We start from the raw sequence: 72089 nt of genomic DNA, 5'->3' as shown, positions 1-72089 counted from the left end.
TCTACTTACATAGCTCCATCATTCCCACATACACATTTAGATACATGTGCAAACACACAAATATAACTGGTACATTGCTATTTGTTAGATTTGAAATAAGATGAAACATAAACCCAATTTGGAAAGTCTAACCAAGTTCCAAACTCAATATGCAAATCCAAAACTACTCAGTCCAGCTATTTTCTGTTTAAAATATCTGGCTTTTTTGATGCACTTTTTTCTTCTCAATAGCAGACAAATCCAGAAAATGTTTTTTTCCCTCAAAAGCCACAAATTGAGTAGATCTGTGGGATGGGGGAGGGGACCCAGGCTGGCAAACACTTCTTTAAATAAATGCTGAATATTGGAAGCAGGCTTGCTGAACCTAGACAGGCTTGCACCCTAAAGTTACCACTCGTAAAGAGTTCAACTGTTTAGGATTACAACTATTTAGGATTGTGTTGTTGGTAGTGCAAGGATGCACTTTGGAGCACTGTTGATTCTTTGCCTATAGGGGTAATGTGTAATTCAGCTCTAAAAATGATGCTGTTCAAGGTGGCATGACACTGCTTTCTTTTTATGAGGGTAGAAAGATAGGAGGAATAGGTTACTTTGGTCATAGCTCATTTCTTTCATTTTAAACTTTTTAAATAATCTCTTTTGAATTCTGTGGGCCATACCTTTCCATGTAAATCAGTTCACAGTTATGAGGCAAACATAGGACTCCAGATCCAATGTTTCTCCATAACTTGGGACAGGAAGCAGTGGTGTAATGAGGGGACATGGAGGGAGCTGGAACCCCAGGCACCACTGGACCCAGGTGAGCTGAGCCAGCATCAAACGAGTCTGCCCTGCTCCCAAATGTGATGCTGGCAGCATTACACTTTATGGGGAATTCAGGGGGGAGGGTACAGCTGCAAGTGAGGGGCAGCCTGACAATGTACCCACCCAGTGGTGGGATTCAAATAATTTAACTGGTTGTTTACAAGCATGATTTTAACAACTGGTTCTGCCAAAGTGGTGCAAATCTGCTGAATCCCACCACTGCACCCCCTCCCCCCATGTGACTCTGAAGAGAAAGTACTACTTATAGTCTTGGAAGGTTTTGGCTTCAGTGCATCTGCTAAGGGATTGTTTAGTTCTGTTGAATGCCACACTAAAGAGAAATAAACTTGTTTGGGTATAAACATGCTCTGAGCTATGCTGTTTTAGGTCATTATAAGTAACTGAATACATGAGCCAAAGATGAACATAAGAGAAAGGGGACAAGATACTGTGGCATCCAGACCAAGAAGGATAAACATTTTGAAAACCTTCAAGGAATTTGTTTCATGGTAGACAGTTAAATTAGTCCCATATCATAATGTCAGTGTGAAAGGCAACAATCAACAATACATTAATTAAAATTAATTTCAGGCTATTGGGGACCCCCCAAAGGTTGTTTTATGCTAATATCAACGTAGTTCCATTGAAACGGTGCAATCCCTTCTGTAATTAACACCCTGACAATCCTATGAAAATTTGCTCCAAAATAAGTTCCACTGGTCAGTGGGGCTTATTCTCAGGTACGCATGCATGAGAAATACTTCCTCCACAAGAGCAAGTGCTACTTATGAGCCAAATTCTGTCGGGGTGGAATTCCTAACCGACATGAATTTTGTATCTAGAAATGGTCTCGCCTGGCACGTTGTACAAAGTATGCACATTGACATTAAATCTAGAATCATAGAAATGTGGTGTTGGAGGATGTGGATAGTTCTTTAAATAATGAAATGTAAATGTTATATTGGAAAATGGATAGGCATTTATAGAAGCGACAGTGGCTATTGTTTGGGTTTTTAATATGGCACTTGCCTTTCTGGTATGTATTTTAAAATAAACTTTTCTGGCATATCATAACATGAGTATTGTTTATTCAACTTGGCAGGATACAGCTGGAAAAAGGAAAGGCACTGGGAATTGGGAAATAAAGATTTAACTCTGAGGAAACAGGACTATCAAAACCACATTTAAGGCTTTCATTTGATATAAACCATGGCAACATATGCTGATAATATGACAATATTGCACCACTATTTTCCATAACACCACAGATCAGAAGGGGAAAGTAAAGGAGGAAAAGGCTGAAGGCAGTGCATAACAAGAGCAGCTGACACATAGAAAGAATGTCATGGTAACAGGACACAGGCGTATAACAAAGTTCTCTGGTCTTTGTTAATGTCATTCTCTTCTATAAATTAACATTTCAAAAGATAATTGGATTCCCTTCCAAAAAAGACAACTGGCCAGTGGCCTCCAACTTTACATGTCTTTTTATCAAATTTTACAAATCTTTTTATCAAAAAAGACAACAGGCCTCCAACTTTACAAATCTGTGTCTACTCTGAAATTTTCGTTTAGCAAAGAAACACAGATCAGTTTAAATGGAGTCCTTTTGGGGGAGACCCAGGTATTTTACACAACTATTAAAAGATTATTACTTGCCTGAAGGAATGGAAGTAACTTGGCACTTTCCGCACGGCCATGCGGACGCCCCCACACCGGCAGGGATTCTGCCGGTGCAGAAGATGCGAACGGCCCCCGCAGAGGCCGATGCAGGAGAGGCGGCTCCGCATGGAGCCGTCTCTTCCCTGTCCCTCTCCCACTCAACTCGTCGCCGTCATCGCCCTGCTGGCCTCCATAGACCCGCCCATGCTGCCCGCCGACCTCCAGGGGTCGGAGGACAGCGAGGGAGGGTCTTTGGAGGCCAGAAGGGCAACGACGGCGACAAGGTGAGTGGGAGAGGGACGGGGACAATAGCACATTCCCAGTGGTGCCGTTCGCATCGCGCCGCCGGAAATGTGCTGTTGTGCCTGAGGCCGCCCTGGGGGAGGGGGAAGGGAGCCAGGTCGGCGCTGCTGCGTTTTGGCAGTGCCGCCTGTGCGAACGGCTCCCTGGGGACGGCGTTTTTGCCATCCCCAGGGCGTCGTTATTGGCCTGTGCGGAAAGGGCCTTAGAGTGAACATGTCCCTCATCCTTGGTAGGTTAATAAATGTATAACGACAATCAGGGAGAATAATGAAGTGATATGGTGTAGAGAGTAACTTGTTCTAAATGCAGCTGCTCACCTTTGACTGTGGCATGGGTTAAATATTTACCAGAACTGTGAGCATCTTTTGTTTGAAGGAGTTGCCTTCCTTTTTGTGGAGGAAGAATTAATAAAATCTAGGTGATTAGGTATCTGTATGGAGTGTTGATTGAGTATGATGTTATGTGTATAGTAGACTGGAAGGGGTGCCTATTTCCCTATCACATAAAGCGGGAATCCACAATCTTATTGAGCTTGTGAGTACTTGGGGAGTTTAGAGAAAGAGCAGTGGACACCATCACAAGAATGAAAGGACCAAAGTGCCTGCCATTGGGTCAAGACCCATCACAAAATATCTGCCAATGAGGGTAGGACCAGCTTTTTGCTTTGCTATTTGGTTCAGTTTCCAAATAAAGTGAGCATTTGCTCAGTGATATAAAAAGTCTATAGCATAGGCACTATGGCTAAGCTGAGTACACACAGCCATGATATTTATTTATTTTATTTATTGTTTCGGCTTTTATACCGCCCCATCCCCAAGGGGCTCTGGGCGGTGATAGGCCTATATAAGATGAGATGAGCACTTTGCTGATCAATAAAGGCATTGAGACTCGAGTGACCTGAAGTTTGTCCCCCACCCCACCCCCATTTCATTTAAGTTTCCTTGGTTTTCCTCCAGGGCTCAAAGAACAAGTAGGTGCTAAGGGAGATACCCTGGAGGCCTGGGGTGTTACACTAATTGATGTAAAGATGCTTGCTTGCCAAATAAAATTGTACAGTGGGCCATGGATCTGCAAGAAGATGTAAACCAGATTATAGTCAGTTTCTGGACCAGGAGAACCATTGATGGCATATTCTCTGGCTGTTACACTTGAAGACCATTTTGAAAACCATTGATCTAGAATGGGTCAGCAATGAAAAGGGCTCCTCTTTGTCAGTTTTTTGGTGACTGTGTAACCCCTATGATCAGAATGGGTTGACCCAGAAAGGGTGGTGAAGTTGGAGGAGCAAGGCTACCAGGCTGGGACCTTGATTTAATCCGTTATAAGCTCTTAACACCTTGTTTAAGGTAATTGCAAAGTTGTTGGGAACTAGTGGGAAGGGAGTTGGTTATTTTTGCTATAATTGTAAATGTTAGAATTTATTGTTTCAGGGCTTGCTATGTATGTAATTGATGGGAGTCGTTTGGGGACCTTCATCATCTTGGATCCCATTCACCAAGCCTCTGAAGTCTTCATAAGCCAACCACCAGCAGGAAGAATTGGACGTTGCATTTATCAGTAGTTTGTCAAGATAAGGACTTGAAATGCAACTTAGAAGGACTGTAAATTGTTAATGTTAAATGTAAATGTTAAAAGTTTTATTTGTTAAGTAAACCATTTTGTTTTAAAATTTAGTTCTTTGCAACTCCTTCCAAGTTCTGCCCCACAGAACCCACAGTTAGAGGTTACAACTGCATGGAAAAAGTTCTTACCTCCTCATAGTGGATGACCATGCTTCTTGAACTGCCATCATTGTCCCCAGTGATGTCAACAGATCAGTAATGTGAGCACATAACTGAATCCTACTGACTATGTAACATCATCACCCTGAGGTGTAAAGCAAGATTGGACCCTGCTTGGGACAAATCAGAAGTGTTCATTCATCATTTACTGGGACCACCTCTCATTTTAATATGTGATTCCAAATTTTTCAGGATCAGTCATAGAACTGATCCAGGAATCATTGCCCTTTCTAAGTTGGCTTTGTTAGAAAATGTAGTCATTTAAAAGTTGCCATAAGGGCTTAATCCTGATTGGGCCTGCGGAGTGCCCAACAAGCTATCTTGTTTCCTTCTCTTCACTTGCTGAAGTGCCCAAAGTTCTCCATGGGTGTTTCAGCATTTGAAAAGGCTTGGGGAAACAAGCATGCATAGTGGTTAGAATGCTGGACTAGGACCATGGAATAGTAGGTTCAAATCCTGACACTGCCATGGAAGCTTGCTGGGTGACCTTGGGCCAGCCATACCGCTCTGCCTAACCTACTTCACAGGGTGGTTGTGAAGATAAAACGAAGTAGAGGTGAAGGATGTAACCCCCTTTGGATCCTTATTTGGGGAGAAAGGAAGGGAAATAAATAATAAATAAATAAATAGGCACTGCAAAATTCTAAAAAGGAGCAAAATACTGATTATTAAGTATAATTTTTATAATTGGAAGCTGATGATTCCAACTCTTTTGGAATTTTATCAGGATATCCACAGAAGGGATGAGTTAGAATATTATGAAGAAAATCTGTGCAATGCAAGGGAGAAGGGTTTGACCGAAAGATTGGTTTAGAGCCTCTTTTATAATACCATAGAGAATGTGCAATACATGAGGGGTACAGAGAGAAAAGAGACTTAATGAGTGCAGATAAAAAGAAAATACTGAGTTAAGTGTAAGAAATCTGCATTCCTGGTGGCAGGGCCTGCCTCACCAAAAGAAAGAAAAAACCTTAATGGACATGCTCAATATTCTGATTGTGTTGTGACCATAGAGCAGTTGTACAGTTTCTGTTCTCCTGGAACAATGTCCTATCTTCCATTTACGAGGCATGTTTCAAAGCAAAGCCACACTCCAGCTGCTTGTAAGCCTGATGTATCATAATTTTAAAAAATATTTTTCTCTTCTAAGATTGATCTTTTGCACTGGCTCAGAAGATTATCTCCTTGCAAGCCTGCTGCTTCATTTAGAAATGTTTCAGTTCACAAGTACTATTCAAATGGCAAAAGGAAGCAGCAGTGGCGCAGTGGTTAAGAGCAGGTGTACTGGAGGAACTGGGTTTGATTCCCCACTCTGCCGCTTGAGCTGTGGAGGCTTATCTGGGGAATTCAGATTAGCCTGTGCACTCCAACACACGCCAACTGGGTGACCTTGGGCTAGTTGCAGTTCTTCTGAGCTCTCTCAGTCCCACCTACCTCACATGGTGTTTGTTGTGAGGGGGGAAGGGAAAGGAGTTTGTAAGCCCCTTTGAGTCTCCTTACAGGAGAGAAGGGGGGGTGGTATAAATCCAACTCTTCTTCTTCAAATGGAACCTGACCCATCTTCCCATCTGAGCAGGATCTGGAATTTGACCCCTGAAGTAAAACAAAATAAAAAAATCAGAGATTTAAAAACACACACATGAATAATAGGGTGATTTGTATTTTACAGTAATAGGCAGTATTGCATTTACCTGTAACTGTTGTTCATTGAGTAGTCTTCTGTGCAGTCCTACATAGGGAACAGGCCAGTTCCAGAAAAGAGATAATCTGTGTTAGGGAATCCTAGCCAGGACATCAGACATCCTAACTTTACGAAAGTTCATGAACAGAAGAGGCATATGTTAGAACCTACAATATTTTCATTCCACAGTTGAATGGGTCCTGTATGCAGGTGAAGCCACCAACAGAGATGCACTATGATTTTCATGGCCCTAATCTGAATGATCCAGGCTAGCCTGATCTTGCCAGATCTCAGAAGCCAAGCTGATTAGTTCTTGGATGGGAGACCACCAAGCAACCTCTGTTAGTCTTGTGCCTTGAAAACCCCATGGGTTGCCAACAAGTTTGCTGTAACCTGATGGCACTTTACACCCACAGATGACCCAAACCTGAAGGTAGGCACTTTCAGATATATTCTTAACACATAAGAATAATTCAAAATAGTACTTTTTTTCTTTCCCAGGGATAGTACTGAAATGAATATTTCAATTAATGGGAAGATAGGTGACCTCTGTCATGGGAGAGATGGTTAAGATCTTGGGTCTGAGCCAACAAAGGATTAGATTTAGTGGTATAGGCTTATTATGGATATTGAAAACAGCTGCCGCTGAGGAGCACCACACCATCATTAATGGTTACGAAGGCTGCTATGGAAATGAAAGGAGAGGCAAACTGCTCAAGCTTGCTTCCAAAGAGTATTCTTGGTAATCAGTTCTGTGCTCCCTATGCGGAAGGTAATAGCAAGTTTTGTCTCTGCTTGAAACAGTACTTGAGGTGTGCTCCCCAATGCTCATTTTTCCAGATCTCAAAGGCACAGCCATCAAATGCTTAAAATGGCTGTATATCTAAATAGCAGAGTCATTTTTATCTGAGCGTGTTTTGCAAAAGTCTCAGGAAACTACTGTAACCTTTCCAATATACTTGGTCTCATTGGAATGTTGTTTTCCCTGGTCCCTGTGGTCTTGTTGCTCTGCAGTGCTACGGACCGTGTTACCAAACAACACAAAAGTCAAGACTGCTCAGAAAGAGGTTGCTATGTTTGTCACACTGAAGGAAGCAGGATATGAGCAGACATTTTAACTTAGTATCTGTTGTGGGGAAATGGTCAAAATGCAAATGGAAAATGGATACAGTTCTCTTTGATTTGAGTGACGCATAATATGTTTAATCCTTCCTCCAGATCTTTTCCATATATTGCATGTTATGTCTATTGATAATGTCTGTCCAGCAATCCAGAGTAGCAGAAACATTATAATAGGCACATGGAAGTCCCCACCCCTAAACAGAGTTGTCAACCTCCAGGTTGTACCTGGGGGTCTCCTGCTATTTCAATTGACCTCCACACTATCAGTTTCCCTAGAAAAAGTGACTGTTTGGAAAGTGGACTCTATGGCATTATACTCTTGAGTTACCTCCCCAAGCTTCACCCCAAAACCTGCAGGTATTTCTCAACTCAAGAGTTGGCAACTCTAACCCAAAATAAAAGTCCTACAAAGGAAGTCACTACAAAGGAAGTCACTACAAAGGAAAGTCACTACAAAGGAAAAGTCACTACAAAGGAAAAGTCACTACAAAGGAAGGAGCAACTTTGCTTAGAGAAATGCACCCAAGTGAATGGGGGGATTCTGAGAGGTAGGGAACTTATGTACACTCAAATAGGGAAAACAAGGTGACTGAAAATATGGCATTATCCCCCCCACCCCCGTCACATGACCATTTAGTTGGCAAGAGTCTCTGATCTGATGTGTCATGGAGAGGGAATTCTCCAAACAGTTAAAGTTTCCAGGAGCTTTGTGAACCTCATCTCTGTGGCTGGCCTGAACCTGCCTGAACATCTGGGATCACATAGAAGACACAAAGATGAAGAGCAATTCACCACTGGCACCCTTTGTATGTTAATTCCAAACATTGGTGGGGTATAATGTAGAATTGCCATGCCAACTGGTGGTGAGTATTTGGCGGGAGATGTGGGACAAAGTCAGCATGGTATTGTGATGTCATTTCCAGGAAAACCGAGAAGTGACATCTTGAATTTTTGGAGAGGCAGGGCAGAAATGTTACAAGTATACACATACAATAAATGTTTAAAATAATGAAAGTGTTATTCAAAAACATATGTCGACTGAATTTTTAAAATCTTCTGTGGTTATGTTTGGGTCTCTACGCTGGTTGACTATGACCTGGGAGTTGCATGTAAGATCACTGCTCATTTCAAGCTATGTGGGAAACTTGGCAAAGCATCCTTCATGGTTCCTCCTAAACAGAGACCCTTGGAATGCAAGAGATCAGTCTCGATAGGGACAGTAGGCCTTTTTGTTAGTTTTGAGAGCCTACCAAATGCCTTCCCGAACCAATATCTTTAGCCAACCATGTGAAAGCTTACAGGACAAAATGGAGGATGACGGAACTATGTTTGCTGTCCTGAATTCCTTACAGGAAAGGTGAGATAAAAAAAGAAATAAATCTCTTGTGATACATTTGCAGTGGCCCTTCTTTCATTTGTGCCTCTGCAAATGCCTTTTCAGTCTGCTTAATGCATCCAGATCCTCGTTTGTTTCTATTTTTGGACATGATAGTAGCAAAGAAAATAAATATTGGGGTTCTCAGGTCCTCTCCCAGATGACTGATGGCTCTGACTTCACTGCAGAGTCTCTGTGAGTTGACCAAAGAAAGTGAGAGCTTTCTGTGGCCTTCTGTAATAATTTTGCAGTCTGTGTGCATACAGCCAGGCAGGAAAAAAAGAAGTCCTATTTTTAGAAGCAACCTTGAATGTATTTACCAGCAGCAATCTGTATCAGCAAACAATGTTCAGCTCTGATTTTTCTTCACTTACTATTCTAACTACTTTTCATGATCAACAATGTCTATATTTATGGCTTAGAAATAACCCATTTTATGTCATTTTTTAAAACATGCTAACAATATTAATTGTTGATTCCATACAGCATCAAAATATTGCTTTACAAGTGTCATTGTTCAGTCTAAAGCAAAACTCACAAAGTTGTAATGTCAGAGCTCACAATTTTCATGCATTCACTTACTTACTTACTTACTTACTTACTTACTTACTTACTTACTTACTTACTTACTTACTTACTTATTTATTTGCCTTCTATCCCACTGCCTCTTGACTGGAGCTGGCTCAGGGTGGCTAATAACTTGAATGTTAAAATATTCCAATTCACATACATTAAAAACTATGAATAACACTGTCCCTGGCTCCCAGTACATCATGTTCACAACTTTGTGACCAGCCAAGGAAGCAAAAACCTAATGACATCAACCAAACTAACCAATATCTAATCTACACAAATAAAACACATTAAGATAACACAAAATAAAGATAAGAATAAGGATGAGGCCAGCAACATTGTAACCATTGCTATCTCAGCTATAGACCTGGTGGAACATCTCCATCTTACAGCCTTTGTGGAACTGAACAAGATCATGTATTTGTACATTTATCATGGGATTCTAGTTATTCTTTAATCAGATCACATGGTGCTGTGGGAACAGAGGAGAGGTTTGAAGGTAACTGTATGAACTGTTGCCTTAGCTTTGAAGTTCAGCTGAAGGAAATATTCAGTTTACTCAACCATTGTGATCCACCTATGTCTTTTACAGGAAGATCTTGCTAGTAGAAACAAGGTATTAGAAAGCAAGAGAGGTCTTACTTGTCCCAGGGGTCCCATAAAGCTTGCCACAAAAAGCCCTGGCCTTCTAAAGGAAAAGTTAAATACTTTGTGACAAAAACTCCCACATAACCACAGATGTTGCTGCTTTTCTAACAAGGGCGATGACGATTCGAAATCTCAAAGTCACTTTGGATTAATCATATTGCTTTACACGAGTCATTGTTCTCAGTCGAAAGCAAAACTCACATAATTGTAATGTCAGAGCTCACAATGTACATGCATTCCCTTATTTCTTTATTTATTGGACTTCTATCACACTCCCTCTTGACTGGAGCTGATTGCAAAGTGTCTTACAACTGATTGCGAACTGTCTTTTTATTTTCTTCTCCTACCTACATAGATCATGTGGGTAGTTTTATGCCTATTTACCTTATTTACATGCCAATAAAAGGTGCTGTTGTTGTCATTGTTGTATACTAGCTGAAAGTTAGTGTAAAGAAAATGTGTCATCCATTCTTTTAAAACTGATTAGCATAACTGTAATTTTAGGCACTTTTTTACCGTCAGTTTTCTGTCAATATATGCCTATTCAGAAGAGTTTTCAAGGCAAGAGAGGAACAGAGGTTGCTTGCCATTGCCTCCCTCTGTGTAGTGACCCTAGACTTCGTGGGTGGTTTCCCATTCAAATACTAACCAGGACCAACTCTGCTTAGCAGCCAAGACCTGATGAGATTGAGGTAGCCTGGACTACCCAGGGCAGGGTGGTTCTGGACTTATTCAATAGCTAATAGCCTTGAGTGTACTTCCCTATTAAATATTATTATTCTGCTTAGGCATTTGTCTACATGAACAACCATAGAGCTAAGATTTCATGCTACTAATATTTCATGTTTCTAATATATTGTACCACCTAAGAATATAACCATTGCTATTTTATGTCCATTGCAATGGACATGTCCTCTCACTGAGGTTGAAAGATGGATGCTTTCCTACAGGGAATTATGGTTGTGTAACCTCCTTCTGTGGGTTCTGTGGGGCAGAACCTGGAATGAGTTGCAAAGAACCAAATTTAAACAACAAAATGGTTTACTTTTCTTTACAATTAACACTTTTAAAACATCAACATTTAACGTTACAATTCAAAGTCCTGTTCAGGTTGCATTTCAAGTCCTTTTATTTACAGTCTACTGATATTGCCAAGTCCAAATCTTCTTTGCAAGTTGGCTGGCTCCTGAAGACTCCAAGGGCTTGATGAACAGGTTGCAACATGATGAAGGTCTCCAGGAGAACTCTCACCCATTACAACATAAAGAGCCTTAACAAGGTGTTAAGGGCCCATAGAAATCAAGGAGTCGAGTCTGGTGACACAACTTGTTCTTCTGCAAAGAGCTCTTTCGACCTCTCTGCTCGAGTCTCCACCTTACTGGTCAGCCATTCCTGGAGCCAACCCATTCTGGGCATGGGGGTTACAGTTGCACCAAATGTTTGTGCACAAAATGTTTACTTAGCAAACATGCCTTACTTAGCTATGAAAAATGTTTACTTAGCAAACATGCCTTATAGCCTAATAGGTTGCTCCAGTGCCTTGATTAGTCTTTCTTTCCACATTGATATATTTCTGCCAACCTAGAGTAACTTAGTGTGTGTAGCTAGATTTGAATTTTAGAGAATAGTAGAAAAAAAGACCTTCACACAAAACAGTTTCTCTTTTAGAATGAATGAAATGCTTTTAAAAACAAGGTGGGCATGTTGTAGACATTTATAGCTCTTAAACGCAAGATGCATTTTTGTGCCTAGAAGGATACCTGATCTTCATGAGGGCAGCATGCAGGGTTTTAATTGCCTTTGTGGCCTTTTTGTCCTGATTCTTCTCTTGTGGTTGACCTTTCCACCTCTCCATCAAGCCACTATGACACAAATATCCACAGACTGGATATCAAACAGCGTATTGTATTACCTTGTTGGAGGGGGGGAAAGATCAAAAGGAGGTGGGGTAGAAACTGTATCCGTACCTCAGAGAAAAATTCTAAGAGTTTCATTGAGAACTGAGCTCTGTTTAACCCAGGGTTCCCCAACATGGTGCCCATAGGTGTAATTGTATCCACTGACAGCTTTTCTTTTCCTGACCAAATATATATATTTACATTATTTAACACAAACCTTGTGTTTTCTGTTTATCTCCCAGCTAATATTTTCCAGATAGCAAAAGAATTAAAAGGTTAATATATGAGAGCTAAGCAGGTAGTATATGAATTTTTTTTGGTGCATCAGCTTGTGGGGTTTTTTTTCTTAAGCATTGGTTATATTTATAATTTTGCTTGTGGAAATCTGCATTCCATAAACATTTCAACTAATGCAATCTTATATGCTAAGTAAGTTACAAATGATGCATTTTATGTTGTTAAAGTAGCAGAATTAGTTTAGTTTGATAGGACAGTGAGTATTGCATGTGTTAAAAATTTCCCCCAACATTTCTTTTTCCCAAGGGAACCAACCCTCTTCCCCACTGGCCTCAAAATTTCTGACAATTTTACATCTTTATGCTTGCATGCTCTTCATGTGCAGCAGTAAATATGGTCAATCCCTTAATGAGTTTCATAGAAGGAAGTATTACTATCTCTGGTACTTTGATACATGAACGTAGGTAAGGGGGGGTTCTCGGGTTTGAACCCCCCCATTCATGTCCGAAGCTCATACCCATATACCGTTTTGTGGGTTTTGGCTTTTAAACGTTTAGTGCTTTTGGTTTGGTTTGGCCAGCCCAGGGGGGAGAAACATTGTTTTGGGCTACCAGCACCAAACTTTCAGGGATTGTTTGGGGGACTTTTGTGATGATACTACCCAGGTTTGGTGAGGTTTGGTTCAGGGGGTCCAAAGTTATGGACTCCCAAAGGGGGTGCCCCCCCTCCCCCCATTGTTTCCAATGGGAGCTTAGGAGATGGGGCTACACCTTTGAGGTCCATAGCACATTTGGACCCCCTGAACAAAATTCCTGAAACCTGGAGTGTGTGTCATTAGGAGGAACTCCTAAAAGATACCCTTGAAAGTTTGGTGCTTCTTTCTTAACTTTCATTGCACCCCTGACATGCAGGCACCCCAAATTTCCCCAGAATTCTCCTTTTAAATCCACCCCTTCTGCATGGATTTTAAAGGGAGAATCTAGAGGTCCCTCAGTTTAGAAGAAGAGAAGAAGAGTTTGGATTTATATCCCCTTTCTCTCCTGTAGGAGACTCAAAGGGGCTTACAATCTCACTTGCCCTTGCTCCCTCACAACAAACACCCTGTAGCAGAGGTGGGTGGGGCTGAGAGGCTTTCCAAAAAGCTGTGACTAGTAGCCCAAAGGTCACCCAGCTGAGGCGTGTGTGGGAGTGCACAGGCTAATCTGAATTCCCAGATAAGCCTCCCACACCCAGCTCAGAGTGATGGCAGAGCAGGGGAATCAAACCTGGTTCCTCAGAGTTAGGAGAAATGCACCCTGCTCTATATGGAACCACTACGCCACATTGAAAGTGATGCTTTTTCAGGGTGGGGGATAATCCATCACTTTCAATGTTGTTTGACTAGGGACCCCAGATTCTCCCTTTAAGGTGGATCTAGTTTAAACACCATTGAAAGTGATGCTGTTTGGGGGTGGATTCCTGCATCACAGCGGCTGCCCCGGGGAGGGGCCAAAACTCAGATTTTGCACCAGGCTCCATTTTTCCTCTATGCCTCAGCCCAGAGGGGAGGGGCATGGGAGGGCAGGGCAGGGGAGTCTGCCATCCCCGACCTCGGAGAGCTGCTTTTATAAGTGCTAGGCCAGGGGCGGGGCTTGGGGAGGTGTGGCCATGCCCTGGGGCGGGTGGGGGTGTGGCCCCACCCTGAACCCCCCCATAAAAAATCTATACCTACGTCCCTGCTTTGATAGACAATGAAGATATTTCTTAATTTTTTTGCGATGGACTGGCCCAATCTCTTACAACTTCACTTTCTAATAGCATGGTCTCTTGCATGTAGAATGAATGTTTTCATCCTTATTTTCTAACAACCCTCAAAAATTACTCAAAGAGTGATCTCACAGGGGAGAAGTTTTGTGAAATCAGTTGTCTGTTCAAACCTAAAATGAATTCACTAATTTGTTTTCATATCAACTGCAGTACATCCATACTCCATGAGGGATTATCATTGTCAGCCTCTCTTATTGCTTTTGTCTCCCACTGACATATCTTCTGGAGAGTGGGGTTAGATCCCAAGTAAGTGACATAATTACAGCTGAAGTCATAAAGCTGTGAACATCAAATCTATACAAATCTGTCTCCCCATATTGCCCAGAGAGGGCACTTTGCTCCTCTAATAGCAATCTCCTGGTGGTCCCTGACCCCAAGGATGTTCAGTTGGCCTCAACCAGAACCAGGGCCAAGAAGGCCCATGCTCCAGTTTGATAGAACTGTCTGTCAGCCAACACTAGGGCCCCGAGGGACCCTAATCAGCTTGTCAGGGCCTGCAAGACAAGATATGTTCCATTAGGCTTTTGGTTGAGGCCACTCACTGTCCTATTCTTCATGTGGCCAGACTCCCAATTTCCCATAAGCACTTCTTAGTGTGCTCTTCGCCCCCCCTTTCACCCATTCGACAATTTGGAAATTGATCTATGTCGGGTGGGGGAGGATATCGCTTTGTAGGCTGGGGCTGTATATATTTGCCATCTGGAGAGGCTGATGTGTTAGATTATTTTAGTGTTTGGGTGCTGTGTGGTTTCCGGGCTGTATGGCCGTGTTCTAGCAGCATTCTCTCCTGACGTTTCGCCTGCATCTGTGGCTGGCATCTTCAGAGGATCTGATGTTGGAAAAGCAAGTGGAGTATATATCTGTCCAGGGTGTGTGGGGAGTGTCCAGGGTGGGTGGGGAAACCTTGTCTGTGAGTAACAAAGGCGGCAACCAGGTCAATAGTTGAGGGCATCTGAATAGAAGTATGAGTAACAATGAAGACTATAGCCTGGGAGTAACCCTGTAGATAGCAAGGTCACTGGTGGGAGCATCTGAATAGAAGTATCCTGGCCTTTGTTTCTTTTGTCTATGGTCATCCTGTGTTTGTGTGGAGCTGGTTTGACACAGTCTTGACCCTAGTATTTTTCAACACTGGCAGCCAAGTTCTGTTCATTTTCAGAGTTTCTTCCTTCCTGTTAAAATTGTCCATGTGCTTATGGATTTCAGTTGCTTCTCTATGTAGTCTGACGTAGTGGCTTTCAGAGTGGTCCAGAATTTCTTTTTCTTCCAATAATACTCTATGTCCAAGGTTGGTTTATCATGTGTTCTGCTATTGCTGATTTTTCTGGCTGAAATAGTCTGCAGTGCCTTTAGTGTAATTCTTTTGATACGTGTCTGCAATGCGCTATGCGTTTGGTGTTGGTTCCAATGTAGACTTGTCCACAGCTGCATGGTATCACGATAGACTCCTGCAGTAATAGAGGATCCCTCTTATCCTTTACTGAGCGTAGCATCTGTTGAATTTTCTTAGTGGGTCATATGGGTGTTTTGTGGAGTTGTGCTTCTTCATCAGTTTTCCTATCACGATCAGTGGTTCCCTTGATGTATGGTAAGAACACCTTCCCTCCTAGATGGCTCTTTATCTTTGTTCATGTGAAGCACATTCTTGGTCTTGCAGCCCTTCGGATTTCTGTATTAGAGTAACCGATAGCCTGTAGAGACCCTGTTTAGGTGGTTCAATTCATCTTGTAGGAAGTGAGGTTCACAGATTCTGTTTGCTTGATGTACCAAGGTTTTTATGGTGCTCCTTTTTTGCCCTGGATGGTGATTAGGAGTTTTTTTTTGTGCTTAGATATCTGTCTGTGTGAGTAGGTTTTCTGTATACTGTGTGTCCCAATTGCTGGTTTGGTTTGCGGATGACTAAAACATCTAAAAATGGTAGTTTTCCTTCATTTTCTTTCTCCATAGTAAATTGGATGTTTGGGTGGATCTTGTTGATATGGTCCAGGAACTTGTTTAGTTCTTCTTCTCCGTGGCTCCAAATGGTGAGGGTGTCATCCACATGTGGAACCATATGGTGCAGGCTTTTTTGGTGCTGTTTTCAGGGCTTGCTTCTCAAAATGTTCCATATAAAAATTAGCTATTACAGGGCTAAGAGGGCTACCCATGGCTACCCCATCTTTCTGTTCATAGTATTCATTATCCCGCTGGAAGTAGCTGGTAGTGAGACAATGTTGAAACAAGGGCTGTGATGTCTTTTTGGGAATTTCTGGTTAATGAGTGTCATGAGGTGTCTCTGCTATATGGGGACCTTGGTGAATAGGGACACCACATCAAAACTCAACAGTTTGTCCTTGGGGGTTGAGTTTGAGTTTGCTGATTTTTTTTCAATGAAGTGAGTTGCGTCCTTCATGTAATGTGTGGTAAGTCCAATATGGCTTTGCAGTTGTGTGGCCAGAAGCTTTGCCAACTCATATGTAGGAGCTCCCAATTGCACTCACAATGAGTCTGGAGTGGAGTGGATTCCTTGTGGATTAGATCCCTTAGAGTCTAGGAGGGTGAGCTTCAGATTTGCAGGAGGCGTTCTTGAATGATAGGATCAATTGAGGAGTTTTTAATCAAGGTGTTGGTTTTCCTGGTGATTTTGTTGGTTGGGTCCTGTTTTAACTTTTTGTATGTTGTGGGGTCCAAAAGTTGTCTGATTTTTTCTTTGTATTGGTCTGTTTCCATGATAACCGTGGCATTACCTTTATCTGCTGGTAGAATGATGATTTCTGAATCAGAATTGAGATCTTTGATGGCTTTTCTTTCTTTCCTTGTTATGTTACTGGAGGGAAGTTTTGCCTTTCTCAGAATCCTTGCTGTTTCTCCTCTTACTTCCTCCGCTTCTTCCTCAGGGAGATGATAAATCGCTGATTCCACATTAGCGATGATGTTTTCTACTGGAATTCTGGTGGTGGTTTTCCAACATCAGATCCTCTGAAGATGCCAGCCACAGATGCAGGCGAAACGTCAGGAGAGAATGCTGCTAGAACACGGCCATACAGCCCGGAAACCACACAGCACCCAAGTGATTCCGGCCGTGAAAGCCTTCGACAATATATTTTAGTGTTATTTTACTATATTATAATCATTTGTGTTTTCAACTCTGTATGTAAGCTGCCCTGAGCCTGACTTGGGAAGGGTAGGGTATAAGTTTAATAAAATAAAACAATAACTCTTTGAATTACAGATGAAAGAAAACCTAGCTGGGAAAGGAAGCTAGATGACATTCATCTACCAACTTTGCTACACCACTTCTATGGCCAGGTTCTCATCACATGTGATGCATCTCAATCATATTTAAATACTGCAAAATTAACACTGATGCAACCTAAAATTAGGACACCCAAGTGCACATAACCTAAGCACACAATATCTGAATAGCATTTGATTATCATTTTATATTTCTATTTTTGAACCACAACACAGATGGAGCTAATTAAGCAAAACATCTGTAGTTTTAAGAAAAGAATACCTGGTGAAATGTCAGTGGCCTTACTATAAGCTGCTCAATACGACCCTATCTGCACAGTTCCATCTGTAGATACTTAAATCGAGAGACTGGTCATGGGCACACAAGATAGATGTTTCCATAAACTTGAGGAAAAGCCCCAGGTTTGCATAAATCTATCTCTCCCACATATATTGGGGTGGAAATGAGGGTTTAAAACTTTAAAAATTGTAAAAGCAGCACCTATAGCTTTAAGAGATTAATGTACTCAGTGGCTATTGTCAGGCAACCAAACAGTACTGCCACCATTCCAGGTTTGGTTTCTGTTATTAAAAGATAGAGCCATTTCCCAGGCTGTGTTGACCTTTGATAGAGTACCCATTGGAACAGCAGCAACCACTAGGTGACATTCTGCCATGCAACTTTCATGACTTGCCCAGGCCAGCTGCTTACTACTATTGAACAGCAAGCACCCCACAAAAACCAGTGTGGTTAGATTTTCAGACTAGCTACTCCATCTTTGATAAGATTTATTTACAGGCAAGATATATAGCAGTGATGGCGAACCTATGGCACGGGTGCCAGAGGTGGCACTCAGAGCCCTCTCTGTGGGCACGCACAGAGTTTATCATGTGGGGGAGAAATCACCCCCCCCCCATGCACACATCTAGACTGGCCTGGGCCACTGGGCTCAATTATTAGCATTAAACTTAAGACCTAGTTTTGGAGAAGCAGTGTAGGTAACCCTGTTAAGCGCTGTTAAACCCACTGATTTTCATGTGAAGAACTAAAGCGCAATCCTTTACCTGGGAGTAAGCTTGGTTGCTGGCAATGGGGCTTGCTTCTGAGTAAACCCTCCTAGGGTCATGATTCACCCATTGGAAGAGTTGCATGGTTGCTTCAAAGCAAAGCTACCGATTACCACCAAGCTTACTCCCGAGTAATGTATGCCTCGGAGCCAACCGTTTTTTCTAAACTAAAACCTCAGTATTCAGGTTAAATTGCCGTGTTGACACTTTGCGATAAATAGGTGGGTTTTGGGTTGCAGTTTGGGCACTCGGTCTTGAAGAGGTTCGCCATCACTGATATATAGCATCAAGAAAAACAGAAATAACAAATGGCAGCAAGCTAAGTATCATATATTCTGGCAGCCAAGTCAGTCAGATCTGAGGATACTTAAAACTGGAGATTGGAGCAGTGAATGGAAGGAACATCTTTCTACAAACTTCAAGAATGACCAAGGTTTGCAGAAAAATTCTGAATGAATACGCGGAAAATAAGAAAACAGTAGAACACCTGCAGCTTTAAGAAACAGATGCCCTCAGTGGCCATTGCTAGGCAACTGCAGCATTCCAAACTTGGGGTTCTTTCAGAGCAAGGCAGGGGGCAGGGCCCTTTCCAAGGTTGTTTTGGCCTTTGAGGGAGCTCTTCTGGGGCCCAGCCTGGCAGCAACCATAGGCCACCACCCAACTTGCTTGGCTCACCTTGGTCTCACTGCTTGCTATTGTTCAGCTACAGTTACAGTATAAAAGTCAGTTTAGTCTGGTAGTTAGTTTCAAAGTAGGGTCTGGAGACAAAGGCTCAAACCCCCAGTGTGTCATGGCAGCTTGCTAGATGCTATTGGGTCAGTCACATATTTTCAGCCTTTTTTTCAGGGTTGTTGTGATAAAAAGAATGATGTAAGTTGCTTTGGTCCTCCCTGTGGAGAAAAATGGGGTATACATGAATTATAGCTAGATGCAGATAAAAGGCTGGTAAATGACTGAGGACTAAAAGGCAGTGAGACAGGGATGTTGCTAAGAGTACAGAACAGGGAAATAATGTAAGGAGGGCGATACCATGGAAAGGGATGTCCCCCATTCCTCGAGGGTTTCCTATCATGGAAGTTGACTTGGCACAGTTGCTGGCATTACACAATGAGGACATAGCTTTCCTAGGTAGAAGCTGTGTGTGTGTGTGGGGGGGGGGGCTAAAGACAGAGAGGCAGATAAAGGTAGATTGGCTGTTGGTTGGGAAAGAGAAGGAAGAAGGAAAAAGGGAAAGGCTAAGCAGTCTATCAGGGGAGGGAGAGGCAATAGTGGAGGAGGGGAAAATTAGATGCCTCTCTGCAAATCCTCGCAGTTGTAATACAAGTGCCACTTCTAATACAACTAAAGTTTCTTAAAATGATGCTACAAGCCCTCATGTCAAAAACTAACTGCATTTGCATGTAGCATTTATTTCTGTTACTATTTGGGATGTATCTAGAGAAATAATTAAAAATGACAACACTTCTTACCGTGATATGCCTCTGAATATGCCAGCCATAGATGTGGGGAAAATGTAAGGAATTAAACTAACAAACATGGCCACACAGCCCAAAAAATCCACAACAGCTAATTATAAATTACAGTTCTAGAACTCAATATAGTCATTGTTTACCACCAAGATTTGTTTGTATTTTCACACAAACAATTGAATTGACTTCAAATTTTATTATTTTTTTTCAGCTTCAGTTAGGGTTACAGAAGGTTTTCCATCAATTGAGTTTAATGAAAAAATATCTTTTCAGGCAAGGCACAAATAACTTTGATTGAAATATTTCTGTAGTTTAATTTTCTTGGTTAAAAAACACAAGAATGTACAAAATCTAACCTTAAGATACAATACCATCAAATACTTCAATGACATATGAACCCTGCACGATGTTGCACAACTCTTAAGTATTCCCAAATTCACAGACCATTTTATGTTGCTAATACTTATATAGTCTGTTTAGATTAGTCCAAACTCCACTGTTAATATTTCTTGCTGCAGTAAATGTATGCTTTGAAACTGTCCTTTGAACCTTGGAGGAAGGACATGATGTAAATTGAAATAATTTAAAACACTCAAGACCATGGACCAGAAAATTATTCAATGGCAATTGGACAATTCAGACAGTTAAAGAAAAAAATACTAAAACTTTTTGTCATACAAAGGCTGAACACTGTTCAATTTATGGTTGTTTCAGAGGCATTTCCCCTTGTTCTGGAAAAAGGGAAGGAGACAGCCTTTTTTCAGACGTTCCTTGTGGCCACACAGCAGTTGCAGGGAATTTCTTTTTTAAAAATGAGCAGTTTTCTCACACAAAGCCTTTGCTGTGGGAGAATTATTTCACCATTTTTGCTGCTCCATGTGCACAGATACTCCACATGGGACAGCAAAATTCATCAAAATAACTCCTCCATGTGATTTTCTCTCTCTCTCTCTCTCTCTCACACACACACACACACCCACACACACACACCCACATCCACACCCCCCCCCCCCACACACACACCCCAATCTATTGGGAGCAGGGGAAAATCAGGAGCCCTTCCTCCTCCCATGGCCCCTTTCTGAGCCTGTTTGTGCTCTTTTTTGTTTTAGAAGTGTTTCCCTGCAACTGTTATATAACTGTGGGGAACGCATGAAAAACATAACATGCTTTGGCTCAAAAATAGTGAAAAACATTTCCGGATATAATTTCAGAGATATGGATAAAACACCACTGCCAGAAAGTGGTTTGCCTTTTCAGGAGTGACACAGGGGTAACTGTTGCCAAGAAAACTTAAGTGGGATCCAAAATGGAGTGTGTGTGATATGGTGTTCTGTGAATACACCAGGACTTTTAGCTTCCCCCCTTCAAACAGCAGGCCCTCATGAAGAAATGATAGCAAAAAGAGGGTGGAGTATCAACTACCTATCCCTATGTGTGCATGAAAATGCTTTGTACATGTTCATGGACCTTTCTGGATGTTAGCCAACTCTGTTAACATTACATTACTGCGATGCAATTTACACTACTGGAAGTTATCACTTATGAAAAGTATGACAAGCCCAAATTTGTAAGTGCATTTAAATTAAAATTGGCATTATACCTACTGAACTGAGGAACAAACTTTCTATGTTTAAAAAGATAGCATTAATGTTTTGTGCGGCAGCTAATAGATGATGACCAATATCCTGAGAAAAAGTAAAGAAATCCTACATATGTACCACTGCAAGACGTTTGAAATGTCCCCCTTGGCTGCAATGCTAAGCCCTTTCTTTTGGCAAGTCTCTCATTGGAAATGCTTATAAGCTAGCAAAATGGCTACAAGAGAGGTTGCAATATCATGAAGCATACATGCATGGGACTCAATGTTATGCTTCCAGCAATGGAAGAAGGAAGTCAAGAATGTAAGGGGCATGCACTCATGCCTATACAAGAATGTCTTGCTTCCATATGCTGGATCACAGCCATAGTTCTCATCAGCTTTTTAATGCTGCATTGTTTAGGATAGAAAGAACATACAATGGCAGAACCGTTTGTCTGCTATGCTTTGAAAAAAGATTTTTCATCAAAATAAATTTGAACAAAACTAATCATGGGAAAATGATTAGGTCATTTCCCATTTAATCCTGAGCAGCTGTAAAAAAACTTTAATGTATCTATTTCATAAATAAATTTAAGGGGAAGAATAAGGCAACATGCATAATGTGGAAAACAAAATTTTATAAAGGGGTCTGTCTGTTTAAATAATTAAAAAGGCAAAAAATTTGATTCCCAATTACAAGCATTTTTTAAAACATAGAAATCGTATATGATGCAACAAGTTATTAAAATATACTGTTCAATGTTTATACAAACAGATAGTCACAAGTAAAACAGACAAAGTGGTTTGATTGTTGCCAAATATTATTTAAACCTATACAACAAACATAAATAAAGCTGCTCAAACTACAAAATACTGTATTGGTATAGTCATAGTTTTGCTTGTTACCAGGTAAATCAGTACATTTATGAACTGATTTTTTAACCTAACTCAGGACCAGGATTAGAATGCATAAATAAAAACACAAACATATTCATGGTCTTTTTAAAAGGTTCTCTCTTTCATTTGGTTAATGTAAAAACAAAGGAAAACAATGAACAAAGAAAACAGTTATGTAAATTTTTAGAATAAGCCACAGTCTTTCAGGTTGTTCTTTATGATGACATCAGTGACAGCATCAAAGACAAACTGTACATTTTTTGTATCTGTGGCACATGTGAAATGAGTATAAATTTCCTTTGTATCTTTTCTCTTGTTCAAGTCTTCAAATTGACACTGGATGTACGCAGCTGCTTCTTCATATGTATTTGATCCTGAGGAAAGATAAATATACAAAGCTTCAGTTAAATAATTACCCATCAAAGTGAATACATTAAAGCTGCAACTGAGAAAAGATTAGTTTCTCTTCCACCATTCAGGATTTGAAGGTTTGTTAAAGCTGACTTCAGGAACATCAAATACACATTAAGGAATACTGAGTTGTTAACGGGTATGCTTTCAATTGTTCTATTACAGGTGTATGTGAGACAACCAAAACCACATGATTTTAGGAACTTATTTTTAATACTTCCTTTTAACATTATGGAATTAAAATTTACTAAGGACAGAGAGAACAATGTGATTAACAGTTCTTTACATAATTCGCCCCCCCCCCATAGTTACTAGTTAATCTATACATTCAAAGTGACTAACACATAAAATAACCTCAAATAAGCTAGTGACACACTCTAACATATGATCTCTTAGAAAACAAAAATCTCTGAAGAAAATTACTTTAAATCTGTGGTACTCACTTAATGACTTGTGAAGAGTCACATTCACAATTGCCATCAACTGAAGAGCCACATCTATCCGCGGCAAAAACCCTACACTGCAGGGAGGTTTGTACTTTACCCATTCTGGCAACTGTTTCAAGGTTAGAACCACAAGCTCCAACAGGCAAGGGCCTTCGCCCTTTTCCTGAAACATGGGTATGTGCTACATTGGGGAACAGTGCTCAGAAGGGCTATAAGTGGCATGATGACAAGCCATATGTGGATCACAAGGCACTGAATACCACAGCTTTAAACCCTCTGAAATGAGCATATTGATTCTTTGAGTTTTGAAATAGACCAAAAAAGACGCAATGGCATGAAGAATGCACAAGGCATTCAAAATGTCAAATCTGTGTGAGCATTCTTTTGACCATAAAGCAAAACTCCAGTTATACAGCTGTGTACAGAATATAAACAAGAATTCACTACTGAAGATTTTAGCAGATTTTATTTATACCAAATCATAGCTGTGCTTTAGTTTTACTTATGTACAGTGGTATCAAATGTACAAGCCACACATTCAACAGAAATATTATGGATCTACTACAAATTCTCCTTTTGTATCATCTTTTTACATAGTGATCAACAAACCTATTATCCAGTAAACATACTTCATGCAGAATTACTAGGCAATAGAGATGTAAAATGTCTGGAAATTTCAAAACCATGGAGGAAAAAAACAGAATTTTAAAGAAAAATTTTAAATACATGCAATATTTGCTATCCTATCAAACCTAAACTACTTTTAACAGAAAATGAATCATTTATAATTTACTTAGTATAAATAATGACAATTTTTGACATGTTTATAGAATTTAAGAAGTATAAATACCTTTGTTTTTTACAGGCAAAACTGCAAATATGCACCCTAGGCTACCTTAGGATAATAGTATCTGCAAAGCTCAAAGTAGTTCCACTTACATGTTCTCTTCTTCCTTCTGTAGCTACTGCTAGAGACAGCTCAGTTCTTAATGAAACTTTAAGATTTTCCCCCCGAGGCTTTGATGCAGTTTCTGCCCTACCTCCTTCTGTTCCTCTTTCCCCCTCCAAGAAAGGCAGGGCAATAAGCTGTTTGATACCCAATATGTAGGTGAATGTGTCATAGTGGTTTGAAGACAAGGTAAAAAGGTCATCCACAAAAGGAGATTCTGGTCATAAGGGCTACAGAAGGCATTAAAGCCCTGCATGCTAACCTCATCAAGATCAGGTTTTCTTCTACTAGGTGCAGAAATACATCTTGCATTTAAGAGCTGGAAATGTCTACAGCTCACCCACCTTGTATTTAAAAGCATAAAACATTTCATAGGAGTTGTCAACACTGCTCCAAAATTCAATTTTTTATATTAAAAAATTGAATCAGCCTCAGCGGGAAAAGGCCCCCCCCCCCCCAATTTTTCTGTTTTTTTCTCCTGGTTTTTTACATCTGTATTGGCAAAGCATCTATTGGCAAAGCACCCAATCACTCCGCATGAATGAGCATCCCCTACAACACACAACCATTTTAGTGCAAGAAAAGACTGCACTAGACAAGCTATCTTTCAAGGAAAACCTATTGTTGATCTTCTCAAGAGAAATCCTTTACTCAGCTTCAACAATGTTCCTTGGCACAGTTTGTCTCTAGAACCATTAGTAAAGATGAAAACCTGCTTCTGGCTTTTGACCTCTCATGAATAAAGATCAAGACTAACAAAAGCCAAACTATATTCATTCACATATTATATAGACACAACAGCTTTTTCTATAGCCCTTTCTCCTTAAGAAATTTCAAATCAAGAATTTTTTTTGCTTCTTTTTATTGCTTAAAAAATTAAATACCTGAATATTCTGGGTAACAAATTGTGAGCGGACTCCTTTTGATTTTTTCTTCAAAGAGATCCTTCTTATTTAAGAAGAGGATAATAGATGTGTCTGTAAACCATTTATTGTTGCAGATGCTGTCAAACAATTTCATGCTCTCGTGCATCCTATTCTGCAATGGAAAGAAATTACCATATATCACAGAGTCTATCTTTAATATCCCCTAATGATATAGTCAAGGTTGTAAATCACTACCTGGCAGCTGTGGTTAAATGGCTAAGAATGAACAAATTGAAACTAAATCGTGGAAAGACATAAGTAATTCTGGTTAGGAAAACTTGAACATATTATGCTCCCCCATTCAATGAGGTCCATCTGACTCTTGCCAATTTAGGTAAGAGCCTTGGGGTTATACTGAACCCAAAGCTATTGTGGGAGAAGCAAGTTAAAGCAGTTGCAAAAAAGAAGTTCTTCCAGTTCAGCCTAGCTTATGGCTATTACTTCAACACAGCTGATCTGGCCCCCTGGATCCATGCCATGGTGACATAACACGCCAAACATTATTCCCTCTTCAGAATGACTGTGGAAATTTTATCCAGTGCAGAATGCTGCAGCTTGGCTATTATCATTCTACAGTCACTCTACAGTCCATTCTACAGTCACTCTAGTTGTTGTCCATCAGCTACTAGACTCAATTTTAAATACTGGCTATTATACACAAAGTTCTTCATGGCCTTGAACTGTCATATTTGCAGAGCCACCTATCCCCCTCCATTTACTTATTTGAACAAGGCCTTATACAGGAGCCAATCTGTAAATGGGCAAACAATCAAAACTGCCAGTACACATGCCTTCTCTGTCAGGGTCTGCACACTGAAGGATCCCACTCTCCAGGCTTTCTACAAACTATGCAAAACTGAATTATTCAGGAGGGCTTTTCTATGCAGGCAATAGGACAGCACTGTATAAATGTTTCACAAAGTTACCTGGACAAATTATTATGAAATATGTTCTATATCGCTATGCATAGTTTGCTATAAGTTGGATCCTATGAAGTAATTTTGGATCATTTGTGTGTCATGTTAACACTTCAATTGTTTTTAGATTTCTGGTTGGTTCTACAACCCAAATCCTACTTCATAGCTTACTGAATATCCCATCCTGTTGATTGTACTGACTCACTTTTTGCAATCTGCCTTGATCCCAGTGAGAAAAGAACTTGCTTGCAGCTTTGCATACCAAAAATCAGGAAATCCAAATTATTTTATGAATGTCAATGGACAGAATTCTCTCTTCATGATTGAACGCTTTCAGGCAGAAACCAAATGGTCAAACAGGAGATTCTATATTTCAGACAATGAGTCTTAAACCTATGCAGAATTATCTCAACGACAACTGATTCCACTGATTTAACTCTGCACAGGATTATACTACCAATCACGCACATAATTCTCAAACTGCTTGAACTTTGAATGAATGGGTTTTGGTTAAGTTGAAAGGGTAATAGAACTTATGATCACTGGAGACAGGTCTGTAAAGGGGAGTGGAAGGGAAGCATAAGGAAGTCCTTTCACTGGTTAGTTAATTTTTTAAAATTTATTTTATTAGGTTTACACCCTGCCTTTCTCTGGCACAAGCTGGGCTCAGAGCAGCTAACAGTAAACATAATATACAAAAGTCAACAAATTAAGGAACAAACTACACACACAAATTTTTTTTTAAAATCCCTCAAAATTTAAATTAGCTAAAATGGTGCCATGATTATTCCATCATTATTCCAATAATAATAGGGGGACTAATTCTAGCACTCCTTCCTCCAGCTCTTGTTTACACTTAGAACTAGAACTAAGATGGGAAAAGTACGGATAATGGCCAGAATCCCAATAAGTCAATTAATCCAAATAAGTCTGTTAATAATCCAAACAAGTCTATTAATGCATACAAAATAGACTTTGGCAAATTGAAACAAAAGCAACCATGAATACGCAGCTTTCAATAAAAGGATCTGACTGCACTATCCAGTATGGGATGTGCCTTTAACAGTATAATCCTAAGCACAGTTACCCCCTACTAAATCCATTGAAGTAAATAGGGTTGGAAGGATGCAACTTTGCTTAGGACTACACCATTACTGAACCAAAAAAATGTCTTCTCAAAAAACGATGGATTGTAGATGAGATCTTGGTTTTCTTGCTTATAGCTAGAATTGGTAGTTAGAGAGGCTTTTTGCTTTCAAAAATTGATTTACTTGCCATTTCCTCATCTTCAGCAAGCACCAAGTCATAATCACTAAGTGCCACACAAAAAATTATGGCTGTAACTCCCTCAAAGCAATGAATCCATTTCTTCCGTTCTGAGCGTTGGCCTCCAACATCAAACATCCTGTCAAGCAGAAAAAAATATGTTAGTGATTGATTTTAAGAATATATCCTTCCCAAATCAAGCATTCTAATAAACAGTTTGAAAACAGAGGCTAACAATGTTCAAGACAGTTTACACTCTGCTTCAAACTGTTGGTATAATGAATGTATAAGCAAAATTTAACCACACAACTTTTAAGAAACAGATTTCTTTGCTTAGTGAAGCAGGCTTCAACCTGTGAATACTGCCACTGCTTTAGTATTTTCTTCTGTTCAAAGGAAAGGAGCAATTCAGTTCCATGCCATAACTTTGTAATGTGCTCTGCCACTGTAATGCTAAACATTACAGAGCTTTATTAGCAATATTTGTTTAACATACTTCTAACCTAACTTGGCTGCTCATAAAAATATTAAAACAGCAATATAACCAATACAAACATGAAGTCCATAAAGCCATCATGAGATAAAACTTTGTTTTATGTCTTTTAGACAAATCAGTCTTCCAAAGTTGCTTAAAGGAATTTAACAAATGAATTTGCTTCATTCACTTTCACAGCTATTTATTTATTTACTAGTTCAATTTTCTAGACCCCCACCCCACCCCCAAAGGGCTCTGGGCAGTTTACAAATGCTAAAACACTTTAAAACATCAATAAATAGAACAAATTAAAATAATAATAATACAATATCCATACAATAATCTATTCTAAATGTGTCAAAGGGTGGAAATAGGGCCTTAGGGATGGGATTATCAAATTCATTATGTTTTCCTTTATCAAAGGCCCTTTCCACACGAGCGGAATATGGCGGCCTGGGGCGGCAAAAACGCCGTCCCCAGACCGCCATTTGCACAGGGGGCGCAGCTGCTGCGCAGCCGCACCGCCCTCGTGCCGCCCGACAGGCGCGAAGCCGGCGTTTCCAAACCACGCTTCCCCAGCGTGGTTTTTCGGAAACGCCGGCTTGGAGCCGCTGCCGTGCGAATGGCAGCGGCTTCCAAGCGCCTCTCCCCCCCACCGGGCGACTCACCAGTCCCACGGCCCTCCGGAGTGACTCACCCTGGAGCGGCCGCGCAGGGGGCATGTCCCCCCGCCTCGGCGACGCGCTGGAGGGCCGCGGGACTGGTGAGTCGCTCTGATGATGGTGCAGCTCTGCGCCATTGTCCCAGGCGGTTCTGGGACCGTCCATGCGGACAGTCCCAGCGTCGTCGGGTAGGCGTGGGTTACGCCGACCCGACCCCTTCCGCCTCTGTGTGGAAGGGGCCAAAGACACAGCTGAAATGTGGTAGATATGTAATAAATACCCTGACCATTAGAGGCATCCAAAAATAGCAAATTTCTTTTTTTATTTCTTTCTCACAGAACTCACGACATAAATTCTCACACATAACATGAAGTAACCCACGACTGAGGAAATATGAGTCTGCAGTGGTAGCTATGAAGTTAGTCTGAAAATGGAACACTGTCCCTTTTGGCTTCTCCACAGGCTTTAAAAACCCTGTGTTTTGATGATGGCATTTTCCAGTGGTGGCTAGGAAAGTATCTTCATATACAGAATTGGCAATTCCCATTTTCTCAAGAGAAACAATTCAGATTTTCTAATCAAAAATATACACAAAATACAGGTCATGTTTAAAAATGCTTAACTCACTTAAAATGGAGGTCTTTGAAAGTAAAGTGGGTTTCCACTATTCCTGTAGTTTTCACTCGAGTCCTGAGAACGTCCTGCTGCGTTGGGATGTAGCTTGTTTGAGCTATCCTGTCCAGGTCATTCAAGTAACTGAAAATAACAAATATTAAGTACAAATTAAAAAGTATGAAAACATGCAATTATACTATTAGCATACAAGTAATTTTGATAAATGCATGCCCAGTAAGGACCAACACTATGCCACAGATATGTATTTCTGAGAAAAGAGATTTAGAAATGGATAGTAAACAACTATTATGCATCAACAAACACACCATTCACTCATTTCAAAATAAGAAGACAGCCAAGGAGCAGGCTATAATGTCAACTACTATAAAATCCAATGCCCACTCCTCAGCAAGCCCAACTAAAACCAGTAGCAGCTGCTTCGCAGTATTTACTTAGTATCTTGCCTTTATTTAGATTAGGCTGTAAAAATAAGAAATAAGGCAGTTCTAAATTTGGTAGGATTTACACAACCTAAACGCAGGCTTCCAGCCAAGACTGTTTCCTCACAGGTGCTTCACTCCACATTCCATTCCTTACAGCAGCATGGTTTTTGAAAACATCCACATGTTGTTCTCTTTGCATCCTGCTTCTGAACCTCTCCTTTCCCTCATGGGCCTTTCAAACTTGATAAGACAGTTTTGGAAAGATCACAATAACAAATGAACACTGTATGGTTGGAAATGTGTGTATTTTTGCAGGTCCTACCTACATGAGGGTCATTTTTCTTGCCTCTGCCCATATAGTTATTTCCACCAACACACAAGTGCACACACATTTCCCCAAAAATGGTAATTGATAGCTCACTATAACATTAGAATGTTATAACAATCGAGTGTAATATTGTAGGCTACACATTCCTCCTTATTTCATAACTCAGAATCATAAGAGTTGAGGCCATCAAGTCCAATCCCCTGCAATGCAGGAACACACAATCAAAGCACTCCTGACAGATGGTCATCCATTCAGCCTCTCTTTAAAAACCCCCAAAGAAGGAGACTCCACCACATTCTGAGGTAGTGCTTTCCACTGTCGAACAGCCCTTACTGTCAGGAAGTGTTTCCTGATGTTTAGGTGGAATCTTGTTTCCTTCACCTTGAACCCATTACTCCTGATCCAAGTCTCTGGAGAAGCAGAAAACAGCTTGCTCTCTCACCAATATGACATCCCTTCAAATAGCTAAACATGGCTATCATGTCACCTTTTAACCTTTTCTTCACCAAACAAAACATACCCAGCTCCCTAAGTCTCTGCTTCGAGTGTAATAGTTAGTATGCTGGGCTAGAATCTGGGAAACCCAGGTTTGAATCTCGACTCTGCCATGAAAGCTCACTGTATGACCTCTGGCTCATCCCACACCCTCAGCCTAACCGAACTCACAGTGTTATTGTGAGGTTAAATAAGGAGAAGAGAATGATGTAGGAATCTTTCAGTCTCCTCTGGAGAAAAAGATAAGGTATAAGTGAAGTAAATAAATAGATGCAATTGAAAGGAAGGAAGGAAGGAAGGAAGGAAGGAAGGAAGGAAGGAAGGAAGGAAGGAAGGAAGGAAGGAAGGAAGGAAGGAAGGAAGGAAGGAAGGAAGGAAGGAAGGAAGGAAGGAAGGAAGGAAGGAAGGAAGGAAGGAAGGAAGGAAGGAAGGAAGGAAGAACAAGGGCATTGGGGCAATTGATTATTACAAAGTTTTAACTAATGGTTTATCAATTCTTGTTTGTTCTTGCGTTCTCCAGTCTCTTCTCGTCCTCTCTCACTCAACTGCTGTTCTTTTGTCTCTAAAATTAAACTACTTGTGTTCCTTTTTTCACCTGACATTCACTCAATATAAAATCACTGTTTACAAAGACAGACATAATCATTAATTTGCCTGAACAATATGTAGCTACCAATCTTAAACCTCCTACATTTGCAAAACAGATTAGAAAACAGTTTAGAAGTATTTCTTAATAAGATGTAGCTGGCAATAACTAATTTAATCAAATAATATGAAATTATTATTTGAATAATTCACAAAGAATGCACTCAAAGGTTCATAATAGCATCAGCATTAATTACAGTGGAATACAGGTGCAATGGTGAGATGTTATCCAATCTGTAAATGTCTTTTCTTTTTTAGTTAAAAATAGAATCCATCCTGGATGGGGCCATTTGGATCAGAACTGGGTTTTTTACTACTGACAGGAAAGAAATGAGGGTGATCTCTCTTTGTAAATGACACATGCAAAATGTCAACACTTCCTGCCTCTACAGTGATCCAATTCCTCCACTGCATCAGCTGCTTTTAATGGACCTTCAGTTTCTTTCTTTCATTTATCCCTTGCCTTTCTCTCCAAAGGAGGATCCAAAGAAGCTTAGATCACTCATCCTGTCTCCATTTTATTCTTAATAACCCTCTGGTGTAGGCCAGACTGAGAGAAGGGACTGTACCAAGGTCATCCAATGAGATTTCATGGTGAAGTGGGGATTCAAATTGGAATCTTTCAGGTCCCTGTCTGACAATCTAAAAACACTACATTACTCACTGACCCTTGTCAAACCTTCAATACCTCACTTTTCTTTTAACTCAAAACTACTTGTATGTATGAATCAACATAATGTAACCTTTCCTCTGCCTTAGATTGGGTGCAAAATATTTGATACAAACATTAATTTAATGCACTGTTGTCTATGAAATTAAACTGACAATTCTTCATACAGCAACAGGAGCATAAGGATTTTTCAATTACTGTATACATTCAAAATTCCAGATTATTTGTATTTAGATAAAAATAAAAGTCCATTCACTGCAGACTAATCAATTGTTCTATATTTCAACTTTCTAACAAAATAATTTCTCTTTGTACAGGAACTAAAATAATTTACAACTAAGATAACTCCGTTTTAGATAACTCCGTTTTATTTCTTCATCTGGAAATACTAGATAGACTTTTTGAATGAGATCACCTTCTTAGTTTGCTTGAACCTTCCTTGCTGCATGGTTTATTATAGTACTCTGATAAGTCTGGCAAGGAGTTGGTTACCCCCATAAAACTATCAATAAAGGCTTAACTGTTGTGTTATGCTTACTATGCTGCAGAGTCGTTGAGCTGATATTCTCTGGATCTGTTAAAACACAGTTGAACACCACAGTCTTTCCACAATCTCTTGATAACACCAGCAAGTTCTGCTGTCATAAAACCTTCCTCTGCCGATCCAGCTAGAACAAAGAGTTGTCTGGCATCATCCTATTTTAAAAATGTGTAATTAACAAAATACATAGTTATTCTAAGTTTTCACATTCTGTGGCAATGGATAATAGAGCTGTTTACTTTGCAACATGCAAGAAGTCAAATAATTTTGGAACAACACATGCCAAGTTAAACAGACTTGAACTCCTGTACTGGAGACTGAGTTTACCTATCAAGATGGCAGTTCACCACAAATTTTGATAAGGTATGCTTGCTAGCACAGACCAATGCACACATATTTTAAGATGCGACTACTTGTTCTTTCTAGGTTTATTTTATACACTGGTTCTTTCAGGTAGGTAAGGCTTTGCCAGTAAGGGTCATTATTGCATGTTCTGAACACATTCAAGTCAAAAAGGTTTTTTTCTTGTTTAGTGGCTTTCATCAGACATTATGCCTTCTTTGCAACCTCCAACAAAGAGGAATTTCCTTGGGCTGTCACTTCTCCTATTATTACTGCAGCAGAAGTGGTCTGCTGAACTAGAATTCCAACATTTATTGTAATGCAATTTCTGCTCTAAGAGGTATTTCGCTCTGAGATGTGTTTTTTTAGGGTCAGGGGGAGATCCTGCACTGACAAACATCAGAATTTCCACTTCAGTTTTCACTTCTCTCTGTGCTGGTGGGAGCAAACACAAGGCTATTCCCATGAGGAAAAATGATGTCTGAACAAGAAAACTGTGTATGTGCATTTGCACTGTTGCTAGCCAATCATATCTATGAAACAGTATACATAAAGCACAAATATTTAGTCTTCTGTCAAAAATACTATCCTAATGAGAATTCTAGACCCACTAATTTGGTAGCTCTGCACAACAAATTCCCGTGGTAGCTATTGGAGCTGTGTTTAGAATAGGGCAAGAGGTAAAGTTTCTCTGCCTTTTAGATTTTTTCCCCCCCTTAAACACAACAAATAATTTTTAGTCTTTTTAAAAGGCCTTCCCCTTCAGGATTTTCAGATGTGTTTCCTTGCTGACCAACCAGGAATCAATTTACAAAAGCAGTGAAAAGAGTTCTAACATCGGGGTGCTGTGTGGTTTCTGGGCTGTATGGCCGTGTTCTAGCAGCATTCTCTCCTGACATTTCGCCTGCATCTGTGGCTGGCATCTTCAGAGGATCTGATGGTGAAGATGCCAGCCTCTGAAGATGCCAGCCACAGATGCAGGCGAAACGTCAGGAGAGAATGCTAAATACCGACCACATACAGCTCAATACACAACACCTATCCCGGCCATGAAAGCCTTCGACAGTTCTAACATCACTGGTACTTAAAGAGAAACTTCATGAATTCTGGTTCATGAGTTTTAGAACTTTGTGCATCATTTAAGATAAAAATCAAAGTATGAAATTGTATCAATACTTACAGCCCTAGCAGAGTCCCCAAAGTCTATCTTTAATCGCCCCATTGCTCTAATGATAGCAATAATAGATTGGATTGTATTACTGTAGACAACAGCTTTGTACTGTTTACATTCTTCTTCTGAATATCCAGCTTCATGGATAATCCTAAACAAGAAAAAACACATATAGCCTTCGGTTTAACTGGTGATTATGTGTTAACTTGCTGTTATCCCCCTCAAATCATACTTACTTCATCTGCTTGACAATCGTGCTTTTTCCAGACTCACCAGCTCCTAGGAAAAACACACAAAAACATTAGCAGAAAGCCTGGTATTTGCTTTCATGCTAAAATTGTATGTTCAATGGCAACAATTTTCAAACATTTTTTCTTCACACAAGTCTTGGTGAGCAACATATTAAAAAAAAAGATTCTGTAAACCCGCCCCCCTGCAAACACAGATATAAGTTGAGAAGGATGCAAAATGGTCCCAGTTCATCAACCCCATGTGTATATCCTAGAATACAATGCAATGCACAGGAAGGGCACCTGAGAGTATGGATTACATGCTAGTATATTAAAAAAGAAATAACAGGATTGGCAAAGCCTACTGAGTCTCTGAATCATATATGATAATCTTCACAAATTTTGAGAGCCTAAAAGCATATACAGACTTGGGATTTTTTGCATGTGATAATATTGTATTTTATACATACATAGTCCAAACTGCGGACTTCCCTTGCCCCCAAAGGCCTGGCTGCCACCATGATAGAAACAAAATGCCCACTTTCCCAAGAGCATTTACAGGAATTCCATTATTACTACTAGGATATGAAAAGCTCATAGTTGGATAATCTATGGCAGGTAGGCAGTGGCATATCCACAGAAAATGGAGCCCAGGGCAAAAACTGATTTTGCCACACATACCCATGGGCAGCTGCCCTCCCACACCTTCTCACATTCCCCCCTTTAACTTCCCTGTCCTCCCTTGGTGTGCATGCCACCTCATCCAGCCTATTAGTGCCTCACCCCCTTCTTATTCTGCAGGCCCAGCCCATCTCCGCAATGGCCCGCTTCTGCCCGACCCCACCCATGGCCCCGGTCAGGCGTGGGGACCGTCTTCGGGCCTGCTGGCTTGCCCGGGGCTGTCAGGCTCTTGTGGTTTGCTCAGCTCGAGATAGGTTGCTGGGTAGCTAGGGTGAGTCTGAGGCGGGGTCATCTCAGGACTCCAGTACAGGAGGAGGAGGGGTATGGCTAAATGGCTGCCACCCAGGGACATTTGACCCGCTATGTCCCCCAGGTGGCATGGCCCTGCAAGTAGGCTGAGAAGGAGGTGGCATGTCATACTTGTAAGTAAATGTGGAGATGGAGGGAAAGTGAATTCTTAGTAACGGCATCCCATGTAGACGACTTCTGCATCCCATTGGCTGCCACTGCCAAGGACAGAGTAGTGATAGATAACTATTGGTTTGATTCAATGTGGTCTGATTTCTGTTTTCAACTTATGGCCCTTGTCTGCAAACACCACAAAACTACTAATATTTTCTCTATGTGCACATTTGGAAGCGTCCTCAGTTGTTACAAAAACATGTGGAAATTAACAGAGAAACTGTTCAGTAGTAGTGGTGATGTTTCAGTAGACTAAAATAATGGATCTTTCATTAAAGGGTTTAACACTCCATTCTTAGATCTCATGTCACTAGACTACTGAACAAAATAGTTCAAATATTCTCCTAATCGGATTCAAGAAGTCATTATTAACCTCCACTATCCCCTCCAAAGCAGTATTTATCAAACATAATTAAATTACCTGGAAGATTGGCTTTGAGACCAGTGCACTATATGAAAATTCTGCATATTGGAATTTTTAGCAATGTTCAGTAAAATTTGGACATCTTTAGGCACTTTAGTTCCAGTAGTTCCCAGGAAGGTTCTAAGGAAGCACTTGATGATTCAGTAACGTGAAAGAGGACTGCCCTTAACTGAAGGCAGAACTGAGACAAGAGCTGTCACCTGTCTACAGAGAATGTTAGCCCTAGGGCCTGGTAGAATTCTTAGTAAGAAGGAAAGATGGGGACATCCATCTCAAGTGGGGTGATGAACTTCCTTCAGCACCATCTAACTAAAGTCCTCAAGGTACAGTTATACCGTAGATCAGGGGTAGGGAACCTGCGGCTCTCCAGATGTTCAGGAACTACAATTCCCATCAGCCCCTACCAGCATGGCCAATTGGCCATGCTGACAGAGGCTGATGGGAATTGTAGTTCCTGAACATCTGGAGAGCCGCAGGTTCCCTACCCCTGCCGTAGATCCTTTCTGTTGATGGTCATCTGCTTGCCAGCATAGTCTTCACTAATTGCTCAGAGAACCTTAGATTTAGTAACCCTTGCTATTCAATCTCCAAGGAAAATGCCTCTTTGTTGTTCTTACTGGATTTATCTGCAGCCTGAGTTACAGTATCATACCATCTTGTTGAGAGGTTGAAGGCAGAATTTAGGTATCAGGAGATGCACACTGAACTGGTTCAAATCATTCCTTAAGGATCAGACTCAAAAGGGTTGCTACTGGAAACCAGTTATAAATGAAGTTCCACATGGTGCAGTTCTATCCCTCATGCTTTTCAATCTCCATGTAATGCCCTTAGGTCAAAAAATTAATAGCTTTGTGATTGAGTTGTCATCAATGTGCAGATTATATGAAGCTCTATATCTCGTTATCCAAGTCTCCTGGTGATGTGGTAGAGGTTCTAAAATCGCTGCCTGGTTGTTGTGGTAAACTGGCTAAGAGTAAGCAAACTGAAGCTAAACTCTGAAACAACAGTAGCAATGTTGGTTGGATAGGCAGAAATTTTGAAGAAATTGTGCTTCCCACTTTTCCCAGAGTTCAGTTCACCCTTGCTGAATTAGTTAAGAGCTTTAAATTTATATTGGCCCCAGTGTTATTGCTGGAGAAGCAAGTTAATGCAGCTGCAAAAAAGCTTTCTCCCACCTCAGCCTAGTCTGTAGGATGGCCCCTAAAGCTGATACAGAGACTATGGTAATGCACTGCATACTGGTCTTCCCTCAAAAACAATTCACTTACCGGGCTCAATTTAAAGTACTGGCTATTACATATAAAACCCTTCATGGCTTTGGGCCTTCATATTTGCAAGACCATTTCTTCCCCCATGAAGGCTTCCCCCATGAAGGCCACATCACAATGCTTATCTGAGGTTTTCTGTAGGTGCCAACCTGCAAATGGGCAAAATCAATATCTGCCTGTACGTATGCCTTCTCCACTATGTAATTTGTGTACCATTTAATGCATCATGTTAAGACTTGTGTTTGCTTCAGTTCTATTTTTAGATTTCTGATTGGTTCTACAGCCCTAATCCTTTCATATTGTTTATTGAATACCCCATCCTGTTGATTGTATTGACTCACTCTGTATAATCCACATTAAGTCCAACAGGGAAAGGTGGACAATAAATGTCAATAAAATAAATAAATACATTTCCAGCAGTAAAAAACTTATCAATCTAATGTTGACCTTTTAAAAAAAGTGTTAATAAACATTATGTAAAGATTAGTTATATTTGCTAATATAATAATGTTATATAGTCTTTTCTGCATGACTCTTGAAACATTTGGATTTTTCCTTTAGCTGAAAAATAAAACAGAAACTAGAAACAGCAGCTATTTAAAAACTGCAGCAGTCATTCCTGCAGTAGAGGAAGTAACCCATAATCGTGTTAGTTTTTAAATGTATACGGCAAGTGCCTACATAACTGTGGCTTTCTGTTCACTGTGGTTAATAAATCAAAAACCAGTCTCTTTGCATGTCTCTCAATGACAGTTACAGTACGTAGATTGTCAGCAGAAGCAATATCCAGAACTTCTATGTAACAAGAACCTAAAACCACGTTTTGAAGTGGAAAATGATAGTGAGTTGAAAAGATTGTATAGTATATAAACACATGTGTTTTCTGAAACATGATCAAAAATGAAAAGCCTACAAACAGTACCACAAGCATGACAATTAGTGCATTAAATAGCATAAAACAGCTATTGTCACAATGTTTTTCAAACACATTCCCAGTTGTCTTCATTTTGCCCTGTTCTGAAACAGAAATATTTGTCCCCTTGCAGAACTTCTTATCCCTTGCATAAGTGGTCTGGCAACTTATGTAGCTTTTTTTGCTACATTGCAGCACAAAACTAAGCAAAGCTACACTCTTCTAAGGTCACTGACATCAACAGATTTAAAGAGCCTAACTCTGCTTAGGACTGAACTTTTAATTTATCTTCATTTCCAAATATCTACTTTAAAATGCAGCACTATATAGAGTTACTTCAGTTTAAGTCTGTTGATAGAATTCAAGGACAGTCATATGAGTTTGGCTCAGGTGGGACCATTGTATTTTACAGCCCAATTCAGAGAGGGCACTGACAGAGCTTGGGGGGAGCAATGTAGCCTCACACCAGAATGCCTGCTTCATCCACAGTGTAAGTGGCACAGGGAGCAAATGCACTGGTGTCTGGTCACCCCTCAGCTTTGCAGCACAGAGTAATGGATGCCAGCGCAGGGGGGACAGGCCAGGGAGTTTCCAGGGGTGGAGCAGATGTAGTCTGCTTCCACCTGGGTGTGGGGCTGGGAACATGTTACCTGAACCCTGTGGAGGGCTTGCTGGAAAGCCCTCTGGAGGGGCAGCCTGGCAGTTATCCCATCCCTGGCTGCCTCAGGCTTTGGATGGGGTCACCCATCACCTACTCATTTCCATAGAATGTCATCAATAAAGTTCTGACAGACTTCAGATCTAATACTCCTTTACAATCATGTACATTCACAAGCAATATAACCAAAATCAACACATATTACTAAAAAAACAACTGACTTGACCGAACAAGCGTGATTTAACTATGCTTGTACTGGGGGTGGGGGGGAACAGCTCAGTGTTGAGCATCTGCTATGCATGCAGAAGGTCTTGATTCAATTCCCAGAATCTCCATTTGAGAATCATATGGTAGGTGATGTGAAAGAACTCCACCTGAGACCCGGGAGGGCTACAACCAGTTAGAGTAGAGAAGTTTAGAGATAGGATGGCCCAGAAAGAAAAAAAAAAACAACAGAAAAGGTTCAGGGAAAAATTATTTCCCCCTTTCCCCATCCTGGACTTTTTTCAAGTTTTTAATGGAAAAATTGGAAATTTGGGGGAATACCAAAAAAGCCTCCTCTGAAAGATTTTCTCTGTTAGAATTAGCTATATGCTTTTTAAGACAAGTTGTGCAGGCTGTAGACACATACAGCTCTTAAATCCATGATGCATTTCTATATCTAGAAGTATACTTAATCTTCACAAGGGGAGCACTCAGGACTTTCATTGCTGTTTTAACAGTCACATGCCTTCAGTTGTCCTTTTGACTCAATATGGTTACCCTTTTCACCTCCAGCTCAGATCACTGTGATACATTTACCCATACACTGGGCAAAAAGTAGCTTATTGTCCTACCTTGCAGGAGGGAAAATAATGATCAGAAGGACATGGGGCAGAAAGTGCACCAAAGGCTCAGAGGAAAACTGAAAGTTTCTTTAAGAACTGAATTCTGTTTAACCAGATAGCAAAAAATTAAGATTCACTGGTTAACACAGAATGCATCCGCTTGCAGCTTTCTCTCAAGTATTAGGTATATTTGCAAATTTGCTGAATTTTTTAAAACTAAGGCCGCGTCAAGCTCCTTGCGGCCGTGGAGGCATATGCCTTCCCATGCCTCGCAGAATTCACCGGGCTGGAGGTATGGAGGTCGCTCGCGATGGAAGCATGCGGGCTGACCTCAGACAATGACAGACTGACGGCAGGCGGCTCCTGCAGACGCCCGCCTCGGGCTTCCCTTCACGTCCCACTCATCCGTGTCCCGTGCGATTGCGGCGCTGCTGGTCGTCACAGCTAACCATAGCCTCGACCTCCAGAGGTCGGAGGACAGCGTGGTGAAACCACGGCAACCAACAGGTCTGTATCGGCGGGACACGGTGAGTCGAATCTGAAGAAACAGCTGCTTGTTCCCGGCCCGGTGCTATTGCGCGCAGCTGCCGCCCGGGCTGCGGCTTTCGTTGAAGGAAACAACCCCTGAAGGGTTGTTTTCAGAAGCGACTGGCGACGCCTCTGGGGAGGGGAAGTGGAGTCAGATTAGCTCGCTGCGCCGTTGCAGCAGCGCCGCCTGTCTGAAATAGCTCCTGGGGACGGCATTTATCCCGTCCCAGGAAACCGATAATGAAGGCACGTCGCGGCGAAAGCGGCCTAAACGACATTCATAACTTTTCAATTCCTCTATAAATGTCAAATATAAAGCAATTTTTATATATAAGTTTCATAGAACAGTATTTGTTTGCTTCCACGCACCAAAATCTACCTTTTTTCTCCTGTGGTTTCAAAATTTCTTGAAATTTTATGCGTCTCTAAACAATACTCATTTGATTGATCAAGGACTTGTTCAATATAAAACAGTATAATCTGCTAGTTTCATACGTCTTGTTCAATATAATTTGAATTTATCCTACTCTTACCTGTAAATCTAGTTTTAGCGATTTCAGAAGACTGGAAAGAGGAATATGATATTGGGGTATGTAGTAGAGAAAAGTTGAAGGGGAGAGAAATTCCCGCAGAAATTGCAGCAGTGGAGTTTCTAACTCCTTTTTAAGTAGTTCTTAAGAACTTCAGAAATTAAGATTAGGGGTAAAACATACTGCCATGTTTAGCATTACACATTTACGAGTTAAGAGGAGGTAAATGGATTTGTTTGACTATGTTAAGGAATACTTTCAAGTTGTTTTGCAACGTTGTATACCAGTGATGGCGAACCTTTTCAAGACCGAGTGCCCAAACTGCAACCCAAAATCCACTTATTTATTGCAAAGTGCCAACACGGCAATTCAACCTGAATCTACGGAAAGTTTTAGGTTAGAAAAAAGCGGTTGGCTCGAGGTGGTCGCTGTTACTCAGGAGTAAGCTTGGTGGTGGTAGTTGGTGGCTTTGCTTTGAAGCAATCTGCGTGCAACTCTTCCTAACGGGTGAATCAATGAATTCCCTAGGAGGGGTTCTACATTCAAAAGCAAAGCCCCAAGAACCAAGCCACCTGCCAGATGAAAGATCACCACTTTAGTTCTTTCAACTTCGCATGAAAATCAGTGGGGTTTAACAGCGTTCAACAGGCTGGGTTGCTCTACTGCTTCGCCTCAAAACCCAGGGTCTTAGGGTTCAATGCTAATGGTCGAGCCCAGCAGCCCCAGGCGCCAGCCCTAGATGTGCAGGGGCAGGCACTCTGTTTGCGCATGCCCACAGAGAGGGCTCTGAGTGCCACCTCTGGCACCCGTGCCATAGGTCCACCATTACTGTTGTATATTATTTGAGCTCCACTGTAATGTAAATTGGTATAAACTCTAACTATAGATTAGTGTTGAGATTGTATTTAATAGTTTATGTTTGCATTAGCAGAAGTGCGTACTAAAGTTTTTCTTTACAAAAAATAGGATTCTTTAACTGATCATGTATGTTTGCTCATCTTGCTTTTGATTAAAGCAGAAACATGGATGGCATGGTGTTTTGTGTAAGGTATTTAGTGCGATGTTTTAAATATTTAAAGGAATGGAGAGAAAATGAACAAATCAAAGGTTTAACGAGATAAAGTTACAACTGCGTGGTAGGTTGAACCCACAGAAAAGTAGTACCCACACTGTAATAGTTAGATTGTGTGTCTTTATATACATCAGAGAGCATTCATTATTTTCAAATCCAATAGGTGTATTAATAAATTAATACTGGAAATTAATGAAGATAACACATTCAGAAATTCTCCTATTTTTTTGGGGGGGGGGCCACACTTGAATACAGAGTAATGCAAATTTAAGCCAATTAATGTCATTAGGTTAGTTACACCTGACTTGGATTGTACGCTTGGATGTTATGGTATGTGAATCCAAAGGAATTTTTTTCCAGAATGCAAGGAATCAAACATTATTCACTGAGGCTACTGTAATACCAACAAACAAACCAAACAACATAAAAGTACAGTTTGAATGTGATTCTGACCTAATGTTCTACAAGTATGTCTACCATTATAAAACATAAACAATTATAAAACTAATATGGAAAAATGTTTATACCCTGTCCTATCCATAGTACAGAGACATGTAGTATCAGATTTCAAAAATTTAATTTTAATGAAATATTTTACACTTAAATCCAATGAAAAGGTTTAAAAGTACATCCCTCTGCTGTTTTACTTAAAGCAAGCCCAAACAGTAAAAGCTCACAGTACTCTGATGAATGCTCAACACCTGACGCTTAGAGGAAGAGGGGAAATCCAATGATATGATCATTCAAAAGTATAGACATATTGAATCATTCTTAAACTGTGACCTATAGTTGTATGAAAAGAGAAAAATTCAGAAAACCTTTCAAACAGTACAAAACACAAAATTAAAGTTCCGCCCTGTTTAGTATTAAGATAGTTGCATCTGCAATAAGGGGATAACAACCCTGACATAATCAGAGGGAGGCAGTCTATGGAATAGTGATAAGGTACATGATTTGTATGCAGAGTGACCCAGGCATAACCCCTGGCACTTCCAAAGTATGGAATATCAGAAATTGAGAAATATCTTTCTCTGTGTGCAGTGTTATTTTAAGGATTATAAAAGTGTATTTAACCCTCTAAATTGCTATAGAACTGCTCATTATTGTAAAGATTGTCTAATCCAATATGTTTGAATAAGTAGTGAAGTCACACTTGAAAAACTTATGCTAGAGTAAATGTTCATCTTTACAGACGTCTTACACAAAAAAGATGTTAATCTCTAAAAGTGCCACTGGACTCCCATTTTATTTTAATTATCATCCCTTATTAAGCCTTAGAAAAATAACGGTAAAATATGCAAAATAAAATAAATAACAGAATAAGATTCTGTTAAATGTTGCTTAATTGGAAGTTTGGCCAAGAGTTTAATTATTGATTTTAGTTTTATTGTTGAATGGATTGTATTAGATTTTAATTGCCTTTGAAACACTTCCGGAACTAGATGGTACGGTATACTGTCTCACAGAAAGATGACAATGCAATCCTGCGTTCTTCAGTGGAAGTCACAACAGTTTCTGCCTTTAAAAAAAAGTTCAGATTCTCTAGAAGCATTAGGGAATCTTATTTAAGCGCTGCCTTCGTCAAAACCTTTATCCTCTCTCCTGTTAACACAGAAGTTTGATAAAAGTGCATTTCTTTTGCCTGGGATGGCTATCAGCAACACCTTTGTTTCTGTAAAGTTGTGCCCACTGGTAACAAAATGGGGGGGGGGGGGCTTTGCAAAAATGAAGGTGTTGCTGATAGCCATCCAGGGCACTTTTATCAAAGTTCTATGTTCAGCAAAGTTCTATGATAACAAAGGTTCTAACAAAACAGCACTTAAATAAGATTATCTAATGCTTCTAGAGAATCAGAAAAGGGATGGGCAGGCACTAGGACCCTGTGGAACATTTTTCAAAAGGAAAGTCCTGGAAGACTCCCATGGACGGAGTTGGGGTTGGGAGGGTAAAGTCACCATACTGGTTGTTTCAACTGTGGAACTTAATTTATTGTTTTATGGGTTTTATTGTATTATATTTAATAATGTTGTACACTGCCCTGAGCCTTCTGGGGAGCGGGGTCTAAAAATAAAATAAAATAAATAAGATGTCGCAAATTAATTTACACATCTTCTGGAATCTTTCTCTGAGACAGAGGCCCTTTTCGCATGGCCCATGCCGGTGCATCCCCGGCCCCACAGGCCCAGCAGTTGGCAGCATGGTCTCTGCACAGGCTGCACCGCTCCTGGTGCCTTTTTACCTCCTGCTGGCAGTTGTGCGATCTTCTCCCCTACAACAGCATTTTTACCAGCCCCAAGCCAGTCTAAATGGACTATGTGGAACAGGCCAGTGTATAGCATGTAAGCTGAATATTGTCTGTAAAATTTCAAACTTTATAATTATTACCTAGAGTATCAACTGCTGAATAAGATTGTTTTTGGTTGGCCAGGAGAGGAGCATCCAGAGGAATTTGGCTTACTCAGTTATACTGTGCAATTACCAGTTCACAAGTAGAGAAAGAGAAATGTTTTCAATCCAAGCATTTAAATTGTTCAGCTTTAAAGATAAGATACGTAGTTAACACCGTTAAAAGAAAAACAAGCTACAGAACAGAGCAATAAGTGATAAGTTATAGCAGTCCATGGATAACAGTCTCAACTACTCAAAGTAACACTTCAAACATGCACATGCCTGTGGACTACAGAAAACAAATACAAGCAAAATTTTCTAATTCATTTTAAAGCAGAAGACCAAGGTATAGCTGTTCCATTGAGGTAGACAAAACAACTCCCAAAACAAAATTTATTTTATGAAATATTTTTTCAAAAGATATAAACAAGTCTGGGAAGAAAAACAATATTCTGCCCATCTCTGCCTAGCAAACCTACCCCCACTGGAATTATAAGTCTGAATAAACCTGCTTAAACCTGAATACTTTAAATGAATTCAACTCTCCAAGGCCTGATGAACTACATCCCAGGGTATTAAAAGAACTGGCAGAAGTAATCTCAGAACCACTTACTATAATTTTTGAGAACTCCTGGAGAACAGAAATCCCAGTGGACTGGAGGAGAGCAAATGTTGTCCCCATCTCCAAAAAGGGAGCAAATTAGGAGGGGTGGCTAATACCCTGGAGGACAGGGACAGGATTCACAATGATCTGGACAGATTAGAGAGTTGGGCTAAAACTAACAAAATGAATTTCAACAGAGGTAAATGTAAGATTCTACACTAAGGCAGAAAAAATGAAATACACAGATATCGGATGGATGACACCTGGCTTGACAACAGTACATGTGAAAGGGATCTAGGAGTCTTAGTAGACCACAAACTGAACATGAGTCAGCAATATGATGCAACAGCCAAGAAAGTAAATGGATTTCTGGGATGCATCAATAGGAGTATAGTGTCTCTAGATCAAGGGACGTAACAGTAGCTCTCTACACTGAATTGGTCAGACCTCACCTGGAATACTGTGTTCAATTCAGAGCACCGCAATTCAAAAATGATACTGACAAGCTGGAACAGGTCCAGAGGAGGGCGACCAAAATGGTAAAAGATCTGGAATTCCTGCCCTATGAGGAGAGACTTAGGGAGCCGGGTGTTTAGTTTGGCAAAGAGAAGGTTAAGGGATGACATGCTAGCCATGTTTAGATATTTGAAAAGACATCATGTTGGTGAGAGAACAAGCTTGTTTTCTGCTGCTCCAGAGACTAGGACCAGGAATGATGGGTTCAAGGTGAAGGAAAAGAGATTCCATCTAAACATTAGGAGGAACTTCCTGACAGTTACAACTGTTCAACAGTGGAATACACATCCACTGAGTGCAGTGGAGTCTCCTCCTTTGGAGGTTTTTAAACAGAGGCTGGATGGTCATCTGTCAGGGGTGTTTTGATTGTCTGTTCCTGCACAGCAGGGGGTTGGACTTCATGGCCCTTGGGGTCTCTTCCAACTCTTTGATTCTATGATTCCATGACATGAAGCCTGCTGGGTGACCTCAGGCTAGTCACAGTTCTCTTTGAACTCTCTCAGCCCCACCTACCTCACAAGGTTCCTGCTGTGGGAAGGGAAAGGGAAGGTGATTGTTAGCCACTTTGGGACTCCTTAACGGAGCCCTCCGGGGATGGGGCGGTATAAAAATCCAATCAATCAATCAATCAATCAATCAATCAATCAATCAATCAATCAATCAATCAATCAATCAATCAATCAATCAATCAATCAATAGAGAAAGGGGAGGTATAAAAATGAACTCTTCTTCTAAAGTGTTTTATTATAAAATTGGGCAGGAATAATCAATAATGGAGCAGTGAACAAGGAAAACAATTAAGCTGTAAGTCAAACTAAGCACATTTACAAGCACTGGTTCAAGATCCAGATGTTACGCATAAGACTAAAGTCCACAAAAAGGTTTTTGGTAAACGTAGCCCACACAAAATCACTAAGTGTCTCAAAGTCAAACGTAATTGAGACACACAGGGCAAAACTAGAATCAAGGATCTTCCCTGTATGCTTAATGACTCACGTTGGCAGGATTCTAGTTAACCAATCAAATGTGCAGTAAGTATGTATAGTGAATGGTGTAACCAAACCAATGAGGTATGTTGCTAATCATGTGATTCAACCAATCAGATGAATTTGCTGATTAGATTAAATGCCCTGTAGCTGCTTCAGGTCCAACTAAACAAGCACTTTCTCCATCACAGGAGCTCAGGTGTTATTATATACGCTCCTAGATTCTTGTGGCCTTGAAAGTGTTAAGCCTAATAGTATGATCAGCAACTCCCTTATTGAAACTACAAGCACCTTGACCTTAGTTTTGAGAGAAACAAACTTCCATCAAACCATTGTTTGGTTTAGCCTAGAAACTGCTTAAAGGAACCAATTTCTTGACAGTTACCTTGATAGCGACTTATTAGTCCATCTGTAGACAGTTGGTACTACAATTATATTATCAACAGAAAAAAATCAAGATAGAGTCTTAAAAACACCAAAACCAAAAGAAACACTGCACTGTCATCAACTGATACTGTCAGAATATGCTGTGAAAACTGAGAGAACAAACAATGCTTATTCTGAACTAAATAGCTATGTTCATATTGGTCACATCTGATGGTTAGCACTGATTTCTACTAAAGACTATCTGCACTGGAAAACAATCATGCATGAGGTGATCCTAAAAAGCCTATCAACAGATATATATGCAATAAAGTACAACTCCTTTATTTAGTGCTACAGCAGTCAAATGGTCTTGCATATCACCTTTCTTCCCAACAGGATCCAAAAGCAGTTTACATCATTCTCCACTCCTCCATTTTATCCTCAAACCCTGTGAGGTAAGTTTGACTGGGAGAGAGAGAGACTGACCAATGCTCATGCAGCAAGCCTTGATAGCACAGTGGAGATTCAAATGGAGTCTCCTAGACCCTAGTCCAACAATCTGCCACACAGCACTATGAAGTGGACCCCACCCCCCAAATAAAGTATATAAAAGTAATCAAGGCGGGGAAAAAGTTAGGACCTTTCAGATTATATGCCACAAAGTCATTTTAACAATACAGGAAATGTTTGCTAATTTTCCAGATGTCACATCATTTGCAATGATTACACTACAGCTTCAAATCCCATACAACATGTATGGGGTTGTATTTAAATGAAAACCTGCCAATCCCAATCATCTGACATTTCTTATCCTACTCTTACGCATCCATCTTTTTAAGTTACAGCCTGATCCTACACAAATTCCAGCCCTATTCCTCGACAGTAAGTCCCATTGAGCTCAACAGGGCATGCATCCAACTATGCATGCACATGACTGCAGCCTTCACATCTCCGGTATTTCACCTATGCAGCTGTGCAGTTATGGTTCTGCCTAAGCAATACTTAGAGCCAACAGGACAGAAACAGCATAGTGCATGTGAACATTTGCACAGACAATAGGGGCCCAACCACAAAATGCCGCAGCATGGGGTACAATGTCTGAAAAAGCTGTGTCCCCCCTCAAATGCCTTTATGCCCACACAGTTCTAACAAATCAGATGCTTTTTACACCAGCATCATCTCTATCAAGGGGGGTTAAAAGGGGGAGAGCAGTTTCTCCCAGCACTTTTCCTTTACGGGGAAGTGAGTCATATGCCACCCAATTATTAGTGGCCATGGGAAGATAGACCCCTTAGGATGGAAGTTATTCCACAGAAGCCTACAAAAGCAATGAGCCCGTGGGTGTGGCTCATTCAAATGCTGCTCATGCGGCAGAGGAAAGAAACAAATGATTTAAATCGTAAGAGTGCCATGAAGCAATGGGGAAGAAATGGGGGGAGGGCAGGCAGGCGGGCAGGGAAGCAGGACAAGAAACAGAGAATCTGAGAAAGGTTCTCTTCTACTCCTCACCCAAAAGCAGCAGCTTGACTTCCCGGGCTGCCTTCTCGCCATCCTCCCGCAGATTCCTGTCGATCATTTTGCTCCTCTCCACCGCCGCCTTGTCTTCGGCGCTCAGCGTGCAGCCCATCTTGGCGGGGGGGAGAGGATGTCGTCAGGTGGGTGAAGAGCAAACGGGCTGGTTTTTAAATTAAAAGCTCTACCAAATATCAAACTCAAAAAAAAAAAAGAAGAAGAAGAAGAAGGGGCGTGTAAAGTGTCTCCTTATCGGTTTGGGAGTACAGAGGCAACAAGAAAGGTGTACTCCCTCCTCACACACAGTGAGGCAGCCGCCCCCTCACAATAAAAGTCCCCCAATCAGCCAGGTCCCCCACTGCCCCCTTCCCCTTTATCTTCAGCGCCTTCACGCCAAGAATCTGTGCCTCAGTTTCCTCTCTTTTCCTGCCATCCAAAAAAAGCTCCGCAGACGCCGCCTCCTCTTCTCCTACCCAAACAGCAGCGCCTCCGCTCGGGCACGCGCGTCCAACCGACACCTCTTTGCACGAGCTGCGAGAAAGAGGGGCGCGCGCGCGTTCTCCTGCCTTCTCGCCCTGGAGACTGAAGAGCAGCAGTTTCTGAAGGGGTGGGGGGATGGATGGGAGAGCGCATGCGTCAAACAAACAAACAAAAATAGGCAGGGAAACTGCTTTTAATATTTTAGACGCTAACGGTCAGTGAGGGAGGAGTATGGAGAAGAACCCGGATGGAACTTCGAAACGGCAGTTTCCTCGAACTCTAATTGTTTTCCCCCTATGTGGTCTCTGTTATGTTGCGCCTCCTTCGCTTACCGCAACCTATGCTCGCGTGACCTCAACACGCGCATTATTTAAAACCTATTCATTAAAAGCTAGGGACGGGGAAGGGACGACGTTGGGAGATAAACGGTTACTCGAGATAAGGAGTCCCTGGTTGATGGGGGAAAGAGTACTGGTAGATCACGCCCACAGTCTGGACTCTGGAGAGTGTCTCTTCAGGAAATGGGTCCCATTCTCTGCAGTAGGTTAAATGGAGACACACAAGCAAACTAATTTCATAAGCAAAACTGAACTGATGGGTTTGCAAACTCTGAGTTTTGGCCTTTTTGGAAATTTTTAGAAATGGGGTGGAGGTGGGGAATGGTTTCTAAGGAAGTTGGGATTTGGGGAGGGAAGAGAACTCAGGGAGATATGATGGCAGAGAGTCTACCCTCCAAAGAACTTTTTTTTTTCTCTTTGTAAAGGGATCTGTGTCTGGAGATGAACTATAATTATGGGAGGATTCAAGGCCCCACCTGGAAATTGGCAACCTTAGTTAAGACCTTTAAAATCCTTCTGATGCCTCCTCATTGGAGAAGAAAACTTCTTGAATACTATTGATTTGCCCGTGCTCATGTTTTCACCTGTTCACTGGTGCACATGTGTATAGCATTAGCAAGTCAGAGATCTATTTAGGGCTGCCAGCTCTGGTTTGGAAAATGCTTGAAGATTTTGAGGGTGAAGCCTGGGGAGGAAAGGTCTTCAACAAATTATAATACCACAGAATTCATCTTCTAAAATAGCCTTTTCCTCCAGGCGAGCTGATCTTGTTTGTCTGGAGATTAACTGTAATAGTGGGAGAACTCCAGGCCCTACCTGGAGATTGGCAACCACAGTCTGTGGTAAAGAGTTCCTATCAGAGCTCACTTCTTACCATTGGTGGCCACAGGGGTCAGCAGCCAATCAAGAATTTTCTCAGTAAGTTAAAGTGGTCATCTGCTCGGTCTTCATTCCCTACTTAAATCAGTGAAGGAGTTGCTTAAGATGTGGAATTCAAGAGAGACAAAGAAGTGCAAGATTTCTTGTTCAACAGAAATCCCTGATGGCAGTACTGAGGCAGATGAATTACCCCAGGCTGGGAATACCCAGACAAGCTAATTAACTGCAGCTGGCTTATCTGCTCAGCAAGATAATTCCCTACTTAAACAGCCAGTGAAGAGAGCCTTTTGCATGGAGCAAGGAGTTGCTTGTGTGCCTGCCTGCGCTATATGTTTGCAACTTGACTCTTCTAGACTGAACCTGACCATGCCTTTGCCCTCCTGATTGGATGCTTTGGACTTGGAATCATCTGTTCTTGACCTTGGATTGTACTGACTGATCAAATCTACTGACTCTTGCTGTAGTCAGCTGCCTGACTCTGGACACAGGGATTTCAGAGTATTATAGAGAGGTGCCATTACAGGTGTTATGTAGCAGGGGTTTCATAAAGAGGCTAAAACATTACAGGTCCTTTGGTATCATTAAAAGGAGTTCCCTTTTCAGAATGGCAGGGCATTGCCCAGGCATTTTTAAAATTACATTATCCATCCCATTACTTGAAGAAATAGAATGTCAAGGCCACCAACTGACAAAGCAACAGAATGCCCTCTACAGCTACAGGACAAATCCACCCAATGTATCAGTAGTTATCTATAGCCCATCCTGGACAATGCTGCTGGTCTCCCACAGATCTTAGGAGATAGGCATTTTCTTGCTCACAGATGCCTCCTTGTTTGTAGATGCTTCCTGTCTCCAGCACAAAATAGCTTCTTACTAACACAATGTGTTAGCTAACAGGCACAGGCCGAGATGCCAATTTAGTCTTGAGCCATTAGCTGAAAAGACTTTATTCATGTTGGATGTGAAGAGAGCGTTAGAACTATGGCATTCAGAAAAGCTTCTATGGTCATAGAAAGGGAAAAGCAGTATTGACACAGGCTATGTCCAGGTAGGTGACATATGCAGTAAAACTGGCTTATAATACTACTGTCCATTTCCACTTGCAGCACATTCAACCAGAGCTCAGGCATTGTCAACTGCTTTCCATTTCATGATGAATCTGTGAAACATCTGCAGGACAGCAACATGGTCATCACTCTTCACACTTGTCAAGCTTTAATCAATGAATATAAATTCCAACAAAAAGGTGATTGTTGGGAGAGTTGTGCTTTCTTTGTTGACCTGCCGACACCTTCTATGATACTTTCACAAATGGGACTGCAAAAAGACATCAAGATGAAAACAAGGTTGTACTTACCTATAACCATTGTACATCAAGTGTCTTCTGTGTCATCTCTCCTTTTTCCACTGTAGGCTGCTAGGTTCTGAGACAATGGTTCCACAACAGTGAAGGGAGAACTGAAGAAGGATCCTCTCCCTCTATCACGTGATCATTTAGGCAGGAAAAGTTCTGGCTCTGGCATGAGATGAAAGGGAGAGATAGCCCTTTGGAGAACTCTTGAGAAACTTTTGAAATCTAATCTACGTGGTTAGCTCCGTCCCAACATGGGCCTGCATAGACAATTTGCTAAGGTTTGACATACCATACCTTGCCAGAATGAATGAATGAACAACAGTTACAGATAAGGGCAACCTTGTTTTACTAGATTTAGTTCAAGGTTTTAGATATCACCTACAAAGCCCTTGGGGGCCTTGGACCCACATACCTGCTGGACCACCTCTCCTGTTATGGTCCATCAAGGCAGCTGCACTTATCTCAGCAAGGCTTTCTGAAGATGCCATTCTATAAAGAGCACAATGAAAAAAGCGACTACTGCTACATACACATTTTTTAATGGCTCCCACATTACAAATGGCCTGCCTGAGCCTTAGGAAGCCCCGCACACTCCTCTCATTTAACAAAATGTGCAGGACAGAATTGTGAAGAAGGGCATTCTTATAAAAAGAGTAGAAATATGATATGGTAGATCAACGCAGGAAATTGAATTTATAAGGGATAGTATTGCAATATATTTGAGTGTTACTACTGTATATTTGAGTATTACTACCTCCTCTTTGGTAGTATAAAGTATCTTCGAGTCATAGCTGATTTTTGGCAATCCTTTAGAGTTTTCAAGGCAAGAGATGAACAGAGGCTTTGCCATTGTTTAGCTCTCCACAGCAGCCCTTGATTTTCTTGGTGATCTTCTAAGGGCCAATCGAGGTCAGGGCTACCCCCTTTTACTATAATGCAATGTCAATTCAATGCCTTCTACATAATCTTTTCTCTGGTAAGGTATGGCATGTCAAACCTTAGCAAATGAAACCTGTAGAGGCAGTGTACTTCTGCACACCAGTTGTTAGGCAGTAATGGTAAGGAAAGGCTGTTGGCTTTATTCCTAGTTTATAAGCTTTCTGGACACATCTGGTGTGCTACAAGGGAAACAGGATGCTAGACTATCCAGAAGATCCATTTTTGCAGCAGTGACAAGTAACTAAATTCCATCTGTTCAGTTACAACACAATTTGTCTTGAAATTAGCTGTAAAAAATCTTAGAGACCAGTGCTTCTGAGCAGAAGATTGAACTAACTTTTTTTTCTGATTTCTTAACTCTGGAAAATTCTATTTAACTGTCCAGTTCTACAACACGTGTTCTATCTTTTTTGGCAAGCTCCAATTCTTTTTTCAAAGAAGGTGACCTATAATTACATAATGTGAAAAAAAATCCACGTTACAAATTTCAAAATCTTGATCTACAATGTGATAGGAGATTTTGTACAAGAACAGAGGTAATGAAGCTTAAAATAGCCATCAGTTACCCCAGGCTATAATCAGCTAGGTGACACAGCTCCCTGGTTGTTCATTAATTTCACCACTCAATGCCACAATGCCCATGTTTAGACATAACAGATCACTAAGGGATATTTCCCTATGTAATCGGTTTGTTCGCTAAAGTGCTCCTGTAATTTGTCTCATGACAAAAGCCAGGATGGAGGGAGGACTTACTCCTATATCTTTTTTTCAGATTGCACCTTCTACAGCAGTGATGGTGAACCTTTTCAAGACCGAGTGCCCAAACTGCAACCCAAAGCCCACTTATTTATCGCAAAGTGCCAACACGGCAATTTAACCTGAATACTGAGGTTTTAGTTCAGAAAAAACAGTTGGCTTTGAGACGTACATTACTCGGGAGTAAGCTTAGTGGTAGTCAGTGGCTTTGCTTTGAAGCAACCATGCAACTCTTCCAATGGGTAAATCACGACCCTAGGAGGGTTTACTCAGAAGCAAGCCCCATTGCCAGCAACCAAGCTTACTCCCAGGTAAAGGATTGCGCTTTAGTTCTTCGCATGAAAATCAATGGGTTTAACAGTGCTTAACAGGGTTACCTACATTGCTTCTCCAAAACTGGGTCTTAGGTTTAATGCTAATAACTGAGCCCAGTGGCCCAGGCCAGCCTAGATGTGTGTGTGTGGGGGGGGTGCGATTTCCTTCCCACATGATGAACTCTGTGCGTGCCCACAGAGAGGGCTCTGAGTGCCACCTCGGGCACCCGTGCCATAGGTTTGCCATCACTGTTCTACAGGTTATGTAGATCGCAATCTGGTTGGGGAAGTTCCCACTTCTTTTGTGAGTCACAGTTTGAAATATACTAAATGACCATATAGTCTTAGGTTGGCAACCCCAGTTTGTGTTCTGAACAGTAACATGCTAGACAGTTTTTCTGATATTCTTATGATCCTTCCACTAAAGAAAGTCTACATTTACTCAACTGCCCTTTTATGTCTCTACTTGCCAATCTTCTGTTTCACTTCCTGGGTTGCCGTTCCTATTATTAGAGGAACTATCTGTAAGCACTATTAACTAATGTATCTGCATAAAATTACAACTGATCAGTACTCAATCAGAAGAAATAACATTTATTATTTTTTACAAAATTTTACCCTGTCCTGCTGGTTCACCAAGGCAGCTAACAATTTAAAACATATGACAAAATACAGTGTAAAACCATTATAATAACCTCCACCCAACCATACTTAAAAAAAACATCTTTAAAAACAGTTAAAATATATATAGAACAGTTAAAATACATGCATAACATAAAACATTGGTTAGGATGGAGAGATCATTGAGAGAATGCCAAATGGAAAAAGAAATCTTTACTGGCTGGCAGAAGACAGCAACAGATGGGGAGTGATGATTTTCTCTGGGAAGAGAGTTGCAGAGCTTCAGCGCCATGACTGAGAATGGCCTCTCCTGGGTTGCAACCCACCTAATCTCAGAATGTGGAGGCACTTGAAGCAGGGCTGAAGATGACTGTAACATTTGAGCAAGTTCATAAAGGATTAAAGCAGTTCTTATAGGGCTTTTGAAGCACCATGAATTCTGCCTGGAAACTAATTGGAAGTCAGTGTAGGTGGAATTCTTATAGAGGGCTCTCTCATTTTAAAGGTTCTGGGAACCAGCCTTTCCCTATAACGAGAGAACGAAGGAACAAATTGAATTTCATACCAGAAACTGGTATCTGTTTTGCCTACCAGTTTCTCTGCTGCCCTACATCTCATTGGGAACAACTATATATCTCCAGGACAAACCACAGCATCTCCTCAAACACCACAGATCTCTCCCTCACAGGTGAATTCCTCCAGGCTCTTTCTTCTTCTAGCCCTCCCTCCTCCAGACAGGCCTTTATTTTGATTGTGGTGGAGCAATTCTTTACCAAAAGAATTCTGGAAATCACTGTCCACTAGATGTCTGTGTTCCTAAACCTGGACCCACTATAAAGTCAAAAGTTGTCTACAAAATTTAATAACAAACAAATGAAATATTTCTTAATGACTTACTTTCAGAATAAAAGTTCCCATCTTAAAAAACTGCAATCATTTAGTTGCAATTAAATAATTGCAATTACACTAAAAACACGCACTTGCATTTATGCTTGATGAAAGATTCACAAAAATTTGAGCTGGTTGTGAAGACATCACTTGTTTTTCATTCATTTTTATGTCTCTGCTTGGAAGTCTACTTACAGCTTAGCTACAACCACTGTAAATGATAGAACTCTGTGTTCCCACAGGAACAAGCAATTTTTCTTATATAGAGAGAAATAACTCCAAATGTACCAAATGTATTGATCTGGCTTTTAAAATTAATAGCTCTAGCATGCTGGTCTGAACATTTGCTTCTCTGATACACGAGTGAAACCAGGAAAGAGAATATGATTTGTACAGACTTTGACAAAAGTTAGTCTTCACTATCCCACCTCCCCGCACACAGCAAAGGTATAAATAAGCCAGTGAATGACTAATGGTTCTACTTATGCTGCTATCTTAATGGAGGATTCACTTTTGGGTCTTCCTGTGGGTGGCCCAGCTAGTGTCCTTGCTGGCAGAGAGTCACTCTGTACAACATTGATTTATGAATGATTTAAACCACTTGCGAGATAGCTGTTTGTGGTTGCCTTCCCTGGTAGGCATGAATATCTTTGTCTATTGCCACATTGGGAAGAGTGTCACTGTGTTGCTTGCTTACATTCAGAATGTTAATTCTGTAAAAATAAACATCCAAATGCAGCTATTTTTTCCAGCTGCTGTGTAGGATTTTCTCCCCTGTTTTTATGACCCTGGTCAACTGGGTTGTCAACCTCCAAGAAGCGTCTGGAGATCTCCCAGAACTCCAGTGGCTTTCCAGACTACAGAAATCTTGGAGATAATAATGACTGCTTTGGAAGGTGGACTCAATGGCATTATACTGCACAGAGGTCCCTCCCTAAAATTCTCCCTCTCATGCTGCACCTCAAATCTCCAAGAATTCCCAATCAAGAGTTGACAATTCTACAACTACTTTACAAGGAGGTCATGGATGGCAGACCAGTATTCTCAGAAATGTATTTGCCTGTCATCATAACACTTTCCATTCATCTATCTTGCCTCTGGAGAAAAGGTGGTTTTATTCAGAAGCCACAGATGCTCCTAGGGCATCTGATAGCCCTTTGTCGTATGTGTCCTGTCATGCCATAGAGGAAGATTTTATCAGCAGAATTTTGTTAGCTAACTTGATTGGCTCCATTTTGATCTACAGATCAGTACCATTTCCTTGTCAGAAATGTGTTTTACTAACATCAGTGCTGGAAATAATTCAGGAATTTCCTTCTTGTTGAACTGCTCCAGAGCAGCCATCTCATTTTTAATTCTCACCACACCCCCGGAACGTCCTCGCCATGCCCCGATGGGGGCGTGTGCCTGGTGCGTCGCGCTCCCCTCGTCCCCTTGGAGCTACGCCTCAGCTGGGAGTGCAGCCAACTTTAATTGGCTTCCACTGCCTGTTCACCCTCCTTGTGCTGGTGGGCCTGACCTCTGAGTTACACCATGATTTGTATGGCATATCTCCGCATTCTCCTAAGTGGGATATAAAGGGTTCCCTTTTTTTTTAACTTTTGGGGATTCCTGTTCTGTGAGAAAGCCCTTTGGAGGGGATGGAGAGGTGCCGTCTCTGCCCTACTGGCAGCTCTGGATTGTGCTGTAAATCAGCTGTTCTTTTCTAAAAACATAGCTTGTGGCAGAATGGAGTTAGCTGATTTGTTGGAGCTGCCCAAGTTTATTAGCAGAATTGTTTACTGTCACAGGCCTGGGTGTCGATGTAAAGCAGCTGTCCAGGATTTTGTTTCTTGAATTTTGGTTACAAGTGGGTTTAATAATGGAGTGTGCTAGTCTGTCAGTGTTTATGCAATTCATTTTGAGAAAAATATAACTTGCCTTGAAAATTAGATTTCCTTTGAAAATATATTTTCTGTAGCATAATTCTGGAAGAACTAGTAATTTATCCTAATATTTTTATGCAATTGGATAAATACCTCTAACTACACTTGGTTGATTCTCCTCTGTGTACATCCATACCCATCCTTGATCTTTGTATTTCTGTTTGGTGGTCCTTTCCCTTAGTGAGAAGTGTCTTTAATTGCGAGGCATGCAGATAAGTCTGAGATATGGCTGAACTTGGACTAACAGTGGCTGATGCCTCTCCAAGCTAGTGTGTGTGGTGGGTTTGTGTGTGTGTGTGTGTTAATTTGGTCCAAGACCAGAGTATAAAAGTAACATAATACAGTAATACTAAAATAATACAAAACTTTGCACCAACATTTACAAGTTTAAACGTATAAATATCATTCTAAAATTAAAAGTGAGACAGGTTTTCCTAATTTTACTCACTATCCAACCAAATTTGGCTACACTGTAAATGTTCTCTTGGTTCCTACCTGTTTGCATAATCAGAGGCCGTTTCCGCACGGGCAATTAATGGCGGCCTGGAGACGGTAAAAACACCGTCTCCAGGCCTCAATTCGCACGGGGGGCGCAGCTGCAATGCAGCAGCGCCGCCTTCGCACCGCCCGCCCGCCCTGAAGCCGGCGTTTCCCCAGAGCACTTCCCAGCACTCTTTTTGGGGACACTCACCACCACCCCAATATACCAAATAACATTTGACTGGTCTTTGGGGCTGTCGCGGGGTAAGAGCATCCTGCCAGGTAGGTGCTTCCGAGCTTCTACCCCAGGACCCCATTGGAAACATGAGCTTGGCTAGCAAGTGGCACTTTGCGAGAGCGAGCTGGAACAGGGCTAGTGCCTGTGCTTTCTTGGATGGGCTCGCTTGCCTGGCTCTCTGACCTGCTCTAGAATATGGCACACAGTTAGGGGCTTTGGCCCTGTTTTCTAGCAAAACAATGTTGTGGATAGATTAATTTGGAGTGGAGGAAGACTTCTTCCAACTCTGACACAGAAATGGTCAACGATTCTGGGCCCCCAGGCAAAATTCAAGGATGGGGTTCTAGGATCATTGGGAGCACCTACTTCACCCTTCAAAGGAGGCAGGGAGGGAAGGGAAAAAATAAGCTGCCCCCCCCCCAAATGTCAGATGCTCTGTGATGTACAACTAATCCTGACAGTTTAATGTTGTTTTAAACCATGCTTGATATGTGCAACTGAATCACAGAATTGCAGCCTAGGAAAGTAGTTTTAAATGGTTGTTCACAGGTATCCAATGCCCCTCTACCAGCCTTCTCTGATGTCCAACATGATTGTGCAAGATAATATGGTTCTAGTGAGGCATGAAGAAATGTTTTTAAATCAGTGGGCTTAGGAGGGTGTAATGCTGTGTAAGTATGGACTTCAAGTCTAAAGAAATCACTTTTTTGATATCCACAATAATTTTCTGTTCCCTGAAGATATCTGTTTTTGGTGGATCATTTTGAATTAAAAATATGGCTAGCACTTGATTAAGATGAACAGGGGATTTAAGCAAAAGTGACAAAGAAAAGACCAAGTTAAAAACCCAGTTTAAATGAAATCTCTCTCAAGATACTTACAAGTTAACTAGTTGATTATTCTATTTCACTGCTCATAAGCATATACTGTAGCCTACAGGGAGTGAAAAGCAAATGGCAGCTGATTCAAAGATTTCTGTTTCTCACTTGGTGCTATAATTCTGTGCCCCATAGGATAATTTCAAATTTTAAAGAGGATGATTGCTTGGTTTCTTCCCCACCCAAAATTCTCAAAGGGAAATGTCAGTTGGAAGGCGTTCTGTGTGAGACTTCCAGCCCAGGGGCTATCCATAAAGTAGGTCAGTTTTAAACACAAGTTTTTTAAAAAAACAAACAAACAAACAAACCCAATATTCCCTTGTTGCATTGTGAAGGCCCTGAATGGTTGTTCGGTCTTCAGGCTTTAGTACGGATCACAAAATCTAGTCTTATCCTTATTTCACACTTTCTCATAAATACATTAGTGCTACGCCAAAAGATAGTATTAATATAGGGTGACTATTTTCACTACAACAAAAAGCTAAGCCAGGTTTCTCCAAGCTTTTTGAGTCTGTGGGTATCTTTGGAATTCTGACACAGTGTGATGGACACAGTAACAAAATGGCTGCCCCAGGAGGCTGAGCCAGCCACAAAATGATTGCCATTGCTTATCTTCAGTTACACAGTGAAGAGTCTTGTGCTGTGGTGATGGCTTCTGCACAAGCACCTTGCACTTTGCAACCCCCATATAATGCCTGAAAGCGGCATCTGGAATGTTCCCCCTCTCTGTCCTCCCTCCCAAATATGTAATTGACCTAAGGTTGCCAGGCCAAACTTGGCAACTGCTGAGAGGTTTGGAGTCAGGGGGTCATGGTGGGGGTGACATTGCAAGAGTGATGAATTCACTTTCGGAGAAAAACTCGGAAGTAATGACAGTAGCTCTAAGACTAAACAAATGCTATCATGCATATAACATGAGTGCGTTTGGAAAAAAAATTCCCCTGCCCTAACTGGGAGGTTGACAGGCTATGGGTAACCACAATCAAATGTCTCCCCAATTTTTCATAACTCCATTACTGGTTTTAACATGATCCATTTTACTGTATGCTGGAAGTACTCTGTTAAGACATGGACCTTAATATTGCAGAACCAGCAGTATAAAGCTAGAGCTGGTCAGATGGAGTCCTTAATTCCATTTTGGGCTCAGCCTGGCCAGATCGAGTTTTAAACTTTGGTACCCTGTTGAAGTTCTGACAAAGGGAAATAAAATGTTTGTATTACCATTTCTCTACCCTTACTGATAGTGTATCTCTTGCTGGTTCTAAAGGCAATTTGTGGGCCACTGATGAAATGGGTTACAAGATATTGCCCAGCTCAACCATGCAAGCCATATTACTCATGCTTTATCTTTCTCCTCTTCCTCCCCTTCTTTTTTTTAAAAGACTTCAGATGAGCACTTGCATGCTGAAATCGTGATTGTCAAGTTACTTTCAGAGACAGTGTGATGGAAGAAAGCAACCAATTGCTATGGCAACAGCACATAGCTGTATTGCTTGCCAGTGTGGTAGATGATTTATTTCAAACACAGGCCAAGAAAATAACTCAGTATGCTTTCTAGGAAACCAAAAACCCCAAACAAGATAATAAAGTAATTGTTTTTTGGCAAAAAGCTTCTAATTTATACTAAAATATGTTCCTGAGTCACGTAGCCACTGATTCCAAGTTAGTAAAGTATGTACATTTTTTTTTATCGATGCACACAGTTAAAACTGCATAGCATAAAATGTCTTTGTGAAACAATGTAGGAGGGAGTTACAAGGCTTCACTGACAATTATTATTATCTACTCAGTTGTAGCAACAGGTCTATTGCAAAAAAAGATGGAAAAAGCATTTCCTGGAAATTGCCAGGTAGGAAACAAAGATGCTCTTGTTATGTTGCTGATTGGGTTGCCATCCTCCGGGTAGGAGCCTAGAGATCTCCTGGAATTACCACTGATTTCCGGATAACAGAGATCAGTTCCTCCAGAATAGCTGCTTTGGAGGATGGTATTATACCTGAGGTTCCTCCGCTTTCCAAAGTCCAGAGTCCTTAGCCTCCTCACCCAAATTGCCAGGAATTTCTCAGCATAGAGTTGGCAAAACGTATAAGACATTCTATCCCTAGCTACCGTGTTTCCCCGAATATAAGACAGTGTCTTAAATTAATTTTTGCTCCCAAAGATGCGCTATGTCTTATTTTCAGGGGATGTCTTATTTTTCTGTGTTCTGTTCGTCGGGCATGCTTCCAAACAAAAACTTTGCTATGTCTTACTTTGGGGGGATGCCTTATATTTCGCACTTCAGCAAAACCTCTACTACGTCTTATTTTCCGGGGATGTCTTATATTCAGGGAAACAGGGTAGTAAGAGTTTTAGCATGTATTCAGAGATATGATAAAAGTATACCTGAGTGTTTCTGGTGTTGGATTAGCAACTGGGACGCCCAGATTCAAATATCCACTCTGTCTTAAAGCTCTCTAGAATAACTGTGGGCCATCTCTCTGCCAAACCCTCAGTGGGTTGTTGTGAAAAAGGGAAATTATGCAGTTCAGAACTCCTGGTTGGAGGGATGAAGAAGGGAAGAAGCAAAAATCTATTAGATATTGATCAGTTCCATTCCCCTGACTGTTACAATACCCAATAGAGAAACAAGGCAGGCATACTGTGGTTACTTTTCCTTATTAGGGCTTAAAGCACCACATTATCAACTGGACAGACAGCACATGGGAGAAGAGTTAGCCCCCTTTCTTCCCCTGCACCATGGCCCCGTCCATGCCAGTGTTTTCATGGATGTTTTCCATAAATAAATAAGACATGCATAGAATCACAATACATGAAGTAGTTTGTGTCACAGTCACCACTTTCATACAGACTGACTGTTGTGTTAACAGGCAGGCAGGCAGGCAGACACTGTGGGAAGAATGGAAGGAAGGAAGGAATTAAGGCAAAGACAGACAGAAAGACCAAAAGAAAGACAGAAAGAGGGACTCCATAGAACACCCTTCCTGCTTCTTGGGGGTGGGGTGTTCCCTGAGGTCACTCCCCTCTGACTTGGTCCACCTTACTGAGGAGAAAGATGCTGCAGAAGAGGACACGGCCACTTTCCTTTCACAGGCATCTCCCAGAAACTCCTCCCTGTCCCTCAGCTACCTTCCTCACCCATGCCAGACCTCAACCCACCTTGGGGCTGGCGGTGCCCTTGCTTGTGACCACGGGGAGGTGCAGAGCACAAGGAGAGCTTTGCCTCCTTTGTTTGGTGCCCACAGCTTGGGATGACTCAGAAGACTGAGAAGAGGATGCCTTCTGGTCCCTGGCATGTGAATGGAGGTGGGATGCCTCTGGGAACTGCATCGCCAGCTGTGCCTGCAGTCATCAAGGCTCCTTTGGCAGTCAAAAGGGAAAGGCTGGCTCCTTCCTCTCCTCAATGCCAGCACATCCTGACCTAGCAGTTTGCACTGAGGAGGAAAGAGTGCCAGAATGGGTGCCCCACACAACAAATTAAAGTTGTGCCGGGAGCTGGAACACCCTCATCCCCCCCCACCCTACACTACACCTATTTGCAAATGTTCTGGAAATGTTGAAACCATGAGTTTTATATGTTTTTAAATTGAACAGGGGGGATTGGGTTAGATTATCATGCTTAGAATTACTTAATGGAAAACACATTTATAATTTAGCATATAAAATTATATTATCTGGCATATTTGTGGAATCTCAAAGTATTTTGCCTTAGACATCAGGTCTCTGCTCATAGTTCCACTCAAGTCTGCTTAATGGAGTTTTTACAGGACAGAATTTTTTTTAACTTAAAAAAATATTATTGGAGGGCTGATATAGCCTCATATAATCATTGCAGGACCAGCAGCTATCTGGAGATAACTTTATGGTTACCATCAGCATCCACTTTACAGCAAATTAATTGTGGACATACTTGAACAAGTAATTTCATGAAAATATTGTGTATGTCTACACTGATATTGCTGGAATTCAGTAGCTAATGCTATAGATTATCTAATGTTGTAGACTGAGTGCTGCGAGTGAGTAAAACCGTAGTAATCACTTCATGCATTTTGAATGAGAAAATGTTGCAAAGAAGGGTTTTTTTAGTGCTCCCCCAAATCAGCAAGTCTTCCATGGGAAATAAAACCAAAACCATATTCCTCCTGAATGTTTGAGTTTTTACTAGTGCTTCCCATTACTAATCTCAGGGTGCTCCACTTTCAGTCAGTTCCCAGTTTGCTTTTGTCTGAGCATCTGTTCTCAATGAAGGCTGCAGCTTGCTCATGCATACAGACACCTGTGCCCCTTCATTTTTGCCCAGAAGTCTCATGTTCTTGTAGCATTCACAGGGTGAAATGATTGAAACACACAGATTTCCAATTCCCACCTCTAAAAATAAAATCCTCTACCTAAGAACTCTTCATGAAGCATCAGCTGGCCATTCTGGGTTTCTAGCCCATTAAAATGGTAGTCAGCCAGCATCCACAACAGTATTGTTTTCTCTTCCTGCTTGTTTAGATTATTTTGCTTTCGGCACTGAACTGTACAACAAATTATTTCTTATTTGCCTTATACAAGGAGCCAACCAAGATAAAACAGGAGCTGCCTTTTGTTTTATTCATTCTATTTCTCTGAACACAACATAAGAACCTCTGGAAAACAATATCATTTAATGGGTAGCTTATGCTAGCAGGAATTAGGAGAGGGTTTTTAATATATTAAAAAAACAATGTCAAAATTCAGTCCTTGTTATCGTTTAACGAAATATTTACTCAGAGCTACAGGAAACTTAGAATAATAAAAAATTGAATAATATGATTTGTTGTATATTTATTCTCCTGCCACACAAACAGGGCTGTTTGCTTCCATGCCTTTTGGTGAACAAGGGAAGTTAAATTTCTCCCTGTTAAAAACAGAGAGAATAGATGGATAGTTAAGGATAATTCATGTGATGCAGTAACATCAGCGTGTGTGTGTGTGTGCGCATGTCTGTATATACACATGTATATACATACATACATACACATGTGTGCGCATAGACAACCCAAGTTGCTTTGGGGAAGGACTGGGAAACCTTGTAATGTAATGTTATGGAAGTATGACAAAATTTAAATGACCTATTTTCCCCAACCATTTATCCTTACAAAGCTAACAGTTTTCCATTTGGTATTCCATTCTGCATGACTTCAGTTATACAACCAAATCTTCAGTTATACAACCAAAATGAATGCTGAATGTTTGCTCCCACAGTCACCCGAAAGTACTGCATTAAGTAATCCAGGCCTTACCCCTGAAATGGAACCACAGTCTACGTAAGACTCGACATCATCAGAATTCACACTGAAAGCCAGTTCTAGATTGATGTTTTTATGGATTGTTAGCAATCACTCTTACTTTCCTCTCTTCTACCCATCTCTCCTGGTCTGCAATCTTTGGACTGATCCAAGGCAAGCCTCATCAGACCTATATGGAAGCTCTTGCAATAGATAAGTTCAAAGTCCTGGTCCTCCCAGTGGACAATTCCTACAAAGGACAGATGGTGTTGCTGATTGAGTTGAGAGAGAAAAGCTGGAGGGCACAGGGGAATAAGGCCTCAAAGCAAACTGTGCCATCATATTGCCACTCCTTTGGTGCATGAGACTCCCATGCACAGCGAATCCACTCTTAAACCCAGCAGATCTGTATACCTGAGTTGCCTTTCTTTTGAGTAAATATGGTCACATCCTAAAAATGCTTAGATATATCATGTATGTGTGTATGTGTGAGAATAAATTACACCATCACAGGGAATGTTAATTTGTGACTCTGAAAGCTAAATACTGCTTCACAGACAGTTTGGCAGTCCTACTGATTTACTGCCTGACCTTCTGAAACATGTATTGTACTTTTTCTGGTCTTCTTGATAGCACTTCAGTTTCTTGAATCTTTGTGACATAGGGAAATAGCTATTGGAAACATCCTGACCAGCCATATTTTGCTGGCTTTTTCAAACTGGTACATAGCCCTCTGCATTGTACAAGATGTCCATCTGTCTTGTTGTAAAAAGATTCAGTGGCAATATGGATGAAAAATATTTTGCAAAGAGGAGATCTGACCTTTGCAAATAATCATATAAATTTTCCTTAATAAAGTGGAGACTGTCCACTCTCAGTTGGAATCCAAATGCTAAATGTATTTTCAAGTCCTAAATTTCATAGAGAAATTGCTAGACAGGCTTTTTCACTAAGGAGTTTCTTTTTACCAAAGCTTTTAACTAAGGGGTTTTATCTTTTTTAGCTACCGGTATTTTATAATGTGCTTCTAGTCTGAGGTCTGTTTTATGGATTTTTAGAGTGTGCAATAGTTATGTTTTTAACAGCTTGATTTGTATTTATATTGTTTTGTATTTGTATTGATAAGTTATGGAGTTGTATGATTTTATAGTGTTGTTTCACCTTGAATAGGACTATGGAGAGGCAACATATTTGTACCTAAATAAGTAAATAAACAGAAATGCCATTGATGAAAATGAAATCTTTTTAACATAACTTTTATCCGATCTTTTAAAAAAATGTAACATAAAAATGGCCTTTTTTTTAGATTAAGCAAAAGCAATCCTGCAGAAAATTTCTGGCTTGTGCTTATAAAGAACTTCTGATCAGCTGACTCAGGTAGCCTCATTGAATGCAATTAAAATGGATCATTCAGCTGTTTGCCTGTTGCTGGCAGACTTTTCCAAATGCTCAGTTCCTTGCCTCTCATAATGTAAATAACTCATTAGTTCCTTTCACTCACTTATTTCCCCTTTTTGTTACATTTTTGGGCCCTGGTTCATCATTGCAAATGGTATGCCAAGGGTTATCCACTCTTTAAAACCAACCCCCCTCCCAATAGTCAGAACCATCAGTGGCACAGTCCTCCTCATCAGGAGCAAATTGGAATGTTCAAATGTCAACCCCTTAGGGCAGGCTTATGGGAAAGCCAATGCCCATTGTCATTGACCTCATTTGCTGGCTCCAAGCTTGAGTTGCCAACTCTGGTATAACTTTTCAAGTTATACAGTCTATGACTGTGAGTCTTATTCAGAGGAGAAGGTTGTTAAAATTTTCTCAGTTCGCAGAACCTGTTGTTAATGATTAACTCCATAAGGGACAAGGGGGCAATCTCTGTCCCTGGGTGCAACACAACTCATCAAGTAGGGGATGCAAAATCACCCCCAGGGCCCCCCTGCCCTCCATGGCACCCCCCTGCCCTCCATGGCACCCCCCACTCCCACCCCCACCCTGCGGCGCCCACCCCCACACTTACTTTCGTTTCAGAACGAGATAGGAATTTGCAGACGATCCCTAACTTAAGTCTCTTTTCTGCAGCCTGCTGCCTGGCTGTCTCTCTTCCTCCCTCCCCCGCCCACAGCTAAGCTGAGCAAAGCAGAGGGGAGAAGCAGCTGGCTGCCAGGGGAGAGGAGTCCAGGTACGCAGGGTTAGAGGAAAAGCAGGCAGAGGGGCAGGCTGGAAACTGCTGAAGGGTAAGCAGAGCAGCGCCAGAGGACCTACCCCAGAGGAGGAGGTGGAGGAGGATGGGCGTGGTGGCCTCTGAGTCCAAGCAGCACCTAGAACAGGGGTCGGGAACCTTTTCCCCTCAAAGAGCCATTTGGCTAACCCTCCCCTGCTCCCCCCCCCCCCGCCTGCAGGGCGGGCGAAGAGGGTCCCGGCGGCTCGGCCTGGCCGGCTGCCGGGCAAGTGAAGCGCCCGCCCTGCAAGGATATTATTCTGTTACAGTGATAAGTCAAAATGTATTAAGTGAAGCGCCCGCCCTGCAAGGATATTATTCTGTTACAGTGATAAGTCAAAATGTATTAAGTTTAGACTTTTAATGAATTTAAGATGGATGTTTTTAGTTCATCTGTGTTTTAAATAGTATTTAATGTGATGATTTTATTGTTTATTATATACTGGAAACTTCTCTGAGCCTGGGAGGCGAAGGGTGGCATGTAAACTGTATAAAATAAATGCATTAAATAAAGTAGACTGGAATTGGGTGAGGCATTACTACCAGGAAAGCCAGTATGATGAAGTGGTTAGGATCTGGGAGACCCAAGTCTGAATTCCCACTCTGATATGGAAACTGGGCCAGGCACTGTCAGAAGGGGATAATGTCGTAAGCTACTTTGGGTATCCCAGATCCTAACCAAAAGCTTGCACTGCATATCACCTCTATAAGCTCTTTGAAAAATTTAGTGTTTTGGCTATCTTCGCATTCATGTTTCTGCTTCTTCCTTGATTGTATGCCAAGCAAGATTGTCTTGATAGTCTTTGCAACGGACCACAAAGAATCATGTTTTTACGCAATGTGTGTGATGAGGTATGCCTTGAAGAGTGTCAGTTGATGGGCAGAGTTAAGGTAGAACTAGGAAAAGCAGTTAGAGCCTGGGACTGGGAAAGTTAAGACTAAGAGCATTGTCAGTATTAAAATTCAATGTGTGCAACTACTGTGAAAAACATGACTTGAGATTTGTCCCTGTCCTCCCTCCCTCCCTGGCTCTGTGCTGTGTTTCCAATGTTGGGGGGGAGGCAATTGGGGGTGTTGGATATAATTCCATAAAACGTTTTCACGGCAGTAATAAAACATTTTGAAAGCATTTTGAAAATGTTGTCAACAAATTTTATTTTTTCTGTGTGGCACGGCCCCATTGCTGTGTTCAGATTTGTGAGTTGGGGCATGTTCTATAATGTGATTGTGACTTTGATATGACCTGGGGCAAAAAAAAAATCATTGTTTTGTCATGGTGGGAGAGGGCAGCCACCCATGGGGGTGGGGACGCAAAACTCAGATTTTGTCCCCGGGCTCCATTTTCCCTAGATACATCTCTGTTAAAAGAAAATATGACCTTCTACTTTCAGTTTTGTAGAGGCTAAGTTCTGCCTCATGAGGGAGGGCACTGGGCTTGAAAACTGGTGAAAGTACCAACAACAGTACTGGAGGGGAGGTACAGAAAAATCCAGAGGCAGAGTGAGGGGGAACTGCACCTGGGGCGCGCAGACCCTGCGCCCCTGCCGCAGCACTGCCCACCCTGCTCTGGAATGCCCCGCCCCCAGAACGCCCAGGCCACGCCCCCACCGTGTCACTCCCCTCCTGGTCCCGTTGGCCCCACCACCATCGGAACCTGTTGTTAAAATTTTTGAATCCCACCACTGGTCTTATTGTGTTTGTTTTGAGAGTCCACCCTACAAAGCAACCATTTTTCCAGGAGAACAGATCTTTGTTGTCAGGAGATCTCCAGGCCCCACTTGGAGGTTGGTAGCCTTTATCCAAGTACAGTGGTTCCTACAGAGCTGACTTCTGACCATGAGTGGCTACAGGGGCCAGCAGCACACCAAGAATTTTCGTGATTAGTTAAAGTGCTAATCTGTCCTATCTTCATCCCCTACCTGAGTAAGAGCCTTACATTTACCTTGTAATGCAGTTGTATCTGTAAGTCAATGACAACTCTATCCAAAACGTCTACTGCTATAGATAACTTTGTAAACAATTTATATTCCATCAGAGCAATAATAGAAATTCTGACAAGCTTCTCTGTGGCCGTTTCCGCATGGGCATAAAATGACGGCCTGGAGATGGTAAAAACACCGTCTCCAGGCCACCATTACACAGAGCGCGGCTGCAAGCGCAGCAGCGCCCAGATACCGCCGGGCCAGCTTCGTCCGTTTGAAGCCGGGCGATTCCCAGAGCGGTAGCTTGGGAATACAGGAATGCAGCCGCCCGTGGAAACTTCACACTGCTGAGCTTAACGGCAGCTGGCTTCACGCCGCCTCCTCCACCCGGCGCCCTTACCTTTTGTCCCCTGGGCCTCCCGGTGCGTCGCGAGCCTGGGAGCTACGCTTCTACGCCCTGCGCCCGCTGGAGCAGGCAGCGCCAGAACCAGGGGGCATTAGTCCCCAGGCCACCGACGCGTCGACGTCCTCGAAGGCCAGTGCTTCGAGCCGGAAGTCGTCGAGCGCTTCCTGCGGCTTCATGCGGCGCCGGGCTGCTTCCAGGAACCCATCCATGCGATGATGGTCCCAAGCGCCTTCGGTTACGGCATGCGTAATGTTTCCGACCTCGCATGGATTTCGCGCCATGAAACATCTTGAGAGGAAGCGGCCTGTGGCTGCTGCAACCTTGACCTCTGCCGAACTTAGTTTCTCTGGTATTCAGTTTCAGAAATCTTTTTCTTTCCTCTTCCAGTTTCCAGAGTTACTTTTTAATTCACGCTCAGTTTATATTAGGATTGCCAGATGTTCTTTTATTTGAGAGAGCATTTGTAAAGGAATGTTCCTTTGTTTTCTTTCTCTTTTCAGAGCATCACATTTCTAGGGAACATAATGTATGGTAGAAAGGGAATTTGCTTATGATACAGGAATTAACTTACTAAACTCCACACGTAGATATGAGAACAATGGCAACAAACATGCAGTTCTGGAGCTAGTAATAATAACACAGTTTATTTCATATGTATGTAAAAGACTTCATGTACTCTAATCCCCTTTAAATGAAAATAAGGTGGTGGAAAACGCTGTCAAGTTGCAACCAACTTATGTGGATGGTTTACACCTCCAAATGCTTAGATTTTGTAAATTTAAAAACACTTTTTTTTAAAGGTGGGAATTTAAAGATGAGCAAAATCTTAGGCTGATTCCGCACGGGCCAAAAACAGTGGTGTGAAAACGGTGTGAAAACAGTATAAACCTTTTTACACTGTTTTAAACCCTTTTACACCATTTCACACTGTTTTCACACTGCTGTTTTTGGCCCATGCAGAATCAGCCTAATACTTTCTTTTTGCTTGCATATTCTAGCTTTATTTGACAGCTGTTGATGTATTTTTTAATTTGATATGTAATAGAGGCCCAGGGCTGGTGCACAAATGAAGCAAGAGAGTAGTGCCCTTTGGGCTGAGGCAGAACACAGAGGATTGGAGCTCTGGAAATAGAAGCTCAGTGATTTTTTTTGTGAGGTCTGGGTCCAAAATACAGCTTCCAAAGCCCTAATCACCTAAGGCAGGGTTGGCCAACTCTTTTGTTGAACTTTTTTTGTGCATTATTAGAATTTCTTGGGACAACAGGCGCTCACTACAAATTGACTACTGGGGACCTGGTACTGGATTCATGTATTGGCACAGCATTAAAAAAAATAAATCAATGATCTCCCTGATAGCTCCTGCACAAATGGAAGCATCTGTTTCTGAGTAAATGCTCACTGTAGACTCAAAGCTGATGCCTCCAGGGCTTTTCTGAAGCACCTTCTGTTCCAATGGGGTGGAGGGAAGCCAGGACTGGCTTTTTTTTTGTTTTGATGGTGTGATGCTTCAAGGATAAGGAAGCAAGCACTAGAAGACACACATGGAAGGGGATGCCACTACCAAGGTTACTGCGAAGACCCTAAGGAGAAAAAAGGTTTGTTAAAGAAAGCCAAAACAATGTAGCATGAGAGAGAGAGAGAGAGAAAAAACGGAATGCTTGCCTTTTGTTTTTCTACTAGCACTGACCCCTACAGCCAAAAGGCCAGACCCACCCTACTAAAGGGAAATCCTTGAAATAGGGTTTGTGGGAGATGGATAGGATTTGCTCAGGTCATGTCCGACAAATGGCAGAAACATGGGGGGATTGGGATATGGGGCGGTATCATGTATCATGCTCCATGACATCACTTCTTGAAAAAAACCCAGAAGTTATGCTGGGCCACTCTAGAAACTAAAACTCTATGGCAGTGGTTCCCAAACAATGCTCTGAAGCATCTTCCCAAGTGTTCTGCAAAGAGACTCAGAATAAATTCTGACAAGATTCAAAATTATGAATTTGTGCTGCCATGGAACTGTGTACAGGTAAAGTATTGGGTAGAAATTATTTTGCTCCTACATTTGCTGTGAAGCAATGTAGATAGCTTAGCATGGTATTATAGACAGAAGTGTATGTCATGGGTTAGCTCAGTCAGCCTTTGCTCCACCTCGCAAGTTTTTTTTATTTAGAATTGAAAAATACTTCATGCTTCTTTTGTTGCATATAGGATAAAAAAGACTAACAACTCTGAACAGCAGGATTAAAATAGCCAAGAATGTAATGACGTCGCTACTGGCATAAGGGCAATAATTGTTACTCCATGATGAATTTCTGTCCTGAAAATACTCTGCATCTCAAAAGAAGTTTGGGAATATCTGCTATGGCATGGTAAAAAAAGAATTAAAACTTACATTTGCACTGTGTGCACCTTTAATGTCAGCTTCTAGGAAAACCTGGAAGTGGTGATGAGTAACTCTAAGCATCACCAGAAACTCTATGTTCTGGTGTGATTCCTAGAAGATTAGCCTAAAGTCATGTCCAGTTCCCCTGCAGAGTGATGTTAGGGTGAATGCACTTCGTTCAAATGTTTGTTTTAATTATTTTGTCTACTGCCACCTCAGAGTGGCGAGAAGGCAATGAGATGCTGCTAGTGGTGGTGCTCTTGCCACAGTAGGAGAGTTCTGGCAGCCCTAGAGATGGAGGCAGTTACCCACTTACCCTGTGTGTTCCAAATGTATATGATGATTCTTCTATCTTTCATCATGTGTTAATTAGGGACAGTAGGCCTTTGAATGCTACTTCATGTATCTTCTTGCTTCTGCCTTTTGTATCTCTTGCTCTACTCTGAAATCTGAAATAGCACCTCTTCTCTTTGGTTGACCCCTGGCTGTTGCTACTGGAGCATGCAGCCAAGCTCCTGTTGACATTTGAACTGAAGGAGAAGCTCCAGCAGCTATGTTATGAAAATCCACACTAGCCTTTTACTAATTCCAGCTAGAAAGCAATTTCTGGATTGAGTTACTTTTATGAATAAAATAAAATGGAGCAAAGGGAGGGGATCCATTTAGTGATTTAGATGATAATACAATTAGCTACTGCTTTCTAGGATGCAGAAACAGTCATGGCAAGAATAACTGCAGATGTTTGGTATAACTATAAACCCTGATGAAAGTTTTATTGATTGAATATTCCTGCTGTTTTCCAGAGAAAATCTGGCCACAGGAGAGAATACGTGATCTGAGCTTACAGTATGAGCCAGATGGTGAGCTGAGCAACTGAGTCAGCCAATCTCTGAGGCTGTGGTCCAGTAAGTAGTGAAGCATTTGCTTGGCATGAAAGTGGCCTCAGTTCAATCTCCAACATGTCTACTTCCAGAAGATTTGTTAAAGGGGAAGAGTTCTGCCTGAGACCCTGGAGAGCTGCTTGTTGGGATTTTGCAAGTGTCTGTCACAACTCAGTTATAAAAAGGTTCACTGTTTGTATGTAAACAAGTTGCCTGAAGCTCACTCTCGTTTTATGACCGGAGACTATTGATTAGCTATTGGACAAAGTCAGGATAGGTCATTGCTTACATGTTGGTGAGCACGTGCATCTGAAGTTATAAAAGTTAACTCTATTCTTTTGTTTTTTTTGGTAGATCATTTGCACAACAAAGAGGAGACACAAGGTAGACAACATCATGTGAGACAGCAGATAGATAGCAAGATGTAACCAAACATACAGTAACGTAGATGTATAACAGAAAGAAAGGAAAAGAAAGGATATATTTTAAAAGCTAATAGTGACTTTGTTAGTCATGCCCTAATGCCAAAAGCGGCTGGACCCGGATCGCTTCCCAATTTTCACATGGCGTTCCACTCCATGTTGCATTAAGTGGCAGGTAATCGGACCTTCAAATGCTTGACGAAAGTCCATGCTACCTGACCCAGGTAAAATGTCTTTTCCTGGCGCACTCAGGCCATGAAGCTGGCTGTGTTTAACTGTCACCCTTAGAATGTTACGTGCAGCATGTCTGTGGCCTTGAGGGGTTGGTGTGTGTATGCTCCTTAGAATGTTTGCAACAGATGGCCACAGATGAGCAAAGTTAAAACAGTAAATAGGTAATACTTGTTAAGGTAATCTGAAAGTGGAAGTGAAGCACATACACACTTTACTGTGTGAGACGTCAGGTGGGGTTCCCCCCCCCTCACACGCAGAGAAACTTTCACTCTCTGTGCTGCCTCACCCACTGCTACCACACAAACAATACACATACCTCTTTAAGCAATAATTTCATCCAGCTCTCATCCTCACACACCTCACTCTGCCCTCCCTCACATCCAACCACCCACTTACCCACTTTCCTCACCCATAATTCGCCACAGCTCTCTTTTACTAAAACAGGCTGAGTTTGCCTTTTTTCTTCACTAAGAAAATCTGTGGGGTGTGTGAACCAACACTCACTGGCTCAGCTTCTTTTTTGCACATTGGCCTCCTTTTTAGGAATCCAGGGAGCTGGCCTCACCACCTTGCCTCTGCTGCCTAACTGGGATAGCCCAACTAGCTCTGCTCCCAGTTCTGCCTTTACTGAAGCCAGGACTGTGCATGTCAACCAGCCTCTCATGGCCGAAGCGGGATTAAGCGAGACGGGTGACTGGACAGTTCAGTTGTGGAATGGAAAGGGTTACCTTATTTACTAAAGAAGACAAGACACCACCATACAACAATGTGAATTGAGAAAAGGGAAAGAGGGATTCCATTTGACCACCCCAAAAGTTGGCTATGCTACTTGGATCATTGGACCTGCAGGCTGGACACATCTGTGTGGGTTCTTGGTGACTGTGATGAGAAGGACAATTGC

At 41.4% G+C, this 72089-nt stretch overlaps 1 protein-coding gene across 1 annotated transcript; it reads right to left on the bottom strand.

The window, feature by feature from the left end:
- Positions 1-22218: 22218 nt before the first annotated feature.
- On the bottom strand, positions 22219-47519 carry GNAI1 (G protein subunit alpha i1). Its single transcript, XM_048500420.1, has 8 exons — positions 47384-47519; positions 33658-33700; positions 33431-33572; positions 31906-32063; positions 28799-28927; positions 27044-27173; positions 24810-24963; positions 22219-22493 (listed from the first exon to the last, which is right to left on the bottom strand). Exons 1-8 carry the CDS (start codon positions 47499-47501, stop codon positions 22303-22305), a joined length of 1065 nt encoding a protein of 354 aa, XP_048356377.1. The 5' UTR covers positions 47502-47519; the 3' UTR covers positions 22219-22302.
- Between the last annotated feature and the right edge of the window lie 24570 nt (positions 47520-72089).

The sequence above is a fragment of the Sphaerodactylus townsendi genome, linkage group LG06 (genome assembly GCF_021028975.2).
Source record: "Sphaerodactylus townsendi isolate TG3544 linkage group LG06, MPM_Stown_v2.3, whole genome shotgun sequence".
NCBI lineage: Eukaryota > Metazoa > Chordata > Lepidosauria > Squamata > Sphaerodactylidae > Sphaerodactylus > Sphaerodactylus townsendi.
Note: the sequence above shows the minus strand (reverse complement) of the source record. Positions and strands in the feature narration are given on the sequence as shown.

Excerpts from the sequence above, each read along its gene's own strand:
- GNAI1 (XM_048500420.1), bottom strand. The coding sequence starts at position 47,501 with ATGGGCTGCACGCTGAGCGCCGAAGACAAGGCGGCGGTGGAGAGGAGC. Across the intron at positions 33,701-47,383 it reads AGTCAAGCTGCTGCTTTTGG|GAGCTGGTGAGTCTGGAAAA; the intron begins GTGAGGAGTAGA and ends TGTTTTTCCTAG. Across the intron at positions 28,928-31,905 it reads CTCAACGACTCTGCAGCATA|TTACTTGAATGACCTGGACA; the intron begins GTAAGCATAACA and ends TGTTATTTTCAG.